Consider the following 72,089-nt stretch of genomic DNA (forward strand, 5'->3'; position numbering starts at 1 on the left):
GAACCTAAAACGCATGTACTCAATGCCTTTGCAGAAGACAGAGGTTTTAAACTACTGCAATACAGTCAACTTATGAGCGACTTCGATCACGGTGGTCTCCTTAGTTCAGAAATGACATTACTCTGGTTGAACCAGCCCAAATCGGTGGTTTGTCTAGTTTCAAGAATGCAATCCTTTATTTTTATTGTACAAGAAAAGCATGTAAGAATATTTGTATAACATAATTGTATTTGATGTTCTCATTGTATCTACTGTACTGCTCATAGTGCCCGTCACGAAATATAAATATTAGCTGATTCTCACATGCCATGAATTCCCAGTCCAATACTACCACTTTACATTTCCCGCAGTAGTTGTCGCTGATAAGCGTACTATGACAAGTCTGTATCTGCATGTAGTTCTCGTGTGGCTATCACACGGCTACTAAACCCTAGCGCCACCACCAAAAAATGGTGATAGGGAAAAGAGCTATCGACATTTCCGTGGTGCAGCTATCACCAGTTTCAAAATGTAAAAGTTTGCAATCTGTTTTAAATTTTGTTTGTTAAAGTTTGTTTCAAAAATCGGAGAATGTAGTGCCGTGTAAGAACAATTTAACTACAGGATGACTGTAATTCATTGAAATATTATGAAAATTGTGGTGTCCAGACCTTTTCTCCTGATTCGCACAGTTATACATTTTGATATCTGTCTCTATTCGAGCTGTAATTTGATGCATAGACACACTATAAGAACATTATTGCACATGTAACATCAGCATGCGGAATTTTCCTGGCCGCGATTCTGAAATGACAAACTGAATTTTTTACATTTTCTTTTTCAAAGATTTCCAGAACATCTATTAATACTTCTGAAATGGTTTTCTTTTTGTTAAAAAGAATGGAATCAATTGACTTATCTGCCTAATTATATGACAGAGTCTTCACGTGTACCAAATTAATACAATTAAGTGTCACATTCTTCGCTTTCGCTAATATTTTCAAGTACTTCTCCATATTCATTGTCATGATTAGAATCGTCTCATATCTTTGTGTTTGTTGGTTTGAAAGCGACTGACTTGTCAAAAGTTGTGTTTTTTTAATTGCAATTTTAGTTTTATGACCTATTTTTTGTCGGTGAAGAAATTAAGCCTTTTTTTAGTGACGGTATTTAGGAGGAGTATGTGTTATTGTTGTAGAACTTGCCTTCAGTGGGATAATTGTGTTCATTTCAGTTAATCCCTTCAAAGAAAAAGGCTTCTTCTTTTTAGTTGTTAGGAGAGGTCCACTTTTCCCTTTTCGCTTGAGACTTCCCATCTGCAACGGATAAAAAGTGTCTGCATGATATTTGAATATATAAATTGTTTATAACGCGATTAAAATATTAGTCGTTCCATCATTATTCACACACATGCTTCTCTCAATTCTAAAATAACTTTAAGACATCAAATTAAAAAAGGTAAATGGCAGTCCCAGTAATCATACCTTATTTCTCATGAATAAAAGTACTTATAAATTTGTAGTCAGACGTTCTAACGCTAACGGTCCGCCACAGCGCCAACACTACTGTAAAGCGCCACCACTGATGCGAAAGCGCCACCACTTTTAAAAATGCTGGTGTATTTCTTTTTACGGGAGATTTTGATAATGCTTATGCATGTCTGTTAGACCATTTGCATGCACGATAGTGTTTATATAGTGTGTCTATGCATCGAAATTTTGTTGGAATGCATACAGATGTCAAATTTTACAAACGTCGGAATCAGTAGGAATGCTCTTGACATCACAATTTACATATTATCTTAACGAAATTACAGTCAACCTACAGTAAAAATGTTCTTACGCGGCACTTCATTCTCCGATTTTTGAAATAAGTTATATAAACGAAAATGTACCGTAAAATATAAATTTTACTTACCTGTTTACATTTTGAAACCGGTGATAGCTGCACCACGGAAATGTCGATAGCTCTTTTCCTTATCACCACTTTTTGGTGGTTGCGATAGGGTTTAGTAGCCGTGTATCGCTTTATAAATAGGCTATAGTATTTATTTTTAACCATGGGTATTCAAGAAATTACTTGGTAACTTGATAAACAGCCACTACTGACCTTGACATTTTATAGGGAAAAAATACAAATATACATAACTCTCAAAATATACTGAGTATTTAAAATTGAACCTCAACCAAGAGCTGTCCCTATTAGTGACAAACGCCCCCGAAGTGTGCCCAAGAATGCTACAGTTGTCTGCACGAAATATGCCAGAATAGTTTAGGTATGAATCATTTTGTGACCAGATAAAAAAATGTTCTCCAAAGGTAATCTTGACCTTGGAGCTAGAGGTCTTGGTCTTGAGCATGACACATCAACTCATTATATAGGGAGGGAACATTTGTGACAAGTAATTTTAACATCCCTTGATGAATGACAGAGTTATTGACCGGACAAGAAACATACAATGTTAACCTTTGACTTCTAAGTGTGACCTTGACCTGGAAGTTAGGGGTATGGGTCTTGCGCACGACACGTCATTTTAATATAAGGAACGTTTATGCAAAGTAATTTTCAAATCCCTTCATCGATGGAAGAGTTATGGAACGGACAAGAAACAGACCATGTTAACCTTTAACCTCTAAATGTGACCTTGATCTTAGAGATAGGGGTCTGAATGTTGTGCATGACACGTTTTCTCGTTATGGGGAATATTTATGCCAGGTAATTTTAAAATCCATTGATGAATGGCAGAGTTACGAACCGGAAACGAAACAGACCCTATTAACCTTTGACTTCTAAGTGTGACCTTGACCTTGGAGCTAGGGGTCTGGATCTTGCGCATGACACATTGTCTGATTATGGTTAACATTTATGCTAAGATATTTCAAAATCTCTTCATGGATGGCAGAGTTATGGACAGGACACAAAAACAGACCCTGTTAACATTTGACCTCTAAATGTGATCTTGACCTTTGAGCTTGGGGTCTGGGTCTTGCGCATGACAAGTCGTCTCATTATGAGAAACATTTATGCCAAGTAATTTCAAAATCACTTGATGACTGGCAGAGTTACGAACCGGACACGAAACAGACCCTATTAACGTTTGACCTTGGGACCTTGACCTTGGAGCTAGGGGTCTGGGTCTTGCGCTTGACACGTCGACTCATTAAGGTAAATATTTATGCCAGGTTATTTCAAAATCCCTTCATGGATGGCAGAGTTACAGCCCGGAAAAGAATTTACAAATTAACTGTCGGACGGACGGACAGTGCGATTTTAATATGCCCACCTTCGGGGGCATAAAATACAAAGAACTTACTGTAGTGTTAACATCGTTTTAAAATGTAAGGGAGTTATAGTAGTCGCAACTTGACCGCGATGGTTGACCTTAGGCTGATTATTCATATCGACTATTTCATTAGTATGAATAAGGGGTGCTTAGGGTATCCATGTATATTTATATGCAGTAAGTTTGTATACAATGCACTCCTTTTCAATAATAGGTTGTGCCTCATTATGTATTATAATACAAAGGTCAACCATCGGGGTCAAGTTGCGTCCACTATATTAATAAATAAAAAGCCCTAAAATTATCAAATGTTTATGTTTAAATTCACGAAATAGATATACACTTAATAACTTAATTAAACAATAATATATTAAGCCGCATTAGCACTAGTGGGTTTAATTTCTGTGCACTAGTCAGTAGTGTACATGTATTTACAACTCTGCTTTGCAGCGATATTTCGGAATGTCACGAGTCAGAGAGATAACAAAGAAACCGATAGGTAGACGGGTAGGTAGACTGGCTGTACTCATCACTATTACCCGGGGCTGAGTTAACAAACTGTAGGGAATCTAAAGTGGTAGTATATTCATGGCATGATTTTTGTCCAGCTTCCTTATTAAGTAGTTTTACTAAAACCAGGAAACTGACACTGCTTTATTCTGAAATAAAATTTAGTGGATTTTAAAGAGAAGAGAAAAACTCTTTAATTTTAAATCAACTTGTTTTCTGCGACTTTGGGATGAAACTTTGTGACGCTATTTTATATAAAAGTGGCATGAGAAGGTTTCGTATTGTATTTTGGATGGGGCCTAATTTCTGCGCAAAAAAATAAAATAAAACAATATAAGTAAAAAAAGGAAGAAAAAAAAAAAACAGCAACAAAACAAAGCACGAGTAAATGCATTTTATAGGCATTTTTTATTCCATTGGATATTTACGATACTCATAGAACTAAGTATTTTCACAAATGAGTATCGTTTGTGTAAGATCCATAATTCAATGATTGAATCGAATTTCCTAGCTACATTGTGAATTTATAACTTAGAAAATCTAACCTGTGGAGTCGAAAGTCAGTAGGAATGGGAATAAGCGTAGATTCAGCTCAAATTTGCGTATAAAGTAAACGGGTATCATTTATGAGACAATGTTTCTCATTAACACTGCTTACATCAAGCATATAAACATATACATTCGCATCAGGATAATACGGTGAGCGGACGCAGTGGTTCAGTGGTAACATTGTCTGACTACGAAACCAGGAATCGATCGTGGGTTCGAGCCCCAGCTCCTCTAACTAAAAATTAGTAACATTGGGATAATAGTCCCTTGTATAGGTGCTTTACACCTGGCACGCTAAAAGACCACGGAAGCTTCTTGAATTGGAATGTCTTCTGTGTCTTGCACTATCCTCCTACTAAAATTACTAACAGTGTTTTGGAGGAGTCGCCCATACGGGTTACCGGTGGCGACTATGAATAAGCTTATATACAAACAAACAGGATAATACGGAAAAGGTTTCAATTTGAGTGTATTTTGGGCCAATGTTACATTTTACTTGTTGCTTGAATTGGCTGACTGCAGCTGCCATGCAATGAAGAGCCATGTAATACATTAAAGGGCCTCCGTGGCCGAGTGGTTAAGATCGCTGACTTTAAACCACTTGTTCTTCGTTTGGGGCGTAGAATTTTTCAAGTGAGGAAGCCATCCAGCTGACTTAAGGCTTAAGGTGGTTCTACCAAGGTTCCCATCTGTGATAAAATAATGCTCGGGGTGGTACTGAAGGGTCTTCCTGAACCACGAATAGCTGGAAAGTCGCCTGTGTCCATGTGACAAAAAATATATAATACATTACCCTACTGTCTGCAGACAGAGAATAACATTTCGCAAAACTCTATTTGTTGTCCTACTGTCTGCAGACAGAGAATAACATTTCGCAAAACTCTATTTGTTGTGACTTTCTCACACTACAGTATACACGAAATTTCAATTTAACTATCCCTTGTTTCTAAATAACAAAAGTAGGACTCAGTCTGAAGTTTCGAATTGTCTGTTTCAAAAATAACGTTTTGCTCGTACATGTATTTCGCCAGTCGCGAATAATTGATGTCCTAACACGGATTATAGGTCTGATACGGATCAACATCGTAGCTTCAAAATAATATACATCATATTTAAATGTCACAGGGTAGACTATGTTTCAAAATGAAAGCCATTTAAGTGTCTTAGGATAGAGGATTACATATGTAGGGTATCATGCTGCTGTTTTTGACGGTGGCATATGGTGCTTGATACATGTATCTGCAGTTTCTCAGAACATTCCAACACAGCAACAATAACTTAACATTGTCAGAGCATTTAGTGCATTTGATAGCTGATCACATTTAGATGCTGGAAATGAGATTGATACCTCATACTTTTGTGACTTTGGAACAACCGTATTGCCAGTGAGCTTGGATGCTAGTATCAGGCAAAATCTGTAAATACGTGTTCTTTTCTAGATTAAATATTTTCAACAGCATATGTTGCATTGGTATAAATATGGAATTATTTTGTTTTAAATGATCAAATTACAAAATTAACAGCAAAAATGTACTATTGGGATTTTTAACTCCTTTGATAAGGACGCTGTATAGCAAGACTAAACAGTTTTCTGCTGTTCATGTCGAATTGGCCAGGGTAAAATTTACAAATAAGAAGCAGTTTAAATAGAGATTGAAAGTTGATTTTTTATACTTTGAATTGATAATATATTACAGAACTCAAATTCAAATGGCATGATTGTGTCGTGTTTCAGTTATCTAGAAAAATATAATTAAGTAGCCTTGACCTTGCATTGTGACTTACAGTACGCGCCTCAATTGAGCTAGCGTAAATTAGAGATGTCATTTTGACAGTAGCCTTACCACTGGCGCCAGACCAGAAAGAAAATGCCTCTGTACATGTTATACCCTACCCCTAGGTATCCTATAAGAACCATGGTCATGAAGGGGAAAATATACTAACCCGTTTCAATCGCGCATTTCATACATAAAGCACGCAGTTCGGTAAATGTGTACTATGGATATCAAACAAGTGGTAATTTATCTTCCATTGTGTACCGGTCGCATTTGTTCAATACTTCTTATCTTACAAAAATAACGCGTAGTTTATAGTTTTTTCAACGTTACACAAAAAACTGCTTGACCTTCCCTGGTGAAGTTCCGTTCTAGATTACAAAACCATTCTGATTGGCTGTTGTGAAAATGTATGTCAATCGTCATTTTACTACACGTGTTCGCTAATATGTGAAAATGCAGCATAAATGTGCAAAATGAATAAAATAAACAGAACAGATGTAGACCAATGTATGATTTCAAATTAAAAATCATATACAAGATGAATTTCATTCATCATTTCGAGTTTTAGTGTAAAACTGTGATTTTTTTTTTAATTCTGTTTTTGTTTGTTTACGTTTCGCCTAACATGTGCACACTGTCGTGACCTCTAGACCGGATGTTCATTAGGGAAGGTCACGCAAGTTTTTTCTGTAACGTTGACGAAAGCATAAAATCTGTTGATAATCTCAGCAATATGGAATATTGAGACAATGTGACTGGTGCACGTTGGAAGATAAATTATCGCTTGTTCAATATACTAGGTACCCATTCACCGAAATGCGCGTTTAAGTTGAGAAATGTACGATTGAAACGGGTTAGTATATTTTCCCGTTCATGACCATGGTTCTTATAGAATACCTAGGGGTAGGGTATAACATGTACAGAGGCATTTTCTTTCTGGTCTGGCGCCAGTGAGCCTTACTAGACAGGAAACAAGTCGAAAGATTTCCTGCGGCCAGAAGTTATACAGACCAGAAATTGTTGATAGTAATTTAATTATGGGTGAATAACGTACTTGTTTTGTTTTTTAATATACCATTACGCTTTAATGTAAGAAATATTACTCCATTCTACATGATTAACAAGCAGATATATGAACTATGTATTTCTTAATTCTGAAAGTTATTGTTTTGAGCAAAAATAACTATATTTCCCTTTCATGTGTAACATAACTTTTAGCTCAACTGGTCGCATTCCTTGACTATTGAAATACTTTACTAGAGCTTTCACAGATGTCATTCATGCCTTCACCTGGACTTGCTTGACAACACAGGACCATAATCTAGGAAACTGAAGAGCAATCAATATAAAAACCCTTGTGCACAACAAGGTATCAATATTGATCATCGCTGAAAATTTGAATAAATTATATATGAAATAATGAATGAGGAATTCAGGTCACAAACATTTCTCTATATGTCATATAGAGTGCTAGCTATATTGCGAAAACGGCGTTCCATAAATGCGATAAGCCAGTCGCATATCGGTAAAAAGTCACGTGAAATCACCCAGTCCCCATGTGCTATACTACTTGTTGCATTTCAATATACCTGCGGCCTTCAGGCCGCAGGTAATAACAGTATGGACAGGCCCTGATCCAGAAATATTTGACTGGGGAGGGGGGAGGGGGCGGGCATCAGAACGAAGATGTCACCGCCGAGGCGCCGAGAGCTGGCAGGTATTGGAGGGGCCTCTGCCCATGTTAGTGGGGGAGGGGGGGAGGGGGTCTCTCCCTGGAAATTGTTGAAATACAGTTATGAAATGGTGGCCTCTAGCTGGTGCATTTACTGGTGGGGGTATTCACCTCATTTTCGGGGGTCAGGGGGCTCTCCCACTGGAAAGTTTTGAATAAATTTTAGGTCTTAATTTTGAGGTAATGGAGGAGATACTCCCCTCTTGATGGGGGAGCGGGGTCAGGGGGCAAATTTTGAAATACAGGTATGAAATGGTGGCCTCTGGTGCATTTCTGGGTCTAAATTTTGAGAAAATATTATTCCTTTACCAAAGTAGTAGGGTGCATCTTTGATGGGTATAGGTCACTTCTCAGCCAAATCGGGGTGGGGGTGGGGGCACGAGCCCCCTCGATCCGGCCCAGGATCCGAGCCTGATAGATGACACTTATTTGTGAATTTATCATCAGATTTTATCGGGCTATTGGAGACGTAACTGCAAGTGATTTGAAAACTGGCAAATTGAGATGTTTTCGTCATTGGATTTCGCGTCCAGGAGAACACAACATTCAGGGCTTTCAAAACGAATATTAGATGTTGGACATAAGTTGCTGTTGCTTTGTAATAATATCTTTAGTTCAGGTGTATGGTTACAGACTTCGGTGTAAAGTTTTGGAAGTCACGTAGTCAACTGCTGTCACAGAAGCTTTGAAACCGTTTATTGCCTCCAAACAGTACAATTGAATGTGTTGTATATTACTGATATAGTTGTGCAAAATTCTTATTATGTTTACAAAGTGTACAATGCCTTGAGCACATCCTCTCTCCCCTCGTCTCTCAGGGTGAAACAGGTTGGGGAGGAAATTGAGGGATAATGTCTGTGTTTCATTTACATAGCCTATTACCTTAAGAGGTCTTATAACATTCTTTTGGAGTATGTAACGCAACCAAGAAAACAATTTGATTGAGTCTGTTCAAGAGAAGCAATGAAATGTCCATCGCAACAACGTAAGTCAAGTCCCCGGATGAACTGGAACTGTACAATATAGTTACATTGAAAGGATTCCTTGACCCAAAAAGACCAGAAATAATATTAACACTAGGTCAAAGTACGTGGTGTTTTATGGCCACAACACGGCATCATCTTACTGAACCGAGCATCTTAATAAGCAGACTCGGTTTGAGTGAGCCTGCTCATGAACGGTTTAATGTCCGACACTAGTAACGCCCCGCGACACCAGCTTAATCCATGTTTTATATCGAATGAAATCCATAATCAAAATCATTTTCCTTAGTATAACATTCGCCTTCAAATCTGAGCTGATTGTTTCTTCTTTTGTAATTGCATTAAAAATACAAACGAAGCACGAGTGTAATTCCTGTAAACGGGGAAGATCACAAAAACGTGCATTGTTATTTTTCTGATCATGTAATTGCCTTTGTGCTTCTTAGTACTTTTTGAGAAAAAAATTACCTTTCGACTCATTTAATACATTCAAAATAGCATTGTGTACACTACTAGTATCAAAATTTCTGAGTAACATGTGAATATTATTAAGTACTACGTAGGAGTTAGTATCTACTACGTAGAATATACTACGTTGGTCCTACGTAGGAGATTAATACAAAGTCGTACGTACGTAAGACAAATTCAAATCTGTCTGCTGGCACCAGGACGCTGCCATGTTCGATGATGCCCGTATGACCGGCCTAGCTCAACAGCTTCGGATGAAAACAGGTTGGAGAAATTGTAGTTAACACCTAGCACGTTAGCGGTTGTAGATTCCACAGAAAAGCGGTGTATGCTCTATGTTGGTGCATGGGTTCTCTGAAACTAAAGTATCGTCTAGGCCGTAGGGCCCGGACAAACCATGCAGACACTTAATTGTTTCAGACAGATATTTCATAGAGACAAAAGCCTGTGATGATGAATGATGTAAAACATATGAAAGAGACTGGCTCAGTTCATTACAATGAATCATAAAAGTGGTAAAAAAGTATATAGATCTACCATAGTCTAGGAGCTAGTCTAGCTTGGTGGCACAAACTGGCACAAACTGGCGCATGAGTTTCAAAGTTTCAAAGTTTATTGGAAGTCAAGTTCTTATATATATTCTCTACAGTTTTATGTTCTAGACATTGAAAATTGTTGAGTTCCGTCCTTTATTTGCTTTAAAAAGTTATAATGTATCCTAGAGCTAGTCTAGGTCTAGACCTACTTACTTCTTGTTCAAGTTATGAGGAAAAAGCATCGGCCTTATATACACGGCCAATATACAATATAGAGCCAAAATGATGGAAATTGCTACTTATTATCATTTTTATTTATTTATATATCTTTAAGTGTTACAACTGACTTCTCTTCATCTATAAGTTTACTATATCGTTTGTCAACATACTTATTTGATTTAAAAAAAATTGTTAGGGCCATAACTGCCGAATGGTGCCCCGACTTTTCTATATTCCGAATACTTCACCCATTATAGCTTTTACGCGTACATTTTCCAATACCTTGAAGTAATAAGTTGGAAAACACCGTGGAAAACGCCTTGGTATTTTTAATGACCTTGAACATCTACTTTCGTTTTCTATTTTAAGACAGACGGACTACTTTTTCGTGGTATTATCGGCTGGCCGGGCATATGTGTAGTAAAAGGAAACTATGCGAAATCGAAACTATATATAGGGTATGTTTTTAAATACTTTTATTTTTTACAATCGATCATTTGATTTAATACGAATAAATGCTTGTTAAATTCGATATATTTAAGTAGACATTTTAAGTATCACAGGGCTCAAATTATGCCTATGTTGTTTTATGTTACACAAATATCCATTGGCGTAGCGGGGTGGTTGCCAAATAACACAAGTTGTTCCCCTTTACTCTGAATTGTAGCCTCTACTTGCAGTCTTGTAGAGCACTTGCAGTCATGTAGAGCGAATATTTTATTGGACGTCAGCATCTGTAGTCTTGAATCCATGCTCTTATAGATCTACGTTAGCTCTACATTTAAGAGGAACAGCCGTCACAGACGGTTATTTTTGTTAAACGTTTAAAATTACAAAATAAGAAAAAACAACTTTTGTGCAGATCTAAATAAAGCCATATTCATGCATTTTGAACAAGAGCACACGTTGTTAGAAAATAGTAAAGAACTGTATTTAAAATTGTATGTGTGCTAACTATCTAGGCCTACAGTTGATATTTTGTTTTGTTTTATTCAATAGTTTGCACAGTGCTGTATCAAAGAGTTAGTAGAAGGGACCAGGAGTGATGGCGTCAGGTTTCTCTAATGGTAATTCTTAATGTTTTTCCCCCAGAACGATTCTCATAGTCATAGTTCAAGGTACATATTCATGAACATTCTAAATCAGAAATTTAGACTAAGGTCATCTTTGACTACTGACACAATTTTGCACATAATCTTAGTCAGTGGAGTGAAAATGCATAGAGTTCCTAAATAAAATCTGGTCCCGTATACATCACAGGCATGAGTATCGGACCTGGGACAAAATATATGACCAGACTGAGTCAAAAATGAAAAATATGTAGTGAAATATGATACCCCTTCAAAAGATACATATGTCTATTGAAGGCCAGAATCTCGGAATTCGAGCCTGCGAGCAATGGGTTCACTTCCCGGGCTTTTGTGAAATAAATTCTCGAGACAATTAAATAAACTACCTATCACTATTTCAAGTGTACATTCAGCTACAAAATGAGACCAACCTCAAGTCTCTAGCCCTTCCCGTTCATGAAATATATATCAGGAAACGATTGCCTATCTGCTTAAAGTCCCTGGTAGATAAAAAATGCGGCACAACGAATCGGTACGAAATCACGGACTAAAATATATTTGTCAGCCTAGCACGGGTCAAATTCACTAAAAGGTACTTAAAAATTTAACTAAATACATAAACTAGGGCCACTCACAATCGTCAGTAGCATCTCAAACACGCGATATTGGCGATTCAAATTTCTTCACGGTCTTTCAATTGAATGCTACGCCATTGAACGGAATTCCTTACACCTCCAACAGAACCGCAATGTTTCGCACAAAATTACTTGGATTTATCATATCGGTTTCAGTGGCGGATATTGCGATTGAAAGACCAACGGAAAAATGAAAAAGTAAATCTCGCGAGTATCAGATGCTACTAACGGTGGTGAGTGGCCATAATTTACATATTTAGTAATACTTGTTCTTACTGGCAAGTGAATTTGACCCGTGCTAGGCTGGAAAACATATTTTAGTCCGTGATTTCGTACCGTTTTGTTGTGCTCACATTTCTATCTACCTGGAACTTGCAGCAGAAGGTCACTCGTTTTCTGGTAGATATTTCATGAACGGAGAGGGCTTGGGGTCGGTCTCATTTTGTAGCTAAATGTACACGTGAAATAGTAATAGATAGTTTGTTTAATTGTCTCGAGAATTTATTTCACAACGGACCGAGAAGTGAACCCATTGCTCGCAGGCTCGAATCTCGAGATTCTGGCCTTCAGTAGACATATGTATCTTTGAAGGGGGCTCATATTTTACTTTATATTTTTAATTTTCGACACATTTAGGATGTAAACAAGGATTTTTATCAATCTGGTCATATTTTTTTTTGTCCCAGGTCCGATAATCGTGTCTGTGGTATACATACATCAATGTTTAGACTTAGTCTTTAAAATGCTAAATTTATGTTTGCTGTCATTGATAAATTAGCACTGATTGTAGCGAAACGTTTCTACAGTTACAGACAGCTCTTCTAATATAAATATATTTTCTATAAAGGAAGTTATGGCAAATTGATGAAATGACGTTCTTGAAGCACAGGTGTTTGAAGCTCTATCAACGAAATATATGTGTTGGTTAGATCTCTTTCATAGTATATTAGGTGGGTGGGATATGGTAATGCATATATTTATTGATAGAGCTCCAAGCGCCTGTGCTTGAAATAGGCCAATTGTTTCAGACTTTATACAGGGCCCTGGTGCAGGGATAAATATTTACGATTGCATGGATAATCTCAATAAGGATTGACGCCGGAGCAGATTGTCAATTACATTTATTATCAATAAAAACACTCTACTAATCAAAAAAATGTATAGAAAACCCTCAAAAGCGTCAGTCACGCTATTGAAATTATATGCAAAAGAGAAGGAATTTAGCTGTATTTTACAAGATACACATTAAACTATCTACTTAAGAAATACTGGGTTATCATTTTCGATATCTAATATCAGTTGCTATCTGTTGTCAAAAATAAAATCGACATTGTACATAATGTTTATCTGTCATTATTGCATGTACTTCGTAATGCTGATAATTTGTTGAACTGGTTGTCACTTGAAGTCACATTTATGCCAAGTTTTTTATGCGATCGGTGCTAATTTAATACGGACCCAGTTCTAGCCAGTGTCACCGTTTTCCCGGTACTTTCTGAACTGTGGGTAGTCAGATTACAACCATGTTTGAACTTGTATATCGTAGACGAGATTCTTATGTTTTCAAATATAAAAAGTATAAAAAGAAGGAGATGTATTCCTCATTTTGTTTTTACAGGAATCTTGTTCAGAGAGAAGTTAAAAAGGCCAGGTCTGAGTACATATCCAATAACTTAGAAGACAATAAAGTTGATCCGAAAAAGTTATGGACAGATTTAAAAAAAAACTGGGATATAGTAATAGAAGCAAATCCTCTCCATATATTGTTTTAAAGATGAAGAAAATTGTTTTGAATCATCTAAGATTGCCAACTTTTTTAACACATTTTTAGCCCATCATCAGATGGTGGGCTAATCAAATCACACTGCGTCCGTGGTCCGTCGTCCGTGCGTCCGTCCGTTAACAATTTCTCGTTATCGCATCTCCTCAGAAACTACTGTGGGGATTTTGACCAAACTTTGTCAGGATTATGTATTGGTACCCTAGTTGTGTCCCCCTGAAAATCAGTCTGGTTCAACAATTTTTGAGTGAGTTATGGCCCTTTGTTTATTTTATTAATTTACATAGATTTATATAGGGGAAAACTTTGAAAATCTTCTTGTCCAAAACCACAGGGCCTAGGTCTTTAATATTTGGTATGTAGCATCATCTAGTGGTCCTCTGCCAAGATTCTTCAAATTATTTTCCTGGGGTCAAATATGGCCCCGCCTCGGGGGTTACATCGTTTATATAGACTTATATAGGGAAACACTTTGAAAAACATCTTGTCCAAAACCACAGGGCCTAGGGCTTTGATATTTTCTTTGTGACATCATCTAGTGGTCCTCTAATAAGATTGTTCAAATTATTCCCCTAGGGTCATGGTTTACATAGACTTATATAGAGAAAAACTTTGAAAATCTTCTTGTCCAAACCACAAAGCCAAGGGCTTTGATATTTGTAATGTAGCATCATCTAGTGGTTCTCTACCATATTTGTTTAAATTATCCCGCTAGGGTCAAATATGGCCCCGCCCCAGGGGTCACATGGTTCATATAAACTTATATAGGGAAAAACTTAAAATCTACTTGTCTATTACTAACAACATTCAAATTCGGACCATATGTATAGTTTTGAGTGGCAAGATGAACCTTGACATGAGTTGACCTTGATATTGACCTAGTGGCCTACTTTCATATTTCTGTAGCTACAGCCTTCAGATTTGGACCACATGCATAGGTTTGTGTACTGAAACCAGCTTTGACATTGACTTTGACCTAGTGACCTACTTTAACATTTTTGAAGGTACAGGCTTCAAATTTGGACCACATGCATAGTTTTGTGTTCCCAAATGAAATTTGACCTTGATTTTGACATAGTGACCTACTTTCACATTTCTCAAGCTACAGCCTTCAAATTTGGACCACATGCATAGTTTGGTATACCGAAATGAACTTTGACCTTGAAATTGAAATTGACCTAGTGACCTACTTTCACATTTCTGAAGCTACAGCTTTAAATTTGGTTCACATGCATATATAGTTTTGTGTTCTGAATTGAAATTTGACATTGATTTTTACTTAGTACCTACTTTCACATTTCTCAAGCTACAGCTTTCAAATTTGGACCACATGCATGGACCACATGCAGTGTTGTGTACCGAAATGAAATTTGAGCTTGATTTTGACCTTTAGCTAGTCTTGAAATTTGGAACATTCAAAAATGGCTCATTGGTGGGCTCAAGATCACTCTGTGATCTCTTGTTTACAAGTGTTGCATCCATTCTAGTGTATTCACAGTTTGTTCGCTGTAAGATCAGAGAGTTTCGAAGAGGTTTACAAAGAGAAAAATCCAAACTCAGAGATAATATTTAGATAATATTCCCGCCATTTTTTTTAAAACACGTTGCATCCTTTTTAGCTCCACTATTCGGAGAATAGGGGTGCTATTCCACTCGCCCCGGCGTCGGCGTTGGCGTCGGCGTGAGGTTTCTTGGTTAAAGTTTTTTGGTAACCTTTGTTTTTCTTTGTTTCTATTGCTTATATCTTACTGTAACTTCACATTAATAATATTGTTCAGCATGCAAACAAAGTATGTGCAGGGGCTGGGTCCATTATACCCAAAGTCAGGGTCACTAAGGTATTATACTTGGGCTATTTTTAAGGTTAAAGTTTTTCGGCAACCTTTGTTTTTTTGTCATATCTTTGTTACTATTGCCTATATCTTACTGTAACTTCACATGAACATTTTCCAGCATACAAACAAAGTATGTGCAGGGGCTGGGCCCGTTATACCTAAGGTCAAGGTCACCAAGGTGTTATACTTAGGTTATTTTTAAGGTTAAAGTTTTTCGGCAACCTTTGTTTTTCTGTCATATCTTTGTTACTATTGCCTATATCTTACTGTAACTTCACATGAACATTTTCCAGCATACAAACAAAGTATGTGCAGGGGCTGGGCACGTTATACTTAAGGTCAAGGTCACCAAGGTGTTATACTTAGGTTATTTTTAAGGTTAAAGTTTTTCGGCAAACTTTGTTTTTCTGTCATATCTTTGTTACTATTGCCTATATCTTACTGTAACTTCACATGAACATTTTCCAGCATACAAGTAAAGTATGTGCAGGGGCTGGGCACGTTATATATAAGGTCAAGGTCACCAAGGTGTTATACTTAGGTTATTTTTAAGGTTAAAGTTTTTCGGCAACCTTTGTTTTTTTGTCATATCTTTGTTACTATTGCTTATATCTTACTGTAACTTCACATGAACATTTTCCAGCATACAAACAAAGTATGTGCAGGGGCTGGGCCCGTTATACATAAGGTCAAGGTCACCAAGTTGTTATACTTTGGTTATTTTTAAGGTTAAAGGTTTTCGGCAAACTTTGTTTTTTTTTCTGTCGTATCCTTGTTACTATTGCTTATATCTTACTGTACGTTCACATAAACATTGTCCAGCATACAAGCAAAGTATGTGCAGGGGCTGGGCCCATTATACCCAAGGTCAATGTCACCAAGTTGTTATACTTTGAATTATTTTCATGTTAAATTTTTTCGAAAGCTTCGTTTATAGACATATCTTTGGTACTTTAAAAAATAATGACTTGAAATTAAAAATATTTCTTTATAATTATCATCTGCATGTGTGGTTACAATCCCCATAACTCTAATTGTATTTTTGACAGAATTGTGCCCCTTTCGTACTTAAAGTTTTTTGGCAATCTTCACTTTCTGGATATAATTTTGGTACAATATATGAGTTGAAACTTAAAATGTATCTTTATCATCATCATCTTCTATAATAATAAAATAAAAAATAAATAAATAGATAGATAAATAAAATATAAATAAATAACAAATAAATAGAAATATAATTTGAGTTTAGCAAAGTCTTTATACTTTATGTGCATGTAGTTTCTTGGACTGTTTTTTTTTCTGATATAATTTAATTCCATCAAAATAAAGAATGTCAGTACCTCGTCTATACTTGACCTTTAACCCCTCTGAGTAGTTGGGTCTTTTTATTTCTTGGTATATCTTCCTTTTAAAGTAGATGTCTCTTATTGAGACATAAATTCATTTTACTATCAAATCGCCGAATAGTGGAGCGCGCAGTCTTACGGACAGCTCTTGTCAAAGGAACATGTCACATTTTTAGTAAATAGTTCTATTACTAGTAACATTGTACCTCAAGACCTTAGAAGTGACAAAGTGAAACCTGTATTTAAGAAAAACAATAGACAGATCTGATGTGTCAAATTATAGAACTGTTAGCATTCTCAGTATTATTTCAAAATATTAGAAAGAGCAGTGTATATATACTCAGTTAGAATCTTTCTTTGTTAAACAAGGTCTTTTGTATGAATATCGGAGTGGTTTTAGATGTAATTCAACAAACTCTTGCCTTATTCATCTTACAGATCACATTAGAAGTCAAAATTCTAAAGGTCTTTATACAGGAATGATTATGCTGGACATACAAAAAGCTTTTGACACAGTTGATCATGATATTTTATGCTCTAAATTAACGGAAATGGGGGTGGTGTCTGTTGAATGGTTTCAGTCTTATTTGAATGGTCGGCATCAAGCTGTTGCTGTTAATAATTCAATGTCAGATTTCGTGAACATTTCATGCGGGGTTCCCCAGGGTAGTATTCAGGGTACTTTGCTTTTTTGTGCTACGTAATTTTAAGATATGAGCATAAGTATATGTATTAGTAAAAAGTGTAAATTAATCTTATATGCTGATGACAGTGCTATTCTTTACTCACACAAAGACCCTAATATTGTTAGTAAGGTACTTGACAGGGAACGTGAAAACTGCAGTAAATGTCTAGTTGACAACAGATTTTCTTTATACCTTGCTAAAACGGAATGTATTCTATTTGGTTCTAAAAGGAAACTTTCAAAGGTTGATAACTTTAGTATTGAATGCAATGGTCATATTATTGCATCTCAAACATCTGTGAAATATCTTAATTGGTAGTGTTTTGGCTAATGATCTTTCTGCCACATCAGTTGTTAATAATATTGTTAAAAAGATCAATTCCAGATTGACGTTTTTGAGCAGACAAAACCATTGTTTGAATATGAATTTGAGAAAATTGTTATGAAATTCTTTATTACAATGCAATTTTGATTATGCATCATCCTCTTAGTATAGTGGTATTTCTAAACTCCTGCGTAACAGATTACAAGTTACACAAAGTAAAGTAGTCAGATTTATATATGGTTATGGTTGTAGAACTTCTTTGAAAGTATCAGATTTTTGTAATCTTGGTCGGCTTAATATTGATAACAGAGTAAAGCAGTTGAGGCTTAACCATGTACATATTTTTTTATAGTAAATGTCCATCATATTTACATGAAAATTTTACACTTGTCTCTAAGACTCACTCAAATAACAGCAGAAACAGTGTAGACAGTTTTTATGTGCCTCAGGTAGATGGTTTTACATCAAATTCATTCTTTTTCCAAGCTATCCGGGACTGGAATAGTCTTCCTCAACGAACCACGTATTGGTAACACTATTAATAAATACTGGAATATTTTGAACCTATCAAAAAGCTTTACAACTAAATCCGTTTATGAGAACTGTAAACCTGTTGTTGCCTATAAACGTCCGAAAAAATTACAAGATTATTTGATAAGTTCAGAGTTCAATAAGCAAAGTGATAAACTTTATTTCTCACAGAGATGTAATGTTAGCCGATGTTCTCACTGTACCAATATCGAAACAGGTTCAGAATTTACCAGTCAAATGACTGGTCAAGCATACAGTTTACATCATAACGTAAACTGTAAAAGTAAATGTGTAATTTATTTGATTACTTGCAAAAAATGTGACAAACACTATGCGGGACAAACTAAGCAACCTGTATCAAAACGCATGAACAGTCACCGATTTGATATTAATAGTTTTACTGACCCTACTTTTTCCTCAATGGTTGCATCACATTTCAATTTACGAGATCATTGCTTAAAGGACTTTTCTTTTATGCCTATTGATGTTGTAAGAAATGACATTGATCGTCTCTGCAAAGAAACAGTGTGGATACATAAACTGAAAACGCTCTATCCAGATAGTTTAAATTCTAAAGTTTTATTTGATATTAATTGACCAATTAACTTATTGTATTGATCTACATATATAGATATGTAATGCCGAGTATATTGTTGTTTTTTATATACATAAGTATAGGAAATTATGTATAAACACTATCCGACAATTTTACTCGGTATGTTTGTTAAATCCGTTTAAAGAAACGTTATTTTGAATTCATTTAACATTGTAAATAATGTAGATCTAAACTTTGTATACATTTTACCGCCTTTTTACGCGACGTTGTTTAACGACGTCACGTCCGTTGTTTTTATTGTTATTCTTCCCTGATGAAGGCTTAACGCCGAAACGTTGGAAGTTAATAATTATCTATGAACAAACGCTACACGTGTTGTTGTTGATTTTTCTTGTTTATCAACGAACCAGGGCAATTAAAAATAAGTATTCGTTTAAGAAAGAGGTGAAACAACATCTCTTTGAAGATATGAAATATGTTGAGAATGTAGATTTTATTTTGTTTTAGTGCAGTGATTTTTTATTGAGTGTGTACAGTATTATAGATCTATTCTGCGATATGTATGTCAGTATCATAATCCAACTTTTCTGTGATAGGTCCAATATGTGATAGTTAAGATACAAACTATATCTTAGCCGAAATGTTTGACCGTTGACATTTTTCATCAAAGGACCCCATTGGAAATAAGTTTAAAAACTTTAATGGGTTATCCTGTGCTATATATATGTCTCTAAACTTAATAACTTATAAATTAGCTAGATTTCTTTTAAAGTGATAATATTTGTATCAAACATGTTAACTATCTGACCTTTGTGATAACTACGTGTGATATTTTGTAATTACTATGACATATATATTCACGAATAAATTTTTATCTTAGTGTTGCGATAAGTTGAGATTCATGGAAAATCAACATTGAATTATGTGCAGGGCGTAAAACTGTCCGTGCAAGAATTATTCTTTAGATATGTTGAGCTGAAATAAATTGACAGTATAATAGGTCTAACACTATTCATCAACAAACGCTGATCTTTTAAGTAAAAACTGGATGTGTGATTATGCCCCCACTTTGGTGGTGGGGGGTGGGGGGTGGGGGCGGGGAAGCATATAGATTTGCCCTTGTCCGTCCGTCCTTCCCTATTTGACGTAGAGTCACAAAACTTAACAGGAATGTTGATCAGCATGTGTAGTTGTGCACCTGGGATTTCGCGTCCGGATTCATTTAGTCGTGTAGGAGTTATGACCCCTGACTTAGTTAAAAAATTGGTCATTTTAATGTGTCGCGCGTAGCTCCAAAAGTATTTGACCATAGAGTCACAAAAATGTACAGGAATGTTGGTCAGCATGTTCAGTTGTGCACCTGGGGTTTCGCGTTCGGATTAATTCAATTGTGTAGGAGTTACGGCTCCTGACTTAAAGTCTGTCCCACCTATCTGGTTAACATCATTTTTAAAATTATGATATGCGTTATGATGCCCTAAAATATGTTTTTATATAGCGCAGATCCATATCTCTAGGCACTTCTTTCATTTTTCAAAAAAAAAATTTTTTGAAGTTGATATGTTCAATTTTGTATTTTTCTCCATAGACCGTAATGCTAAATGACGTCGCGTCGCTTCTTGTATATAAACAATATGGCGGCGCCCTGTAATACTTTTTTAGGGGACAATTCAAAATTATCGACGTTTAAATTTATGTATTAGAAAATAAAACTCGGGCCGAGTTCACTCTGTATTGCTAAAAAAGTCTCACTGTTGTTTTATGAATTCAAATAAATGTTATTAATAAAAGATGATACGGGGAACAGTTGGCATGTTTAACTTCCAGTGTTACAGAGTAACTTAAACATATTTTTGATGTTTGAGTATTAATCGTTAGTAGATCAAAATGTTTTAAGAGCTTCCCTAAATTTGGGTCGATTTTAAGATTAATGTTACCCGTAAAGCAGAAAAAGGTAGAATATCTTACCCTTTCTCATGCCCAGCTTAATTTTCCCTCGTGCGTATCTGGGTCGCCAGCATTTGCGTTATGAATTGTTTTTTATTTTTTAAAAATACTTAAATATAACTTGCCTAGATCTACCTGCATATTAATAAAAAGACATATCTTAGATGATAGCGCTTTGAACATTCTCATGAACAGAATACGGACAAGATTCCCGATTTCCGGGCTAAACCAATTGACATAGTGGAAGAAACACTGGTATTTATAGTTCCGAATTTAATAGCGGATATCAGTTACTTGATATTTTTATCATGAAGTTTGTCTTGATAACTTTGTCATTTAATGTTTTTTTTTATAAAATTCTAAAATAAATACTGCATACACAAATCGTCGGCCGGCGTCAGAAATCTCGTTTCTTAACTTTTAGGATATACAAAGCAATCCTTTTTTCATGACAACACGTGCTTTAAGTAAAAATAGCATTATCGGTTAGGCCTGTATACTTAAAATATACGAGATTTTAGCATGACATAATCGTAATAAATTGAAATGTACGTGAAAACAACCCGATATCTTAACGTCTGTTTTGAATTAAGATTTAAAAATTGTCATTAGGCCCTACAACATTTTTGCAGAACTTTCATTAGCTATTTTTTTAGTAACTACGATGAATTGCTTTATTTTCGGGATGTAAGATATGGATATGTAAGTCAAGGTAGCCGGCTTTGATAAACTGTATTATAAAGGATCATTATTTTAGTTAAATAAATTACATTTCTTGTGATTAATTATTTAAGATCGTTTCGTGATTTACCTATTTATTTCGCCGTATTTACTCGCTCATATTATATCGGCCGATATTGTGTTTACTTGTCAACAAATGATCAGAATGTCTTTATCGTCATCGGCATGTTTATAGCTTCCTAAAATAAAGTCTTTAATAAAGTTTTGTAGTTTGTTACATGTTGAAAATCATTTTTGATAGAAGATGTCAATTTTCGGCGGTCATTTAGAATTAGGTCTTTTGATATATGTAATTATCTTACAATACAATTGCCTTAGAATAAAGAGTTCATCATTTTGTTCAAACAAACAATAAGAACCAATCAAGCTAAGATTATTGACTTATGTTCATGTATGATATGTAGATATAGAGCTGGCTACCTAGATCTTTAGACTAAAGGTTCCGGTAGAACCGGCTACCTAGCCACTGCCAAATTGAAGACTGAGGATCTTTCATAGTATCAATAGAGGTCCGAAAGTTCATTATTATGATAGTAACTGTTATGCCTAAGTTCTTGCAAAAATATTACTCATTTGTGTTTTATAACTTGCTTTTCTTACATTATATAAAGATTGCCCTCTTTTTGAAATCATTGAGAGATAATAAAATCTGGAAAGTAGATCCCTCGGAAGCACCGAGAACAATGCAAACAGTGAAAATTGCATACTCGGTTTGATTGAGTCTGTTCATGGGCAGTAATGGAAAATGCAACACTGCCCACGCCCCCTAGTACCGGCTTAAGCAGTATTCAATCTTCAAATCTAAATGAGTTGAAATCAATGATCCCGAAGGACCAGAAAATATAACAACACTGAGATGAAGTCGGGGCGACTTTTAACACCCGCTGTTGTGAAGTAAATAAAACATGGATTACCACTGTATGTGTAATGTTGGTTCGTAAATGTGACTTTAGATACATATGTTTTATAGTTCTATTCAGTCTATAATTCATGAAGGTCGAAATATCTACCAAAAAAATTCATATTAATGCATGTACAATAAATTATCCTTCATATTCAAAAGAACCCGATTACGTTCAACCTCGTAAACCTGTTTGCATGGGTATCAGGAAGGCGGTACACGATGTTGAAAGTTGAGACTTTGATGATGAAAAGCCGAACCTACAATGATGAAAAGTCCAAAATACAATGATGAAAAGTCGAATGTATGATGGTGAAAACTCGAATCTACGATGATGAAAACTCGAAACTACGATAGTGGAAAGTGAAACTAAGATGCTAAAAAGTCGAAACCGCGAAACCACGATGGTGAAAATACGAAATAATTTCGACTTTCAGCATAATAGTTTCGTGGTTTCGACTTTTAAACATCGTAGTCTCGTTCTGACGTTGCTTCGAGCTCACATACGTTATGAGGCGATGGCCCTACCGGAACACCGTGCGTAGACATCATGCACGGATCCAGCCATTTTTCTCAAGTGGTGTTCCGACCGAACCCTTACCATGGCAAACATGTGCTGTTTATATTTAATAATTTGAGGTTATTTATGTGGATGTTAGCCGTTTACAAATAAAGAGTTGTCAATAAGTATTTGTTGAACAGGCTAAAAGAGGAAGTAGCGGGGCATACTCCCCCTGAATATTTTGAAATTCAGCGTTTCATTTCCTGCATTCTGGGACGTTTTAGAAGCATTTAATAACATCTTTTCCATTGCCATTGTATATACAATATACCCCTTATTTTCACATTTTTATGAGCTCACCTGTTAAATTAAAAGGTAGAATTATTCGTATCTTTGAGATAATTAACATAAATATGAATTAGCGCTCTACGTGAAGCAGCCCCATACACTTTGAATGCGGTCCCTAATGTTGCCTTTTCGAAAAATCATTATCTTTCCTTCTTCTCTTCTTTCCTTTTTTTAGGATTTTCCAAGGGGTCCGGACTACCGGACCCCCCCCCCCCCCCCCCCCCCCCCTCTGGATTCGCGCATAGTTAAGCTTACCTGGACCGCGCATAGTTAAGCTTACCTTTTTTACCATAAAAACAAAATTTCGGCTCCATTTACACAATTTGGTAAAATTAAATTTTTTTTCGAAATTGTGACTTTAGAGCGGTATTTACACAGGACAAAAATTTGACAATATTACAACTATAGAATTATAAATTCTTTTCAGCTTTCAAAACCCTTAGAGATGTTTAAATGATGTAGATCTACATTCTAAATCGATCTGGCTCTATAGCATTTGACCCGCGATTCACGCTCTGAACATTACGGATTTATAGTTGGCAGGGGCGTAGCTGGCTTTTTCGTCCTGAACAAAAGTTTGTGCATAAACAATCTGAACCACGGGAAGACGTAGCCATATGCCTTTGCTTTTTTATCGTTAAATTTGTTTTATCAGTTGTCACAAGTTCAAACGAAGATGGAATGCAGACGGAGAGAACTTTGCTTTGCTTTAAGTCACGATCTAGTATTTCAGATGTGAAGCCGTTGATCCCATCTTATTTTTAAATACACTTCATGTGTGTGTGTGTTTTTTTTTTGTTTTTTTTTTTCATCACGTTTCCTTAAAAACTCTTTCGATTTCGCTAATGCACGGGATCCCTCTTACATGCAGTCGACAAAATTTTGCCTCTTTGCCTCACAGGCCGATCTCTCTTAACTCCCTTTACCCGGCACGGGAACCCTCTCTGACACAATTTTCTATCAGCACCGGCGCCCTCTCAATTTAACTTCATTGTTAGAATTATGAGATTGTATTCATATTTTTTAAAAGTTGCACAATAATGCAGACTTACAAGTGTGGCCCCTCTTTGCATCAAATCAAATTATACAAATTCTAGTTTAAGTGATTTAAGGATCATTCTAATATTTTCAACATTTTCTTTTTATAAACATAGAAGGATTTTACCGTGTAGTGTTTTGCCGATTAAAACATGTTTCACTAAATGACCTACTTTTGGTAATGCGTCCATTTACGCCTAAAAAGGATTCCAGATTGAAATCCCTTCAATGGAAATAGATTTTAGTTTTGTCTGCTTTGTGGGCAAATAAAACTTTTTTTTCCGTTCATATGCGTCGTAATTAGGCCCTAATCATCTCTCTTATCTCACTGGTCAGGATAAGGCGGACCCGATGATGCCATTTTCAAATTTGGTGCCAAAATATTTAGTGCAGGGTTAAAAAGCGCTTATAAAATGTTAACTACAAGCTGCAGGGCGATATTTTGCGGGGCCGTGGTATACGAGCGAGATACTAGTTAAACTACTGGTATCTGTTTTTATCAATCATAGAAATAAAATTAATAAGCTCTAATTACATGTTCAATATGGATTTTTAGATTATCATAAGCTCCTATAGCCTTACCCCCCTTACCATTCCATTTTTATTGCTTATTTAGCATATTTATTTTTCGTTTTCTCGGATATCTGCAGGTCCAGGCCTGCCGTGCCTTATAGAAGCGTACGCCACTGATTAGATGAACAGTACTTAATTAAGGCAAGTCTACTGTGACGTCGTTCAGTTTTATGTCATTTGTGATGTCACTTTCAAATCGGACGCGATAGAAAAGTGTAGTGTGTTTTCAAAGCAGTAGTTTTATGGAAATTAATTTTGGAAAGGGTGATATATCGAGGATAATTCTTTGAAATACATTCAATGGGAAGGAAGGATTTTTAAATCGTAGAATACAGGTTATTTTTTGAGCCATGCGTATGAAAAATGGTGTTATAACGCATTGTTTCATATGTATGGTGCAATTGGTGCCTGAATATCATCTAGAGTGCCGGAGCCACTTACTGAGTGTAGTTGTTCGACATAGAACAAAAATGAAGTTGTATTCCGATTGGACGGTGGAAAAATAAATTGGGAATTGATAATTTGTAGAAATCTAAATCGGACCTTTGGATACAGCATACAGTTAGCCTAACTTGGAATTTGAAAGTTGCATGTGAGTAAATTTGTCTTCCTTGCATTTGAAATTTGTTTTCAGTACAAAACGACGATTATTCATTTTTAAATCCATTTTGAGTGGCTCCCCAATTAATTCACTTGAACATTCATGTTCTCCTCCTTTTTAGAGAGTAAACGCCAATGGAGGCCGATTTTTTACAACAGTGAGCTGCCGTTGGAAAAATATATGTGGCATTCATTTAGCAATACGAGTACTTAGAGAAAAATCCTTGAAATTCTCGAGGGTGACTTTTTTGTAGTTTAACTAACGCTATTTACTTTACCGGTAGCTGCTCCAGTTTTGTCACCGTGCATCCAAGTTGATGTTAACCGATGGGATGGGACAGACTTTAGTTAAAAATTGGTCATTTTAATGTTGTGTCGCGCATAGCTCCAAAAGTATTTGACCTAGAGTCACCAAAGTTTATAGGAATGTTTGTCAGCATATGCAGGTGTCCTTTGTCATGTAGTGGGGGCATCTGTTTCCCATGGACACATTTCTAGTTATAAATACTTCACCCAAGGGAGAATACAGACGCGATATCAATACTATACCTTCATATCGTATTTTCGCGTTTTGGCATCGAATCTTCGCGACTGTAGCCTGTACCAATCTACAGGGTGAAGGACAGGAACACCATACTATTTATTTTATATTAAACAATGTACAGAGTGTTGGTATACATAGCGAGGCCTAGATTACAAATATTGAGGACTAACATGAAATGAAGAAAAAAGTTTGGATCTGACACGTGTCACATCTTTTTAGTACACAGCTTTAACCTGATAATATTATTGTATCCTCTCTAATTTTTTTGTTAAACATTATAGAATTAAAACAAGAACTGGCCTGAGCATATACGTCTTTGGCCATCTCAAATGAAATATTAGTGTTCATAACCATTACACGGATGGCAGTTAGGGTTAGGATTAGATATTATAAGTTCTTTCCATCCGAAACCAGCGAGTGTGTAAAGTGAAAAAAAATGCCATAGGGTTAGGATTTACTCGCTACAAGAAAATAATACTTTTTATTGAACAAAAACAGATAAATTGCTTTCAGATTGCAACCAAATAACTGTCAGAAGAGCTGTAGAATTAGAAAAAAATTGTAGTTAACGTCTTTTCAGATCAGAACATGAAGATGAAAGGTACTCTGAGGATATCATGTGAATGTAGTAAAGGATCAGTGGAACATCTTAAATGGTTAAAGAAAAATAGTAAGGAGGAAATCCAATTAGACGGTCAGACTACCACATGTGATAACGGACAAGAACTTGAGTTAGCAGACGTTACGTTAGATGATGAGGACAAATACGCTTGTACGTTAGGTGATACTAAGATTGAGTTCTCTGTTAAGGCTGAAGGTTAGTGTTTCAATTATTATGTTACATGTATATTTGGATGAGTTTAGTTTTCACTGAACGACCACAACTGTTTTAGCTATTTTGATCATGCTATGTCCGTCGTCCGTCCGTCAAGTTCGTTCGTCCATCGTCATCAATTGTGTTTAAAACCACTGAATGGATTTTAATGAAACTTGGGGTTGATGTTCCTTGTGTAGCGATCTTATTAAAAACTGGTGATTATTTTATGAACGTCAAATGACGGAATTTAGTTCCTCTTGATAGTCATAGTTATGCCCCTTTATTAGTAAAACGCCATTTGTACAAATTTTGTAAACAAGCTTTAACAGCAATATCGGGTAAGTTAGACTGTAACTTTCATCATTTATCATTGTCTTTGTAACAGATTAAGATATTGGATCAAACCAAACCATTTAGAGTAATCAGTTTAGTCAGGTAAGGGGTATATTATTGTAAAGTTTCATTAACCATTTTGATTAGAGATTGTTTATTTTGCTTAGAGATTAAATCCAGCAGAGGGCGCTGTGAACGACAGAGGGCGCTGTGAGCAGTAGGTATAAAAGCTGGATGCAGCTGTTTTGTTATTTAATCTGTCACTTGGTCTTGAAGAGTGAATATCGGAAAGCAGAGACGAAGTCTAATACTGGAACTTTGGGACACGTATAAACCTATATAGTAAAGTCTCCTACGAAGCCCAGCTTCCTGGAGATGAACTAAGAATAGGTTTTTAATATAGCTCGGGTTGCAGCTAGATAAGGTCAACTTATAGTCCAACCATTGTAAAGTTATATGGGATGATCACCTATAGCTCATAGAAGACCAACTTCTTTGAGACATTAGGTGAACTATAAGGTTTTGGTCAGCTTATACTCTTTTAGAGTTGAGGAATAGTAGAAGTTGAGATAATAATAAGCTGAATTTATATAATTTGTTCATATCATGTAATTAACGTTTGATTAAGTTGAGCTACAAAATAATAGCAATAATAATCATTTCTTTATATCAATCTATTGCCAATCATTGGTCAGACAACCAAAGAGGAAAATTATATATTTCATATCAAGCTAATCATAAGGTGAAGCAACCTTGAGGAAAATTATATTATAAAGATGAACGTATGGTAACTTATACATAAAAGACGTTCAGCATATAGCAATTCATACGGGAGAGAACTACAACCGCTCGGAGATACGTTACACTTGGATGGTCCTTTACCAAACATTGTCCAAACGGTTCCGCCTGGTTGCACATAGGGACCACAAGAGCTGAAAATAGAAACATTTTCAAACTCCTTCTGAACCGATGGTCCGATTTTTAAAATAATTTCAGAAAAATGGTTCTTTTCCACCCTCTAGCAAGATTGTTGAAATTATACCAGTTCATAGAAAATGGCCACCGGGTGCGTATATGTACATAGTGGAAATTAAAAAAAATCTTCTTTTGCGAGGCTGTATGGCATGTCAAACGTTGCTAAATTATATATGTATGTTATTATTATCGTATGTTTGTTATTGTTATTCAAAGTCGTGTCATTCATATTCTAAAATTTGCTGTTGTTAGTGTATATGTCGTTATTCTTATGGTAAAAGTCATTATTGTTATTCTATGTTTCGTTATTGTTATTGTATCTTTCATATTGTTATTCAATGTCGTGTCATTCATATTCTAAGTCTTACCATTGTTATTGTATATTATAACAGTATAGTACTTTTAGAATATGAATGACAAGACATTGAATAACAGTAACAAACATACAATAATAATAACATACATATGATAATTTAGCAACGTTTGACATGCCATAAGACTGTTGGCCCGATTTTAAATTTATTTAACAGAAATGGTCCTTATGTGACCCTCTTCTTATATAAAACAGTTAGCCCGATTTTGAAATAATTTCACACAGATTGTCCCTGTTTGACAAACAAATAGTGTTTAATGTTTACTAATTCGTCAAAAACATGACCACCAGAGGGCATTGTCATTTTTCATCTACAATTTCTTTAACGAACATCTCCTTCAAAACCGCTGAATAGATTTTGATGACACTTTACACAAATGATCTGTGTTCAAAGCTTCCAATTCATTGCAGATATGGATCTTTTTTATTAAAATAAGTTTTCAGCTGTCAGACTTAAAAAATCTTTTTTCTCTTGGGCTTTGATATTTGGCTTGTGATATAAGGGTGTAACTCTCTACAGTAATTGTCCAAATTATTGCCCTAAGGTCAAAAATGGCAAAGCCCCTGTGTGTGACATGTACGTATAATAGGCTTATGTATAAGAAACTTCGGAAATCTCTTTCTTTGAATCAATTATAGTTAGAGCCTTAATATTGTGGTTATAATATCAGAGTTATACTGTCTGTCGTAATTGTTCAGATTATTGCCCTAGGTTCAAAAATATATGTGACATGGCGTATGATAACATAGAAAAAACATACTCTGTACTTGTACCATTACGTTATGCAGACACACTTGAAGCCTTGTACACATGTGAGCACTTTTGGGTCGATTACCCTCTTGTTTATGTGATACCATTATTTTCAAAAATAAGTGGGTATACCTTAAACTAGTTTATTTCACCTGTATGTTGAAAAATGCTTGCGCATTACAGGCTGATGAGTTTCGCAGTCTTTGGCTAAAAGTAATAGAATCTATTCTATATATTTGTGGCCTAATTATATATCTGACTTACCTTGAAAAAAGTAATAACAGTTTTTTGGATATATATATATATTTTTTTTATGCCCCCCTTCGAAGAAGGAGGGGTATATTGTTTTGCAGATGTCTGTCGGTCGGTCGGTCGGAATGTAGACCAATCCGTTTCCGGATGATAACTCAAGAACTCTTGGGCCTAGGATCATGAAAGTTGATAGGGAGGTTGGTCATGACCAGCAGATGACCCCTATTGATTTTGAGGTCAGTATGTTAAAGGTCAAGGTCATAGTGACCCTGAACAGTAAAACGGTTTCCGGATGATAACTCAAGAAGGCTTAGGCCTAGGGTCACAAAAGTTGATAGGGAGGTTGGTCATGACCAGCAGATGACCCCTAATGATTTTGAGGTCAGTATGTTAAAGGTCAAGGTCACAGTGACCCTGAACAGTAAAATGGTTTCCGGGCAATAACTCAAGAATGCTTGGGCCTAGTATCAGGAAAATTGATATTAGGTTGGCCATGACCAGCAGATGACCCCTATTGATTTTGAGGTCATTAGGGCAAAGGTCAAGGTCACATTGACCAGGAACAGTTAAACGGTTTCTGATTTTCTTGTCCAAAAGAATAGGGCCTAGGGCTTTGATATTTGGTATGTAGCAAAATCCAGTGGTCCTCTACCAAGATTGTTCAGATTATTTCCCTGGGGTCAAATATGGCCCCGCCCCGGAGGTCACATAGTTTATATAGACTTATATAGGAAAAAACTTTGAAAAACCTCTTGTCCAAAACCACAGGGCCTAGGGCTTTGATATTTTGTATATGACATCATCTAGTGGTCCTCTACTAAGATTGTTCAAATTATTCCCCTAGGATCAAATATGGCTCCGCCCTGGGGGTCACATGGTTTACATAGACTTATATAGGGAAAAACTTTGAAAACCTTGTCCAAACCACAAAGACTATGGCTTTGATATTTTGTAATGTAGCATCATCTAGTGGTTCTCTACCAAGTTTGTTCAAATTATCCCTCTAGGGTCAAATATGGCCCCACCCCAGGGGTCATATGGTTCATACAGACTTGTATAGGGAAAAACTTAGAATCTTCATGTCCATAACTTACATCATTAAATTTGGACCACATGTAAAGCTTTGAGTGGCAAGATGAACCTTGACATGAGTTGGTCTTGATCTTGACCTAGTGACCTACTTTCACATTTCTGTAGCTACAGCCTTCAAATTTGGACCACATGCATAGGTTGTGTACCGAAAAAAACTTTGACCTTGTTATTGACCTAGTGACCTACTTTCACATTTTTGAAGGTACAGGCTTCAAATTTGGACCACATGCATAGTTCTTTGTTCCAAAATAAAATTTGACCTTGATTTTGACCTAGTGACCTACTTTCACATTTCTCAAGCTACAGCCTTCAAATTTGAACCACATGCATAGTTTTGTGTACTGAAATGAACTTTGATCTTGATATTGACCTAGTGACCTACTTTCACATTTCTGAAGGTACAGGCTTCAAATTTGGACCACTTGCATAGTTTTTTGTTCCAAAATAAAATTTGACCTTGATTTTGACCTAGTGACCTACTTTCACATTTCTCAAGCTACAGCCTTCAAATTTGAACCACATGCATAGTTTTGTGTACCGAAATGAACTTTAATCTTGAGATTGACCTGGTGACCTACTTTCACATTTCTGAAGCTACAGGCTTCAAATTTGGACCGCATGCATATTTTTGTGTTCTGAATTGAAATTTGACATTGATTTTTACCTAATACTTACTTTTACATTTCTCAAGCTACAGCCTCCAAATCTGAAGCACCTGCATAGTTCTGTCTATCGAAATGAACTTTGACCTTGAAATTGATCTAGTGACCTGCTTTCACATTTCTCAAGCCACAGCTTTCAAATTTGGACCACATACACATTGTTTTGAACCGAAATGAAATTTGACCTTGATTTTGACCTTGAGCTAGTCTTGAAATTTGGAACATTCAAAAATGGCTCAGTGAATGGCGCCAAGCTCACTCTGTAATATCTTGTTAGGTTAATAGGTTAAATGTCAAAGTCAGATTAAACCAGAATGGTAGAACTTTTGTTTACAGCGAGCATATAATTTCTGTTCCTTGTGCAATTACTGAATGCATCAAGGGGTGGTGGGGTGGGGGTGGGCATTTTGTGTTCGACGAGCTCTTGTTTTTTTTCAGTGTCGGGTGTCAGACGTATAAAAGAACTCGAAGACAAGACAGTGAGGGAAAGCCAGGACCTAACTTTAAATTGCCAATACGAAATGGAAGACGGTCTGGCAGTTTTGTATAAATATGACCGACAAGTAAAAGAGAACAGAAGGGTCAGTTATGCATCTAAAGAATACAAACTGGTTATAAAGGAAATCACAAAAGAGGATGTTGGTGAATACAGATGTGTTTACAACGGAATTCAAACAACGTTCACAATTGTGGGAAGTAAGCCATCTTTTTGCATCGCCTTATTATATATAGCGTTCCGTAAGTGCCATCGTTGATTGGCCCCGTCTCCCTGTAGATTGGTCAGGGTGACAATGCGGAAACGCGAAGAAATTATGCGATGTTGCAAAAATACGATGCGAACACACAAAACTACGATCTGAAAGTGCAATATCAATATCGCACTTTTGCATCGTATTAGCTCTCTATCGTCCCTTATACTGAAGGATGAAATTACGAATGTACATAATGGCTTTTAATATGGTACCTTTGCATCGTCTTTTCGCGTTTCGCAGCTCACTTTTGTCCCTTCGAACTAGGGGCGATATTACTAAAGTACGATAGTGCGATGTATATCATATTATACATCGTATCCTCGCCGCTTCACATCGCAGTAACACACTGTTGCCCTTACCAGTCGACAGGGCAAAGTGGCGGAACATTATTGCCCTAAAGAAATACCATACATATTATTCAACTAAATGTCTTGAGAAAGCCACTCAAACGAATGACGTCTGGGTTTTTTCGGTGGAAGCGCTATAGAAACAAAACTGCCCGTATGTCCGTCTCCGTCCAGACACCTTCTGTTCCGAACCATGACTTTATTGCCGCTATTCTGGTTTTATTTAAACTTAACTGAAACTTATTGAGAACATTAAGGAGTGAATTGCATTAATCTGCCATCCTACTTTCAATTTCAATGTCAGGAGAAGTCGAAACGTCGTTGTTAAATTTATCCCGATATAATTTTGAATTTTTTGTCAGTATATGTAACACATTACGGTGTCCGCAACACAAAATGCGATGAACTACTTCCATGTAAAATAAGGGCGGGTCAAGAAGGTCTTAAGATAATACACTTTCTCGCCTTGGGATAAATATGTTAACAATGCTATGAAGTAAGTAGAATCATTAGCATTGTGATGCGCATTGCGCAGAATTCGTGATGCTGTCTTCCAGGTCGACATCAAAAGGTTTCAAAATGACATAGAAACTGCACCTCTGTCTGGGCAATACCTTTTGTTATCCTTCTCTCGATTTTAAACTTTGTTTAAAAAAATCACAATATATTGGTGTGAGATTTATCTATCAAGTCACATGTGGTCGCAAACTCAAAAACCTCTTTATCATGCGGATCATAGTTCATACTAATAACTATTGCTGCTCATTTTCTGTCTTTATTTTGACTTTGGAAACGTATTTACCACAACCATCTGCAAGACCATATTCATGCGTTTTGTTATTTTGAAATTTCTACTTGCCATCTGTTCAGATTGTCTTCGTCTGTGACGGAATTTGAACAACAATAAGACATTGCAAAGATATTTGTTTTTTACTTATTTACAGCAAACTTTGCAGAACAATATACTGAACATAATTTTTAAGTCATTTGCAATTTGAATTGATTATAAGCATTATAGCAAATTCTGGTGACGATTTAGTCAATTTATGTTGTGTAACTTATTGAGTTCGATTTCAGATTTTCCAAAAGAAAAGAAAAATTCTGCAAAGATGTCTTTTACATTATGTGTTGTAAAACCAGTAATTCCAGTCAAATGGATGAAAGATTCAGGTAAACTGAAATCTGGTAATAGAATAGAGGTCATATCTGACATGCCAGCACCTCAGCTGAGAATTAAAAGCTTAACAAAGGAAGATGAAGGCTCCTACTCATACTGTTATGGTGATGAAAGAACAAGTTGTTACATTAAAGTGGAAGGTATGTCTCACGGGAAACTCGTATATGTCTTCGTGTTTCACTGACATTGTGTTATATCAGATATTTCAGGAATTCGTTTATTGCATACAAAACTGGTCGTCTTTAATATTAATTTTAAGATATGGCAAACGTTCTCTCCTTACTGAAACGTTGATGGGCGGATTGGAAGGTGTAGTCCTAGTCAAAATTATAGGTTTTATATTTAAAGATTTTGAGGTCGTTCTAGTAAGTTTACCATTTTTTATTGGTTAGCTGTTACACAATATGTAAATGCGTAAATTAAAAATGACATTTCTCAGTATGTCTTGGTGAACTAATTATCAATTATTTTAGGACATGATCTTTTTGTTGTTGCTTTGTAAAATCATGCATTTGGCAGCTCGAACAAAGATAGTTGTTCTAAATGTTCCGCAACCTGGACCTGTTAATTTTTAATTGTCGTTAAGATTATATCTGGACATGCCCACTTTTGACTGACGTTTCAGAATATAATCACATATTTGACAAATATCTTTTCAGAGCGTCCGATATTTACTACAGCTCTTAATAACGTCAAAGTGGAAGAAAAAGAAACATTAACTCTAAATTGCGAGCTTAGCAGACCTACAATTTCCTTAACCTGGTTTAAAGATAAGGAAGAAGTTAAGACTGGTTTCACATATTGTCGACTGATACTTGGCGGAGTTATGGCCCTTAAACGTCACTTTTTGATAAAGTTCATCCGGAAAATCTATTTTATTAGTTTTTCTCAATGTAGACAGATGAACTGAATTGAAAGCTAAAAAATGCTAGAAATTCTTTTCACGGCATGCTCAATACTGGTACACGATATTGCTATCCAATACTACTTACTGCTTTTGAATTAAACTTTATGGTACTAGCCAGTATCACCCTGGCGTCGGCGTCGGCGTCGGCGTCGGCGTCACACGTTGTTTAAAGTTTTGCATGCAAGTACATATGGCTATCAATTAAAGGCATATAGCTTTGAAACTTATTTTTTCTTTTTCTAGGTCAGTTACCAACCTCACTGGTTCAAGTCCCGTAACTCTGACATGTATTTTGGCCAAATTATGCACCCTTTTGGACTTAGAAAATTCTGGTTAAAGTTTTACATGCATGTTACTATCACCAAAACTAATGCAGATATTGAAATGAAACTTCACATGTGTCTTCGGGGTTATAAAACTAGTTGATAGCATCAAGTGTAACTCTTGTATTTCTTCATGTTTGAATTCGTGTTGTTTGTGAACTTGGCAATGGTACTCAGGTGAGCGATGAAGTGTCAACATGGTCTACTTTTTTAGCTTTTGTTAATTAGCTGTGGTTGCGTACAATAATTATTTTAGTTTTAATGATTTCTCTTTTTTCCAAAACAAATTATCTTGTATCACAAATATTGCACTGATATACATATATGTTTGTGATTCTTCCAACACATGTTTTTCTTTATATCCAGAGAGTGCTTGTCCTTTGGTCTTACCGTTTAAAGTAGGCGGTATCGGGAGACACAATTTTTGCTCACCTTTAATTATTGCCAGGTCCTCTCCCAAATTTATTCAAATGGAGGCCTTCGGCCCTTTTGAGGAGCCCTTGAGTTAAAAAAAGAAATACATTTAAACAACGTCCTCTCATTAACCGCTTTATGGATCTTCGTCATACTTGGTTTGTAGGATCACTATAACGCCCTCTCCAAATTTGTCCAAATGAAACAATGCTTCATTCTTCTTTTGAGTGTCTCTAGATTTACAGTTTTAACACAACTAGTTGTTCTTTATGTTCTGCAACCTTGACCTGTTAATGTTTTAATTCCCGTTAAGATATCATATCTGGACATGCCTAGTTAGTACTAAAGTCTCATAAATACATATTTGACAAATATCTTTTCAGAGCGTCCGAAATTTACTAAACATCTTCATGATGTCAAAGCTAAAGAAAAAGAAATATTAACCCTAGATTGCGTGCTTAACAGACCTACAATTTCTGTAACCTGGTTTAAAGACGAGAAAGAAATTGAGAAAGGCGATAGAATCACCATTTCAAATGAAAATAAGCAACATAGTCTGAAGATAAAAGATATAAGTAAAGATGATGCTGGAGAATACAAATGTGAATGTAAAGATTACAAGGATATCATCTCAAGTTGTACTGTCAAAGTGGAAGGTAACTGTATATAATTGTAAACATTACATAAGAAGTAACACCTTTTGCAGAATGGGCCAGACACGGTACCTGTCTGGTCCCTAGCGAAATGTCCGTGTTTCCAGACATAGATGTTATACAGCAAATGTCAGTCATAGACGAAGTCCTGTTTTGGGTTTATCTGAGCACAAAGTTCTCGCGGTGAGCTATTGTGATCACTCGCCGTCTGGCGTCCGTCCGTCGTCCGCCCACGCTTCTCTTCAAACGACATCTCTAAAACTGTGTAGTGGAAGTTGGTGAAATTTGGCGTGGGTATTCCTTGGGTGGTCCTTTTTAAAACTGTTCAAACCGTTCTGCTTGTTTGCTCACTGGGGCCGCCAGAGCTAAAAATAGAAAAATCTTCAAAGGGCATCTCCTCCTAAACCGCTAGTTCGATTTTGAAAAATCATCTTGTATGAAAGGGCTGGCCTGATTTTGAAATAATTTAACACAAATGGTCATTGTGTGACACTCTACCAAGATTGTTCAGATTATTCCGAGTCGTCAAAAAACATGGCCACCAGAGGGCGTGGTCACTTTTCCCAATATGTATATAGCGGAAACTTAAAAAAAATTCTTGTATGAAACTGCTTGCCCGATTTTAGAATTATTTCACAGAAATGGTCCTTGTGTGACTCTCTACCAAGATTATTCAAATTATTTTGATTCGTCAAAAAGCATAACCGCCAGAGGGCGTGGTCACCTTTACTTATATATGTATAGTGGAAACTTTAAATGAAACTGCTTGCCCGATTTTAAATTAATTTCACAGAAATTGTCCTTGTGTGACCCTCTTCCAACAGCATTCAAATTATTCCGATTTGTCAAACAACACGACCGCCAAGACTGGTTTCACATATTGTCGGCATGTTCCGGTTGACCGATATTTTGCGGAGTTATGGTCCCTAAATGTCACTTTTTGATAAGGTTCGTCCGAAAAAATTTATTTTATTAGTTTTTCTCAATGTAGACAAATGAACTGAATTGAAAGCTAAAAATGCTAGAAATTCTTTCCACGGCATACTCAATACTGGTGCACGATATAGCTATTCAATACTACTTACTGCCTTTGAATTAAAGTTTATGGTACTAACCAGTATCAGGTGTAGTTGCGCATATTTTATGGGTATATTTGGTTGACTGTTTTTTTGGTGAAGTTATAAGCCTTTAAAATACAGTATGCTACACTCTAGCAACATCGTTTCTCCACCAGCACTATTCATATTTACACAGAAATGTTTATATAATGCTGTTTAACATTACAAGTGGGCTAGCTTGGAGAAGTACGTCCAAAGTTATGTTTCCTTGATTTATCAGAAATGCCATATTTCACTATATTTACGCTTGAGCGTCTTTATTTTTGAAATGACCCTTATCGAGTTCCACAGAATGTGTTTATTAGGAAGATCTCTTTCAATGTCCTTTATGGGTAAAGGCAGATTAGAAGGGTGAGAGTAATGTCCTCTTGAAACTTCAGAAATATCATACTTCACTTTGGGGTACACTCCGACATCTTCATATCTGAACGGATCCAATAGTACTTATATAAAATGTATATACTTGTAAAATCAGTGTCAGGTCACAGTGCTGGTGGACCAGACTGTTAATTGCTGCGTTATGTCCTCTTTGATTTATTAATATTTATATACAGTGTATTTCTTCATATACCAAACTTGCTGTTTGAATTCGTGTTGTTTGTGAACTTGGCAATGGTACTAAGTGAGCGATGAAGTGTCAACATGGTCCACTTTATTAGCTTTTATTAATTAGCTATGGTTGCATACAATAATTATTTTAGTTTTAATGATTTCTCTTTTTCCCAAAACAAATTATCTTGTATCACAAATATTGCACTGATATACATATATGTTTGTGATTCTTCCAACACATGTTTTTCTTTTATATGCAGAGAGTGCTTGTCCATTGGTCTTACCGTTTAAAGTAGGCGGAATCGGGAGACACACTTTTTGCTCACCTTAATCATTGCCAGGTCCTCTCCCAAATTTATTCAAATGGAGGCGGCCCTCTTGAGGTGCCCTTGAGCTAAAAATAGAAATACATTTAAACAACGTCCTCTCATTATAACCGCTTTATGGATCTTCGTCATACTTGATTTGTAGGATCACTATAACGCCCTCTCCAAATTTGTCCAAATGGACTCAAACAATACTTCATTTTTCTTTGTTAGATTATGTCCCAAATTTGTTTAACTTAGGGCGGTCGGTTCTTTTAAAGGGCCGCTAGAGCCTAAAAAGAAATATATTTAAACACCTCTTTTCATGAACCACTAGAGTGATGTTCATTAGATTTGGTATATTGCATTATTCTAACACGACCAGCGAATAACCTACATACATGTAGAGCAAAATCTATCTCGGGTTATTCTGCAATAAACCACTCGCGTGCAATGACGTCATCCGATCCAGGTGCGTAGCACGGTCGTAAAAAGTAGTTACCATTTTTTCTAACACTGTTGATACTAGTATGTCGTGTTAGAATCGAAATAACAAGTTCCCAAGTGTGATTTATCGTAGAATAACCCTAGTTTTTCGTTCTTATGCGAAACAATATATCACTCAGGCCTACGGCCTTCGTGATATATTCTTACGCATAAGAACTCAAAACACGGGTTATTCTACGATAAACCACACTTGGGAACTTATTATTTCTTAATTATAAGGTCCTTTCCACCATTTGTTCAAATGGGGTTCTTAACACAATTTACGTGTCGTTCGTGTCAAAAATAACAACAAAAAAACATTTAAATGATTTCTGCTCTTGAACGTCTTGGTGGATCTTCATAAAATTTGGCCAGCAGCATCATTATAAGATCCTCTCCCAAATTTCTTAACACAGTGGCACTTTGCCTCTTGTAGGGACCATAAGTTTATATCAAACACAGTTGTTACCGTTCATTATTTAGTGTGTTATACCTATATTTAACATCAAACAATCAAGGTCAGGTGAGCGACTTAGGGCTACCAGGGTCATCTTGTTTCAAAAGCGATCTCTAGTAACGAAATGATGCCTTCCGTTTCTTCTTGTAAAACGCTGTCTGTTTAAATCATGTAGATATTCTGGATGTCCTAGAACCATGACATTCTAGGGTTTCAATTATCATCTGAACATGTACAATAACTTATAAAAAGCACAAACGTTCTATAGTTATACCTATATATTCATTTATCAAATATAAAATATAAATCACTTTATAAATACATATTTGATAAATATCTTTTCAGAGCTACCGACGTTTACTGAACGTCTCGGTGATCTTACTCTGAAGGAAAAAGATACATTAACCGTACATTGCGAGCTTAGCATGACTAAAATTCCTGTCAAATGGTTTAAAGACAACGTAGAAATTAAGAATGGTGGTAGAATAACCATTTCCAGTCAGAATAAGCAACATAGTCTGAAGATAAAAAATATAGGTAAAGGTGATGCTGGAGAATACAGATGTGATTGTAAAGATAACAGGGATATCAACTCAAGATGTACTGTCACAGTGGAAGGTAATTGTATATGATTGTAAACATTACTGTGAGTATTAACACATTTAGGGGGATGGTCCGTCGTCCATCGCCTTGTGTCCTGCGTCAACGATTTTTCTTGACCATCTCCTCTGCAACTCATGGTCAGAATTACACAATACTTTGTCAGTAGCATGCTGGCATGGACCTCTATCAAGTTTAGTCAAATTGTTCACCTTAGCCCCAAATTTGTACAAGTGGGGGCAGGCCACTAAAGCTAAAAATTGAAATACTTTCATTAGCATATCAGTTAGTGATCTGTAACCCCTTTTCGTTACACTGACAGGTTCAATCAGCAACATCTCCGTCTAATGTAAACTAAACCACACCTTTAATTTCATTGGCTAGTATTATCTGCACTCGTGTTATCCGTGTGTACATGTATCACCGGTGCTACAAAGTCATTACAGAGCAAATTGGCGGTGGATGCCCTTCTTCAGTATTTTGATCAACTTTCAGTATCGCAACTGTTAAATTTAATAAACATGAAAATGATGGAAGTAGGACGATTTGGATATAAACAGCAACAATAAAGCAAATGACTTTAGCGTACTTCTCAAAATTGTTGTCCCGGTCAATGATGTATTAACATCGTGGAAATAATACAAAGAGTGAAAGGTGCAGAAATGTAAAACTTTAACTAAGAAAGTACAGCTTGCATTAAAAAGAAGAAAAATACACTTTGTTATTTATATCTTTCTTAGCTAAACTTGGTCCGTTCATTATATAGACACATTATTTGTTGTGTGCAGTTCCTGTATTTTGACAGTTTCTCCGCCTCCTTGAATGTGAGAGAACCATAGCAGGCGGAACTATGAATTCTCATTACTTTTGTACCACTTCATGATTTTTTCAGTTTTGAAATAATATGAAACTAAGTTCAAAGTTGGTTACTTTTTTGAAAATCCTTCCCTTATGATTGGATAAAAAAGATGTTTGAACTCAAATTTTCATAATCGTATGTCCCCTACAAATTTTGTTAAAATGGGGACGCTTAGCTCCTTTTAGCGGCCACTAGAGCTAAAAGTAGAAATTACTTTAAATGACTTCTTCTCATGAATGGCTTGATTGATCTTCATCAAACTTGGTTTTGAGGATCATTGTAAGGCCCTCTCCCAAATTTGTTCATGTTGGTGTTCGGCACTTTTAGAAGTCGCTAGAGTTGAAAATTTAAAAAATCCTTTAAAGGTCTTCTTCTGAGGAACCGCCCGCTGGTTCTTCATCAGACTTTTCCTTTGGGATCATTGTAAGGTCCTCTCGCAAATTTGTTCAAATTGGGGCACTAGGCCTCTTTTAGTGGCCGGGCCGCTAGAGCTAATATAGAAAAGGCTTTAAAGGACTTCTTCTCATGAACCGCTTGATGGATCTTCATCAAACCTGGTCTGTAGTGTCATTGTAATGGTTCTGCTTAGTCCATTTTAATTGACACCATAGCGTCACAGCAAACTATAGGAAAAACCTTTAAAAACTTTTTTGTTAATGAACTGCTTAAAGCATTTTCACCAAACCTAGTTAGGAGCAAGGTCAGATGTGCAAGGTCCTCTTCAGGTGAGCGACTTTGGCCCATTTGGGCCTGTTGTGTTCCTTTTAATATGATGAAGAATTTTCTCTTATTTTCCAACCAATTTAACAACTAAAATATTATGAAGATTACTTTTTTATGTTTGTAGATGTTAGATGCAACCAACAACAGTTACTGTAGATGCAAATTTTAATCTGCAATTAGTTTATATTAAACAAAGTTGTTACCATTCACGATTTAGTTTGTCATACCTATCTTAAACATCAAACAGTCAGGTCAGGCGGGCTACCAGGGTCATCTTGTTTCAAAAACAATCTCTAGTAATGGAGTTATCCCTTTCATAACGTTGTCTGTTTAAATACAACCTTTAAATTATCTAGATCTTCCAGATGTTCTAGAACCATGACATTTAAGGGCTTCAGTTATCATTAAAGCTGTCTCTGTCTGAATGTGTATAAAAAGCACAAACGTTCTATAGTTATACCTATATATTCATTTATCAAATATAAAATATAAATCACTTCATAAATCCATATTTGATAAATATCTTTTCAGAGCTACCGACGTTTACTGAACGTCTCGGTGATCTTACTCTGAAGGAAAAAGATACATTAACCGTACATTGCGAGCTTAGCATGACTAAAATTCCTGTCAAATGGTTTAAAGACAACGTAGAAATTAAGAATGATGGTAGAATCACCATTTCCAGTCAGAATAAGCAACATAGTCTGAAGATAAATAATATAAGTAAAGGTGATGCTGGAGAATACAGATGTGAATGTAATGATAACAGGGATATCAACTCCAGTTGTACTGTCACAGTGGAAGGTAATTGTATATAATTGTAAACATTACTATGATATCATTTTATTTGCTTTAAGTGATATTAGAAGCGTGTCGAGGACGGTATCCGTCTAGTGTAAGGCTAAAAGTCCGGTCCGCTCGTTCAGACATCGACGTTGTGTAGCCAATTGATAAAGCCAATAGGAAATTGATTAATCATCAGTTTTATTATTCACATGCTTGTTTTCCTCCTCAGTTTAACTAGTCAAAATGCTTGAATCGCGTATTGGCCTTGTTTTCTCGTAATTACTCAGGTGGGATACGTATGTGCCCATTTTGTTTCATAAATCCGATGTTGTGTGCAGTATTGCACAGACGTGAATGCAGTTCGTAACATTTATATAAAATTAGACATAATTATTTTTCAGATACTCCAGCCACATGGATGAAGTAAGTTCAAAGCAAAATGCTATCAATTAATCCAAATAACCGTGTGATAACATGTAAACACTGATTTTTAGAAAATATTTCATTTTTATCCTCCGCCGAAGGCGGAGTGATATAGTTTTGGCGTTGTCCGTCTTTCCGTCCGTCCGGAGCCATATCTAGGAAGTGGTTTGGAATATTTAGATAAAACTTCATATACATGTTCACCACTATAGGGAAATGCGGCCCGTCAAATTTCAGTCAGATTACCCAAGTAACACCAGAGTTATGGCCCTTAGTAGTTTCTAGTGTTAACTATATAGGGTATTATAAATATGGCAATTTCTGCTTCATAACTTGTGACATATTTGACCTAGAACTATGAAACTTAAATTGACTCTTTAGTAACTTCAGAGTTATTGCCCCTTAATTGTATATAAAAATCCACATATTTGTACATAGCAAACTAACCAATTGGTAGAATTTCATTAAACTTCTTTCATTTTTTTCCATGAACATTTATTATCAACATGTGAAGTTCTTTACCCACACACGGTCACCCCCACCGCCCTGGTCACACCCCCCCCCCCTCTCCCCATCCCCAGTTTTTAAAATTGTAATTATAAAATATTTCAAAAGCTGAGTATTTATTTTACTTTCCTTCTACCATAAAATTCATGGTACTTCTGATGAATACTGAATCCTTGGTCAGTACTGGTTGATTCTAAGAGCACGGTCAGTGTTTATCCATTCTAAAGTAATGATATTAGAGGGATAAGTGTGCTGCCCAAACATTGGGCGTGAAAGAAACAAATGTTACAGTTACAATGTCAGATTCTTTAGTCTTATTTTCTTAAATCATTCCATAAGTATGATAAACACTTTGTTTGATGATGTGGCTTTGATCATAAAATTGTATTTTTTCTTTTGCATTTGAAGCATAGTATTTTAAATCATTAGTGCTTTTCTAGTATATAAATCCGCACAGTATTAAATAATGTATTCTGGATAGTAATTTGACTACTGACATTTCGCATGTGTACATTACCATTTGTAAATAAAGTAAGCTAGCTTATAGGCACACTCAAAATGCTCATTTGTCTTTGGTACAGGTCACCGGCTTTTGTGATAGTATGCAGTGTTGTGCTTAATATTTTGATTACTTACACTGGTATACTTGGCGGTACCACAAGTGGCAAGCCATACCAAGTTAAAGAGGTGTATGATTTAGTTCAACGACTGGATGGTATCAATAAAGCTGTTGAAACCGTCGAGTGGCAACAGCAAACTGATAAAACTACATTTTCAAAGAAGTTGGAAGAGTACAAGGTCACGTTATCCCAGAAGGATAACACTGAGTTTAAACGTATATCTAATAGAATGGAAGAAGTAAGCCGTGATATTTCTACAAAAGCTGACGAAAAAGAACTTGAAGATGCCAGAAGAAATTTTGAAGAGAAATTAGATAAAATAAAAGATAAATTTACGACAAGAGTCGAAGACGTACAAGAGGAATTAAGTGCTAGATTGGAAAAATTAACTGATTTCACAGATGAGTTCAACAGGACTTTGTCAGAATACAAAACGACATTTGAAAAATTTGAACATGGAACAAATGATAAAATTCAAGAGTTAAATACATTATTAACCAATTTAAGATTAACTGTTGAGCATGACTTGAAATCAATGCTCACGAAGGTTAAAGACCAAGTAAAGGGAATTGAAGAAGCCAAACAGAAAGCTGATGAACTTTTAGGAGGATTACAAGGTGATGTAAACAGAATAATCCCGAATACATTCAACAAAGGTAAAAATTAAGATATTTTATCAGTATGATATAGAACATAATCCTCAACAAGAGTAGAATATTTATCCCAATTTACTTAATTGTACGTCTGGTAACAAACAAAAAGATTATTTTTCGAATCTTACAGAACATATTTCTGGCTTTTTTTCAAAATGAGAGAAGTACATCTTTTTTCCTTTAAATAAATTGACCCAAGACCGCTATATTATCAAGAGTTTAATTTTGTTCTGTTTTCATATAGTTATGTCTAGATGTGGCATATGATGCATTTAAAAGTCATAACGCTAACTGTGTCATTTCATAATTAAATTGTTTCCATAAAGGAGCTTTTACTAGTGATTTTGTCTCAAATGATTTTTTTTAAATTATTGCTAATGAACCTTTTTCATTTTTAAGAGGCTCTCACAATGGCATTTATGGTGTTGATCATCTTCGTATTTATGCTTGCGTTATGGATATACAAAGTGCAGAATAGTCTACATGCCGGTGGTCCTGGAGAACACAGGGATATGGTAATACCTTTTTTTTTTACTTAATTACAAACACATCTGTGTGGTAATGCGTGGTATTTCGATATTGATAACGTTTATTAGAGTTGCTGTTGTGCTACGAAGTTATTGTATACAAGTGCCTTTCAGTAATGGTTTACGCACGCACTTTGCCACATTTAAATTGTGACCAGACCACAATAAAGTTATTATTGAAATATCATACAATTAGGTGACCGCACGCTTACTTCAATATGGAGAGCGTTTGTATTTGGGTAGTTTGGTTATCTGTTTGATCCCTAGTCAAAGTTACAGTCCTCCGTGTTTGACAGCATTATTCTTCCACCTGTGATGCAAATGGAGAAGTTGGCTGTTACTTGCGGAGAAGAGTTTAGTACTGATACAGAATCCAGAACATTGATAACTTTCCACCGTTACATAACTGAAATGCAGTTGTGGAACGGTACTAAACCTAAGAAAACAACAACAAACAAACGAAAACTAAAACAAGAAGAAAACATCGATAAACTAGTTTCATCTTCTGTCATAAAAATTAGTTACATTTGTATATCCTTTACATATTCCTTATTTGGAGCACTCACCAAATTTCCATGAAGATGTCATTTAGAACTTTACACCTTTGTGCACATTTCATGGAAAAACTTTTGAAAATTTATCATAATTTAACTCATTATTTCCGTATCATCACTGTTTGATGTAAGTTTGGAAATCCGATTCGACAAATATACACTTTTACGATGCACTTTTAATTAAGATTTATGAAAAAGCATTCGGGACCCACTATAAACATATAGTACTTGCCTATTTCCACTGAATATCAAAAGACACAAGTTCTGACAACAGCATATTGTTGTGATAAAACTACAGTCCCTATTTCACATGCGATCAAAATTAACAGGAGCTTATTGCTTATTGATGACATATTAAATGAAACTTTACGTTAGGTTTGTAATTTAATGAATATCTGTCATTATGCCCCCTTCGAAGAAGGAGGGGTATATTGTTTTGCAGATATCTGTCGGCCGGTCGGTAGACCAATCGGTTTCCGGATGATAACTCAAGAACGCTTGGGCCTAGGATCTCTAAAACTTAAATGGGAGGTTGATCATGACCAGTAGATGACCCCTATTGATTTTGGTATCAGTAGGTCAAAGGTCAAAGTCATAGTGACCCGGAACATTTAAACCGTTTCCGAACGAAAACTTGAGAATGCTTGGGCCTATGATTACGAAATTTTACAGGGAGGTTGATCATGTCAGACCAGCGGATGACCCCTATTGATTTTGAGATCAGTAGGTTAAAGGACAAGGTCACAGTGACCCGGAACAGTTAAATCGTTTCCGAACGCTTGGTCCTAGGATCACGAAACTTAATCGGGAAGTTGTTTATAAACAGCCGATGACCCTATTGATTTTAAGATCTGTAGGTCAAAGGTCAAGGTCACATCGACCCAGAACAGTAGAACTTTTTTGGCCAAGTAACTGGATAATACTTTGATCTAAGATCACATTTGATACGGAGGTCACTTACGATTGGTAAATGACCCATAATTATTGATTTGAGGTCAATACGTCAAACGTCCAGTGCACAGTGACCAGATAATATCTGTTACTTGTGCAGTTACTGAATGCATTAGGATGGGGTGGTGGGGGAGGGGGTCATTTTTAGTTCTTCGAGCTGTTTATTTTATTCAGTTTTGAAATAAACAAAAGTTGAGAGAAAAGACTTATTTTGAATGTCGTCCTTGGTTAAATAGTTTGATGGTAAACAGTTTTAGACTAAAATGCATTACAGCCGGCTAAATATATCTGGAGAAAGCAAAGACTTTTGAAGTAAATGCATAGTGTACACAATTATTTATAAAGTCTGTAGAAAGATCCTCTTGAAGCACAGAATGCAGCCAAGAAGAATAATAGCAAACTCGGTTTGATTGAGTCTGTTCATGAGAGGTAATGAAATGTGCAACACCTCTCACGCCCCCTAGAACCGGCTTAAGCAGAACTCTATTACACATCTATTGAATGGACTCCATAATCCCAAAGGACTACACTGATGTTGCAACGCAATTGTGTGATTAATATGATAAATAGGCCTTTGTGAAACAATAAACGAGATATCAGTTCTGTGCATTTTTCTTGTCTTAAAGTTATTTAGCGGTTTTGGTTTGATAAAAGTTTTTTTGAATCATTGAGCCCGCCCGCTTAGCTCAATAGGGAGAGCGCAGATTTATGGATTGCTGGGTCGTGAGTTCGATCCTCGAGATAGGCGAATGTTCTCCATGACGATTTAATAAAAGACATTTTCTGCAATGCCTTGGTAGCCTAGTTTAGAGACCGTACAAGAGTTCTTCGCGTACTTTGATTTTTGTAAATGTAATGGGTATTATACAGTGGACTCTGTATCTATGAATCATTGGAATGAATGAATGACAGTCGATCTTAGTCATAATTGACAGGGAATGCTAACGACTTTGTGTGATGCAGAAAAGTATATAGTTTGTAACTGTAATTTCCTGTCAGTTGAAATGCTCTCGAAATTTGTAAAATTATTGCTTAAAGTTTGACAAAGCTCGCTGTCTTTGAAGTTCGCCTACTGCTAAAAAGAATAAAAGATTCGGAGAAAGTTATTTTTCACTGGTACTGCCAGTTAGTAGGTTCATACTCTAAAAACACGTCAGAGAAATTTAGGCAGATTTGACCAATAAAAATGTTTTTCTTTACGCAAAAATTGCCTTTAGCTGACAAAATCAATACACCGATAATCTGGAGTACTCCGAACATGTTATTGTCACAAAATAGTGTTAGTTCACGTAATGTTACCGGTGCACTTACACTGCCTAGCTATAGATACTGCTGTTATAGCGAAGTGGTAGAGTGTCCCGGTCAGAGCTTGAATTTTTGCATTCAGTTACAGCATGCAGACTGTTCCAGATGTTCTATATTTTAGCGAACAGTATAGTGGGTCATTATTTAGCAATCCAGATCACTTTTGAATGTAAAATTAAATACACTAGAAAATAACCCATGTATTATGTCCCTTGTTGCTTCTGCTCTACATGTCCGCGAAGAGTTAAAATTCCTTGATCACAAGATTTTCATTTATATGAAAATATTAAATGCTCATAACTATACACTTCTGGTTAAAATATTGTAAATATATCTATTTTATAGAAATATATGGACATTTGCCTGCATTTCAAAGCTTTTTAACTTCATACCTGTGTTTTGAAAAAATTAGGTACTATCTCTACCTAGTGATTGAGCGTCCGCTTCGAGTGCGGGAGGCCGTGGGTTCGCACCTATGCCGCGTCATACCAAAGACGTGAAAAGTGGTACTAGTAGCTTTCTCGCTTGGTACTCAGCATTAAGAGGATAGTGCTAGGACTGGTAAGCCTGGTGCCTGTATCATATGACATGGTGGGGTATCATACGGCATGATATTCCAGTGAAGTAGCACTATAAAGTTGGGCATTGTGCTCACTGTTACAGTTAAACACCGTCGCTTTTATGACTGAGAAATTGTTTTCAGTTACTTTTGAAAAAAATCTGTCGACATTTATCTTTTTCTGCTTTTGCAATTACATGATTATTAACCGTATTTTTTATTTTTCTACCCTGTAGAATGCCAAGGATGTATTGCAGCGTATACCACGCCGAGTTCCTCTCAGTAACTCAATCTGTATTGTAAGCTTTGATGAGGCCAGGCAACCCGCACATGAGGCGCTTGTCAGCTCTGCCTTTCTAACTGTTGGCAACATCCAGACAAAGTACTTTGTTGTTCGGCGACATGAACACTTGCTTAACATGCCAAAATGCAAGTTCTATATTATGTGTACAGAGTTTTCTGAAAGGTACTAACTATTTACTTAGATTTTAATACATATTACAGTTTAGTGAATAAATGATTACGCTAATTTTTGCAATATTTTAGAAGTGTCTTAGTAACGTCTCCGTTCGAAATATTATTAGAGAACTTAATTCGGTACTAATGTGTAATCTTACGCCTGTGAAATTTAAACGTTTTATCATTTTCATAAAATCTAAAAACATAAAACACAACTTTATTTTCGTTTTAAGGCACGTGATAATTGAAGAACCAGGACTAGGACTTGGTGACTTGAAGAGATGTACATACGAAGCGATACAGCGATATGGAGGTACAGTCCCTTTTTTTATACCAAAGTACTGTTTAATAACAATGCAATAAGTGTTTTAGTACAATATTTCTGTACAATGAGTAAACAAGAAGGTAACATGTTATTCAGTATTTTCTCTCTAACATAATTGATGAAGAAAATATAGCTAATGTCAAATCTTTTTTTTGCAGCTAAAATGATAATATTGTACACACGTGACCCAGGATCGAGGAATCTAGGCGACCAGCTTTACAATCATAAGATCCACTGCGTGTCTGCCCAGCCGGAGCTGTCTGGTCTTCGTGATCGTGGTCGATTTTTCAGCACGTATGACGTGCTTTCGGCAACACAGAAGAAAGCACTAAATGATACTGTTGTCAAGTGTCTTCAGTAGAATATTGTTTGAAAACCAGTTAAAAACTGCTACTTTGATGTCATTTCGCAATGATTGCAAGACTTCTTATTTGAAGTACTTTCTTGGACGGCGAAAAGATTTGCGAGTGCAAGATAGCTACATTATATATGTCAATGTTGTTGAATAAAACTGTTCAGTTTATCAGAAAATCCTTTAAACAGCAAAGATACCCGATTGTGTTATTTGTGATATTGTTGATTTATTTAGTACGTGTTATTAAAATGTATGTGTCAAATAGAAGTTGCAGCCCAATGTTGCATTATATGACTAAATTATAGTAATGCGTGTGTTTTGACACTATGTTCTTTGTTTAAAAAGTTTCAAAGGTTTTGATTACGTATCACACATCTATACATCAGGTGATCGAGTAGAAAACTACATTAAACGCAAGTACTTAGTTACGACCCTTTGGAAGTATGAATATGAATTATTCAGCGTAAAGATATACAATATGTTTTTATACTTCTACACATGTTATAGTTCTACTGTCTATAAGTTAACATTGGTATATTAAAGTTTCATCCATTATTGTTTGTTTCAAGAGTTGTTTAAAGTGATACAAGCTCAGTAAAAGTTTTCCGAAATTTATATAGAAACTATTTTGTTAAAGTTACCTTTGGTGTACACTTACCATTACCATTGTTGTTAATTACACATATATGAAAGATTATGTTCTAAGGTTGATGATTTATATATTTTAGTTAATTTATGTTTGTTCGCGTCAGTTTGATAAGTGATTTAAAATGCTTCTATCTTGCAGGTTTTAGTTTTGTATGTTACTTTGAATAAATGGACTAGTTTTATGTGTGAACATTTCTCAATGTAGCCTTCCAACATGCGCTTTGTCTTTTGTTAGGCATTATTTTATAACACCTGCTTATGATTAAATATGTTAATTGCAGTTGGTGTATTCTTGTTGCTCTTCAAATCAAACATAGCTTATTGTATTATACATATATGGAAGCGTCCTGGTGCCAGCAGAGAGATTTAAATTTGTCTTACGTACGACTTACTTTCTCCTAAGTAGGAGTTAGTATCTCCTACGTAGTACTTAGTATCTCCTACGTAGTACTTAGTATCTCCTACTTAGTACTTAGTATCTCCTACTTAGTACTTAGTATCTCCTACGTAGGACTTAGTATCTCCTACTTAGTACTTAGTATCTCCTACGTAGGACTTAGTAGCTCCTACTTAGTACTTAGTATCTCCTACGTAGGACTTAGTAGCTCCTACGTAGTACTTAGTACCTCCTACGTAGTACTTAGTATCTCCTACTTAGTACTTAGTATCTCCTACGTAGTACTTAGTATCTCCTACGTAGTACTTAGTATCTCCTACGTAGTACTTAGTATCTCCTACTTAGTACTTAGTATCTCCTACTTAGTACTTAGTATCTCCTACGTAGGACTTAGTACCTCCTACGTAGTACTTAGTATCTCCTACGTAGGACTTAGTATCTCCTACGTAGGACTTAGTACCTCCTACGTAGTACTTAGTACCTCCTACGTAGGACTTAGTATCTCCTACGTAAGAGTTAGTAACTCCTATGTAGGACATAGTATCTCCTACGTAGTACTTAGTATCTCCTACGTAGTACTTAGTATCTCCTACGTAAGAGTTAGTAACTCCTATGTAGGACATAGTATCTCCTACGTAGTACTTACTATCTCCTACGTAGTACTTAGTATCTCCTACGTGGTACTTACTATCTCCTACGTAGGACTTACTATCTCCTACGTAGTACTTAGTACCTCCTACGTAGGACTTACTATCTCCTACGTAGGACTTAGTACCTCCTACGTAGGACTTACTATCTCCTACGTAGGACTTAGTACCTCCTATGTAGGACTTACTATCTCCTACGTAGGACTTAGTACCTCCTACGTAGTACTTAGTACCTCCTACGTAGGACTTACTATCTCCTACGTAGTACTTAGTACCTCCTACGTAGTACTTAGTATCTCCTACGTAGGACTTACTATCTCCTACGTAGGACTTCGTATCTCCTACGTAGTACTTACTATCTCCTACGTAGTACTTAGTATCTCCTACGTAAGAGTTAGTAACTCCTATGTAGGACATAGTATCTCCTACGTAGTACTTAGTATCTCCTACGTAGGACTTACTATCTCCTACGTAGGATTTAGTATCTCCTACATAGGACTTAGTATCTCCTACGTAGGACATAGTATCTCCTACGTAGGACTTAGTATCTTCTACGTAGTACTTAGTATCTCCTACGTAGGAGTTAATAAATCGTACGTATGTCACTGTCTAAAAGACTATCAAGCATGCGTAGTGGAACAATATACTCGTGTGTACACGGCATGGATGACTTTATAAAAACACATTTTCCATCTGGTATGAAATACCGTGAAATTTTACTTTGTCTTGAAAAAATAAATGGGTTTACTTTGACATCGAATATAAAATATATATACGTACATCGGGTAGTTTTTCAAGTCTTTATGGGGACCTCCATAGTGCAGAATTAATCTCATGGGTGAAAATACCTGGTAAGTCTAAAATAATGCACTAGATAGTGTCCTAAATTACACAGTTAACACAATAATAACAGTTAAACTATTTCACATCCAAATGTTTGCATTTCAATTTGTTAAACAATTAAATCTCAATAACTTCATTAAATTACTTTGACATCGAACATAAAATGTTTACAATAAAAAACTAATTCCAAACTATTTACTCTCTCTCTCTCTCTCTCTCTCTCTCTCTCTCTCTCTCTAAGAGTCTTAATTACTGTATATTTTCTCTTAATTACAGTACTATATTTAGCTCATTTTTATATATTTTTCCTACTGAATTTTGTGATCTATTCCCTAGAATACATTCAATAATAGTGTTCCGAAAAACTAATGTCAAATCAACTTGTGGTCCGACGGTTTTGCTTCCTTTAACATGGTGTGTGTATCTTCTATATATTGTATATGTTGTGAAAAAGAGGAAGAATAGAAGAGTATTCAAATAAAGTGAAGCATTTTTTGCCATAAAATCTTTTATCAACGAATATCACGTCGAATTTGTAGTTTTCAGTCATTAAATCTGGTTATCCTTTGTGTATGCCTAGAGAGAAGAAATTAAGGACGAGTAACTTGGTAAACATGATTTATTCCCCTTTATCGCTCTTCACAGTAGAGGCTTTTTTTTAATATAAGAGCTAATTTCATGCGAAATAACCTTTACAATTTTGTTTGATCAGAGTGACCAGATAAAAGAATAATTGACTAGTTGAAACTTACTAAATCTTATAGAACATGGATACTCGTGTCATGCAATCAGGTCTATATAAATTCATTCTTTGTTATTGGTTAGAAGATAATTTCACTGAATTCAATGAAAAGTTATTTATTTAAGTCCCATTCTCGAGACAACACATAAAATACAAGAATATAAATAGTTTAGAAAATAAATTAAATATTGCAATAAATGCCTTTTATCAGCATGCAATTAAAAAGTCAACCAGCAATTAACACATGTACCGGAAATGCAAGTAGGACCACATAACGTTGCAGCGCCGCAGAATAGGAACCCTTACGTATGAGTTACTAAGTCCTACGTAGGAGATATTATGTCCTACGTAGGAGATACTAACTCCTACGTAGGAGATACTATGTCCTACGTAGGAGATACTAAGTCCTACGTAGGAGATACTAACTCCTACGTAGTACTTAATATCTCCTAAGTAGGAGATACTATGTCCTACGTAGGAGATACTAAGTCCTACGTTGGAGATAATATGTCCTACGTAGGAGATACTAACTCCTACGAAGTACTTAATATCTCCTACGTAGGAGATACTATGTCCTACGTAGGAGATATTAAGTACTACGTAGGAGGTACGAAGTACTACGTAGGAGATACTAAGTCCTACGTAGGAGATACTAAGTACTACGTAGGAGATACTAAGTCCTACGTAGGAGATACTATGTCCTACGTAGGAGATACTAACTCCTACGTAGGAGATAGTAAGTCGTACGTAAGACAAATTTAAATCTCTCTGCAGGCACCAGGACGCTTCCATATACATACACGAGGACCGCCAGGATAACGTAGTGGTAAACCTTTCGCATCTAGTGCGAAGAAACTATAATAGCCACATAATGATGTGCTTTTCACAACTGTATAGTGGCATAAAAAGGCCAGTGTATTCGAAAGTACCACGCTTGTACCTTTATTTAGCATAGAGATATATACCTACATTTGATTTCATTTTAAAGTTAAAAACGTACCTTTCTATTCAAAGGTTATGAGGCTTGTATCAAAACTTCTAAAACCTCGTTCGTGTACATAAAACAGGTTGTATCCTGTATGTAGAACCTGTATTTAATGTTAAACATTGAAAAGAGGGTTGAAAAAACTCTTACTATCTCTTTAATTGGCTATCTTAAGATCGTTAAACGATAATATGTACACTCATGTTCAGTCAATGTGTTTAAACAGTACCGTGATTAGGTTTTTAAAATATACGGTTTAGTTTTAAGGTTTTTGACAACTGGTTACTTCAAGGCAAAGGGTACCTGGTACATACACTGTATTGTAGAGTTTTAGTTTAATAAAATTTTAGAGTATTTGGCACATGATCTTTAGAATATTATCGATTTATTACATCAATAAATCATTTTGTTCTTTGTATGCCCCCACATTTATGTGGGGTCATATAGCGTTGCTGCTGTTCGTATGTCCGTTTGTACGTCCCGAAATATTTTGTATTCAACTCCTCCCACACTATCAGCCTGATTTGCTTCGAACTTTCACAGATGAAGAAGCTTTATGTGCAAATGACCATAAAGGAAGGAACGTTTGCTCTCACTATTTTAACTGCAGTAATGGCCCTTTGAAAGTTTTGCTTAATAGAATAAAGAGAAAAATATTGTGTGTACAACTCCTCCCACACTATTAGCCTGATTTGCTTAAAACTTTCACAGATGAACAAACTTCGTGTGCAGATGACCGAATAGGAAGGAACTTTTGCTGTGACAATTTTTACCGCAGTAGTGGTCCTTTGATATTGCTTTATAGAATATAGATAAAAATCTCCAACTTCTCAAACACTATTGAAAGGATAATGAAGGAACTTTTGCTGTGACAATTTTTACCGCAGTAGTGGTCCTTTGATATTGCTTTACAGAATATAGATAAAAATCTCCAACTTCTCAAACACTATTGAAAGGATAAGCTGGAAAGTTTTACAGAATGGAAATTTTTCTGTGGCTGTTTTTAGCTCACCTGAGTACAAAGTGCTCAAGGTGAGCTTATGTGATCGCCCTGTGTCCGTCGTCCGTCGTCAACAATTTGACTGTTAACATTCTAGAGGTCACAATTTAAGCTCAATCTTAATGAAACTTGGTCAGAGTGTTAACCTCAATAAAATCTTGGACAAGATCGATATTGGGTCATTTAGGGTGAAAAACTAGGTCACCAGGTCGAATCAAAGGAAAAGCTTGTTAACACTCTAGAGGTCACAATTTTGGCCCAATCTTAATGAAACTTGGTAAGCATGTTACCATCAATAAAATCTTGGACGAGTTTGATATTCCGTCATCTGGGGTCAAAAACTAGGTCACCAGGTCAAATCAAAGGAAAAGCTTGTTAACACTCTAGAGGTCAGTTTGGCCCAAACTTTATGAAACTTGGTCAGAATGTTACCCTCAACAAAAACTTGGACAAGTTCGATATTGGGTCATCTGGGGTCAGAAACTAGGTCACCAGGTCAAATCAAAGGAAAAGCTAGTTAACACTCTAGAGGCCACATTTATGACCTTATATTAATGAAACTTTTTCAGAATATTATTCTTGATGATCCATAGGTCGAGTTTAAATCTGGGTCAGGTGGGGTCAAAAACTAGGTCATCAGGTCGAAAAAGCAAAGGAAAAACTTGTTAACACTCTAGATGCTACATTTATTACTGTATCTTCATGAATCTTGGTCAGAAAGTTAACTTGATGATCTTTAGGTCAAGTTCGAATCTGGGTCTTGTGGGGTCAAAAACTAGGTCACCAGGTCAAATCAAAGGAAAAGCTAGTTAATACTCTAGAGACCACATTTATGACCATATCTTAATGAAACTTGGTCAGAATGTTAATCTTTAGGATCTAAGGTCAAGTTCTTACCTGGGTCAGGCGTGGTCAAAAACTAATTCACCAGGTCAGATCAAAGGGAAATCTTGTTAACATTCTAGAGGTCACAATTTTGGCCCAATCTTAATGAAACTTGATCAAAATGTTACCCTCAATAAAGTCTTGGAATTGTTTGATATTGGATTATCTGAGGTCAAAAACTAGGTCACCAGGTCAAATCAAAGGAAAAGCTTGTTTACACTCTAGAGGCCACATTCATGGATATATCTCTATGAAACTTAATGAGAATGTTTGTCTTGATGACCGCTAGGTCAGTTTCGAATCTGGATTACGTGGGATTAAAAACTAGGTCACCAGGTCAAAAAATTAAAGGAAAACCTTGTTAACTTTAGAAGTCAAATTTATGACTGTATCTTCATGAATCTTGGTCAGAATGTTAACCTTGATGATCTTTAGGTCAAGTTCGAATCTGGGTTATGTGGGGTCAAAACTAGGTCACTAGGTCAAATCAAAGGAAAAGCTAGTTAACTCTCTAGAGGCCGCATTTATGATCGTATCTTAATGAAACTTGGTCAGAATGTTAATCCTAATGATTTAAAGGTCAAGTTCCAATCTGGGTCAAGTGGGGTCAAAAACTACGTCACCAGGTGAAATGAAAGGTAAAGCTTGTTAACAATCTATAGGCCACATTTATTACTGTATCTTCATGAAACTCGGTCAGAATGTTAATGTTTATGATGTTTAGGTCAAGTTCGAATCTGGATCATGTGGGGTCAAAAACTAGGTCACTAGGTCAAATCATAGGAAAAGCTAGTTAACACTTTAGAGGCCACATTTATGACCATATCTTAATGAAACTTGGTCAGAATGTTAATCTTTATCATCTGATCTTTAGGTCCATAGGTCAGGTGAGCGATACAGGGCCTTCAGGGCTCTCTTGTTTTCTGAATTATGGCCCTTTCTTAATTTCACAAAATAGGCCATAGTGAAGAAATTTAGTGTGTTCAACTCCCCATACATTTTTTGACGGATGAGATGCACAAGCTTATCAGAGTACAATTTGCTTCAAACTCTTCGTGTGAAGATGGTCTGTACTAAAAACTTTGCTATTTAGAGGATGGGTCATACATGTATGTGGGGCATCCGTGTCCTATGTACACAGTTCTAGTTTCTAATAGCGTTTTCATTTTGCAATGTACTTAAAACTGCCGCCGAGAATTTGTTAAGAGACCTAATTTGCTTCATGAAACTCACACGTAACGTTTATGGCCGAGAGATTATACACACGATACGTAATGGGAAAACGTTCTTAAATAAAACAGAGTTACTGCCCTGGATTAGAATGATTGCTGTATTTACACTTTATTACAGAGTGTTGTAAGTACATTACGTGTTCAATCATTTATACATTTGTACAAACACTGCTGCAGAGTGTTGTTCTTGGGAGATACTACGTGGCTTTTTCAACGCATTTTTATCCTTGTATTTAGGTTAGCGGTACATGTATAAGGCCATTCTTATTTTCTTCTTAGCAAAGAAATGAGAACATTTGCTTAGCACATACACTTAGCGTCAGAAATATCAGTCGAATGTTAACATTCTTCATTTGAAGAGATGTAAAGAAAACCGTTCACTTAATATATCCAATACCACTGGATAGAATTTTACTCCTGATTTTGCCCTTAACAAAAACTGATCGTTCAGGGTCAACTTGATTTTATATGCCCTTTCCCGCTGCAAGTGTTTAACCTTTCATTTACTTGTTTGTTAATATTATGTCGTATATCGTTAAAACGATATTTGCACGCAGTAAAAAATCTAAATATATACTCGTAGATGTCTTTACATGTCTTAATTTATATCAATGTATTCGTGTTTGTTATACAGGATTGTCTGTGTATACAAATGCTTTCGTCTTAGGAGGGTCTCATGGAAGCTTAGCATTAGCTGAGTCAGCCACCTTCCATAAATAAAGAATTTACTTACTTACTTATTTACTTACTTACTAACTTACAATATATAAAAGTGCATCCATTCTCGAGTACTGTTCATTATTCCCATTCAGTATTTATCAGAAACGTTCTTTTCATTGGCTTCAGACCTTCGAGTAATTGAAAATGTAATTACAGTTAATTACAATTTCTCCAGTAATTGAAAGTAATGTGTAATTGCACACGTGTTTGATTATATGTAATAGTAATTTGAATAATTACTCACGGGTTTTGCATGTAATTGCCAGCTATATTTAGTTATATTTCAGTTTTAAAGTGTGCTTGACAGACACTATACTATGTGGGTCTTGTTAAACTCTGTTGTGAGGTGGGGAAAACCTGTACATCCATAATACCATTTTTTATCTTTAAATCGGTACACAATGCATACAGCCTTAATAGTTCAATAGTCTACTTAAATATAACTTTTGTAACATATCATGCAAAAAAAGCAATCATTTAACAAGTAGGATGATTCATTTTCCCTAGTGAAGGTTCAAGGTGTTAAAAATATAAATTCGGATATCTTATGCCTTCATTTTCTGTTTAAAGTATTATAAAAGTTCATTCATCTCCGAGACGAAATATAATAGTTTGCTATAATTAAAAAAATATTCCTGCTTTATTATGGTTGCCGTGTAAGAATAAAAATAAAACAAATTTTGCCTGGGGAAGACAAGATGTATGTCCACTGAATACCAGGTAGGGAGTTCCTTGGAAACGTCCAGTACTTTCTAGTAGTCTTGCGGACATGCACAGACATTCAAAATATTCATTACTAATAAGCCTGTTTGCTGCCGTATGTTAGCCTTCAATGAAGATCCTATATATATTATGGAGGAAAACAAAACACGAAAAATTCGTACATTTAACCACCAATATCGTCATCATGTTGCGAATACCAACTGAAAAAGCCACGAACACTTTTGATGAAATATACACAGTCTTGGCGAGATGTTAGTTTTTGTGGTATTTTGCAGATGCAAATTAGTTGGGGTTTTTTCGCGAACATATTTAATCTGAATTTATGGTGATTAAAATAGCCGTAAATAATCTGCGATCAGTTTGCTGCAAATATCTCGTGGATTTTCTAGCAAGCCTACCCCACAAATTTTACAATTACCTAAATTACAAATTTCGTTGTGTCGTCCAGGCATGATCGCCAACGCGCTATAACGAAATTCTGAAAGTTACTACGCTGAAACTATCAACCTGCTACAACGAAACATTGTACGTAACACGAAACATTTTATTTGGCGCTGGCAAGAGCACCTTTAACAAAGGTGGCTCATAGGCGTACAAATTAAGACGAAATAATTTGTTTCGTTGGCTCGCAATAGCGCACGCGCCTGGACGACCCAATGAAATTTGCTTTTACAGCCGCGCGCACGCGAACGCGACATAACAAAACATATCATTTGTGGCAACATGCCACAACGAAATTTATGTCAATGGCGCCCATGCTTCTTAAAGCACGCGCCGACACGCCACTGAGACGAAATAATATTTGATGGTACTGTACACGAGCAAGCATGGAATAAAATGTGTCGTTTTGTCGCGTTCTGTTTTGTCGCGTTGGCGTGCACGCCAAAACGACGTACAAACCTTTCTAAATTTCGTTGTGGTGTATTGTCGTATGCGCCAGGACGATACACTGAAATGTGCTACAAAGCCACACGCACGACAACGCGACATTACGAAATGTCCTCAGTCAGCCATCATATCATATAGACATTTTGAACATATACCAATTAATTCAAATTATCCCACTGAAATCAATTTCAAATGTTTAGAAACTATTTTTCAAATTCTAAATGTCAACTTTCTCATACCACACTGTAAAAAAATGGAAGTGAAACGTTACACTAAAATGGGTGGCAGCACATTTTAGTGTAATGTTTCCTTGATTAGGAACAGGTAAATGTTCGCCGATCTGTTTAGAGAAATGTTTCCATATTCAATTCAGGGGAACTTTTCCTGCATATTGGTGGGATGTTTCCTTGTATTATAAGTTGAAACTTAACACACATTTCAGTGTAACATTTCTCGTAAGCATATCAGGAAAACTTTTCCTGCAAATTGTTGAGATGTTTGCTTGCATACTGAGTGGAAAGGTAACACGCACTTCAGTAATATATCTCATGAACAAATCAGGAATACTTTCCCTGCACATTTGGTGGAAAAGTTTCTTCGATTACGTAATGGAACACTTTTCCTACATTAGTGTAAAATGATAGACTTGCTAAGGAGTACACACCTGATTAAAAGGAATCTTACATTTGTTAAATATCATAACAAAGCTGTTTGCATAATAAAAATATTCTTATTATAATAAGCTAAATGGGTATGAACATTTCTTATGCTAAACCAAACTGAATGAATGAAGTGAATAAAAAACTGTCAGAACAGAACAGAACTTTTATTATTTTAAACAAATTACAATTGTGCCGCTTTCAATGGCCGAGAGCATATCACATGCAAGTTGACAAAAGTTTTAAAGTCATCCTACTTATGATAATAAAGCATGACAACTCCTTTTAGTCATAAAACGTGTAACTTAAAAGTTACTTCTTTACATCATATCATATCAAACTGACATTGTCATCAATACGATGATTCAAACAAATCCTATATTCTGGCTACGTTTTTACAGGACTGCTTGGAAGTGTTACAAGGTTTCACTTTGATTTGAGCTTGCATTTTTGTTTAAATTAGATTAAGAATGCATGAAAAATGTCCCTGGTGTGTTTGTAAGATTTTCCTTTCATCTCAGTTTGTGCCCTAGTTTTAGACTGACCTGACCCAATTTCGAAAGGACTTTAGCTGAATGCATTCTGGTAAAAAAATTAAGATTATATGAAAAATGAAGTCTATTGTGTATTTACAAGGCTTTCCTTTGATCTTAGTTTGTGACCTAAAATTTTACCCAAGCTGACCAGTTTCAAAGTAAACCAAGCAGTTATAGACGAACGCATTCTGATCAAATTAGATTAACATTGCATGAAAAAAAATGAAGCATTGGGTGTGTTTTCAAGGTTTTCCATAAGTTTGAGCTCCTGATGTAGTTTTTGATTTGACCCAACTCAGTTTCAAAAGTGACCAATATTAAATGACTGGAAAAATATTGGCCAAGTTAGATTAAGACTGCATGGCAAATGAAGTCTTTTAGTGTGTTTAACACCCTTTTCCTAATCTGAGCGGGCGACTTGGCTTTTAATTAGACCTGAACTGATTTCAAAAACCAGACAAAGACTGACCACAATTATAGCTCATCCTTGAGCACTTCATGCTCAGATGAGTTAAACATTTTTATCATGATATCAATCATAAAATCATTCACACTTTTTCAGTAAAAACAATGTAATGTGAAAAAAGTGTAAACATTTTTCTTGATGTAACCCTTATCACACAGGTTCAACTTTAGTGTGTTTGAAAAATCAAGAATCACAAACTGCTTTAATATAAAATTTAAAATACCTACTTTAGTGTATAGTTGATATGATAATATACATTATTGCATTTTCGGAGAAATTATTTTCGTATTTTTCCTGTCTTTCGTTACAGAACGATAATTTTGATATAAATAAATCATTTGATAGTGAATATGTAATAAAAAGGTTATCAACTTTGTATGTCGATATATGCACTCGTTCTTTCGCGGATAATATTGCGCTCCTAAAGTCGCGCAATATTACCGCTTCTATCCACATACAAAGTTAATAACCTATAAATACCTGTCTCATATTTTGCACCTATTTCTGGACATTTATTTTTACTGTTATAAAATGTGTTATCCATGTTTTTGACACTTACGCATAAAATTGCTCAAGGAATCAAGTCTGTATAGAATCTCTAAGAGATTAATTGGCAGATATAGGTGCTCTTAAGTGTAAGTGAACAATAAACAGTCATTACTAGACAACAAAAAAAATCATTTTCTTTCCATTGATATACCAGTCTGGTCAATAGCTATAATATCACATTTTTACTGTTGCCGTTTAAATAAAATTTGTCTCTATAACGTACGGCTTACCCTCCCCCTCTATGCTTACTGTTTAAAACTTTTACGCAGTACTGATTTTTTTAGTTTGAAAAGTTTTATATGTTTATTTATAGTGAAAAGATGTTCTGTGAAGATTTTTGCTTTTGGAAATAAAATGGAAAAAGTAATATGTTTTGCGGGAAAATATTTTCTTTTCCTCTGAAAACATGATAACAACTTATCATTTTGTTTAATCATTCATCTGATTCACTTAAATGAAAAAAAATCAATTATTTGAAAAACAGGACCCTTTTCATTTTGTAACAATATAAGCAGACGGACCTTTCTCAAAATGGACGGATGTTACATCATTTGAATTTAATATGACTATACAAATGCTCCAGGAAGGTATATAGAATGATCATTTTTGTTAATCAAAACGTTGTCTATGATAAGTTACAATAGATAATAGACTATAATTTTATTCTATTTGATAAATATGTTAATATCTCCAAAAAATGACCCCAAAGGTTCACTCTTGTACATAAAAGGGATCCTGTGGATATCCTTATAAAACCAGCCTTGTATAAACCAAAGGGCTATCTTTAACTGAAAGTATAGTCAAAAGAAGGAGTAGCTGGGTGTCAAAATATGCAAATTAGGTTGAAGTACAAATGTTATTTATAAGACAATGCCATATTCAAGTATATTGTACTGTATATACTTTTGCATGTGTGAAATATGGACCAACAAGCAAAAACATCTTAATTAAACTGCGCTCAAAAACATGCTACAGTTTACAAGATATACTGGTGATGAATAAATATACTTGGGTGTAATCCAAATCACACTCCTTTGTACTGTTTTGTAACTTGACAGAATTTCTCCAAACATGTATGACTATCCAGTGCAAATGTAATTGAGTGTAAGGTTTCGCAATATTGTAAAACTAACTAATTCAATCAAGTTCAGCAGAATGAAACACATTTCAAGGTGCAGACCTCAAAATCAATAGGGGTCATCTGCTGGTGATGACCAACCTCCCTATCAACTTTCATGATCCTAGGCCCAAGCGTTCTTGAGTTATCATCCGGAAACGGATTGGTCTACATTCCGACCGACCGACATCTGCAAAACAATATACCCATCCTTCTTCGAAGGGGGGCATAATTAGAATTAAAACATCTGAAAAAGTATTATTGACATTCATATGAAAAAGACGTGACTACAAGTTGTTCGTTTAGCTGTTGTTCGTCCGCCTGTCCTTCCCGGAATGTCATTATTTAAACGTTGATACAGGTTATACTCGGATACAGCTAGTAACAGTACCATCACAATCAATATCATATAGGCCGTAACGAAACAGCCTGAAAGAAACAATATATTTTGTCTGTTTTAGTGCAGCAAAACGTCAACAATAAAATAAGACGTACAAAGAAAAATGTTAAGCGGCAGTGTTCAAAATAAGACATTCTGGACCCGTAAAATGAGTTTCTCCCTAAATAATTGAAACCAATATTATCTTTCACTACAAAGTGCTTTTATCCCTTTATGTTGCAAAATCAGTATTTCGTACCTTAATTTCTAAGAGTTGCCTACCTCTATTTTACTTTTATACAAAAAGATCTTTTGAAATCATACAACGAAAACAAGCAACTTCGGTGTGATTCTGTTCATGAAATGTAATGAAACGTGCACTGGACGCATTACGTCCCCTAGCACTGACTTAAGCGTTATCCTAACGATAGGAAAGCTGAATGGACTCTATGATCATTGGGCCAGCAAAACCAACAGCACTGAATTCAAGTACGGAGAGACTTTATACCGACCCCAAACGGCTCTTGGTAGCTGCTACTGTGATACTTAATAAAATATGTAAGAAAATCTTTTGAAAGCATCGTTCATAAAATTATTACATAATTCAAAGACACTGTGAAGTCATTATTTCTAAAATTAAATTATAAATATAGTACCATTACTCTCAATATCTTTCAAATTTTCTGTATTAAATAAACTAAGTGAAAAGTAAATACTAAATTGAAAAGAAAGACACCTAACGTCTATTTTCCGTTTAAAAAGTTAACGACGTTAAATACTACTTGTTGTTAAATACCTTTGTTAAACATGTTTGGCTGTATAACATCGATTCTGGATCGGATATCATCGAGCTGTAGCACTTTGTATTTATACTCCTCATACGATACCGCTTTCTTTACTTTTCCTAACTCAGCATCCATATCGATTAGTTTCTGTTCTCCATTTTGTATAGTAGTCTGCAATTTATCAATTTTAACTGAATCATGCTTTCTCGTGGTTGACATTGCTGAATAGCTTTCAGACAGTTGTTTTAAACTTTCACTTGCCGATTCAAAGTTATTATGTAGATTTGAAACGTCTTCTTCAGTCTTTTCTTGTTTTTGTTCAAAGGAAGCAAGTGATTCTTTAAATTCTGCAATACCACCTATAGATTCTTCTAGAGTGTCAACTTTTTTATCAAGAGATATCCCAAAAGCATTAGCTATTCTAGAAGATAATGATTGTTCAACATCACTTTTTATTCCCTCGCTATTTTCAGATACTTGCGTTTCTATAACTCGTTTCATATCAGGGCCCTTAACTGCAGATTCAGCTTCGTCGCGCACAATCTGAGGTACCTGATTGTTAAGAGCGTCAGGTAATTTAATATCAATTACATCTTGTACTTTACTGTCAATGTCAGCATTTTGTAATTCGATATGAATTGCTTTTTGAATTTTCCCACCAACGTTAGCTTCAACCATTTCAATATCAAGTGCCTTTTGCACTTTCCCTCCAATATCAGCTTTATTCATTTCAGTATCAAGTGCCTTTTGCACTTTCCGTCCAATATCAATAACCTTATCATTACTTCTGAAAGAAGTGTCACTTACAAGAATACTGTTGTTGAGAATGTACACAGAACAGAAATTCACCAAGAGAACACTGGTGATGGTTATGTAAAGTTGATACCTGAAACAAAATCAAATACTGCATATTAACATAATCACGTCAGATATAGTGCTTCAAGTATTTACAGTACAGATCGTTTGCCTTATCGTAGAGAAGCATAGTGTTCAGTAAAATTCATATTACTGACAGTGTAATGGCTGTTAAACGTCTTTCCGAGTTTTTATGTCAGTTTTTCGCAATAACCGTCACCAACGCGACGCAATTCATTGAGGGTAACGCATTTGATAGAATGGTTTTAGGCTATTTGTATCCAAGCGTTGTGTGGTGTTGATCTGGGTTGGTATCCTCGCTCTTTCTTCAAAACAAATATAGTAGTTTCATACGAGTCTCTACAATTCAGTCACTAAGCTGTTTAATCTATACATTTTTTTTCAGAAACTGTCGCTGCACTAAATGTCTCTACACCTGCATTATCTACAACTTCAGTCTCTTCATTTTCAGTCACTACACTTTTCGGTCTTTTACCTTTTAGGCACCGTCAGCACACTTTCAGTCAGTAAGTTTTTAGTCGTTACACTTTCAATAACAACACTATCGGTCTCATTACACTTTCAATCACTACAATTTTAGTCTATACTTTCATGAAATATATTTTCAACTTCTGCACTTCTAGCCTCTATAATTGCACTTACAACACTTTTCAGTCTCCTCACTTTCTGTCAATACACATATTAGTCTCTTCGGTACACTTTCATTTATTATATCTCAAGCCTCCACAGTTGCAGTCACTATATTTCGCAGTATCTGCATTTTCAGTCATTAACTTTCTATCTCTTGATCTTACACTACTTACGTTATCAGTCACTAGACGTTAATTCACTGCATTTTAGTATCTATACCTTTAGTGTCTTCATTTTCATCAATTACACTTTTAATCTCACTACTTTACAACATCTACATGTACGGTTTTCAGTCTTTATACTTATCACTCTCTTCGCTTTCAGTTTCTGCACATTTATTTACTACACGTTCAAACTCTGCAGTTTCTGTCTCCATACTTTCAGTCACAACATTATTAAGTCTACATGTTTTAAGTCTCAAAACTTTTCAGTCCCGACAATACGTTACAACATTCTCAGTTTGAAACTAGTATTTACATAGTATTTACAATTAAATTCACTTCATTTTCAGTCTTTACACATTCAGTCACTACGCTTTCAAGTCTCTACACTTTCGTTCAGTATATACACTTTTATTCAGTTACTAAACACTCATTCACTCCACTTGTCAGTTTCTAAATTTTCAGTCTGCACATTTTCATTCACTAAACAGTCAGTCTCTACACGCATGCAGTTACAACAGTTCCGCTGCTCTTTTTAGTTACTACACCTTCAGTCATTACACTTCTCATTCATTATACTTCTAATAACTAGACTTTCATTCACTAGTCATTGCACTTTTCAATATCTACACTTTTCATTGAGTGTACATTCCTTTACTACAGTACACTTTCCAGTCACTTAAGTTTAGTGTCTTAACATTCAACCAATACTATGGTTTTGCCGCTATAAGAAGCGAAACTTTAACAGAAGCCAATATTTTCAATTTAGTTTCAAATTAGTCGTCTACTTTAAAAAACTGCACACCCGCGTAATAACGAAAAAACAAATACTCCATTTGACGAATGAAATATATCCACACATATATAATACAGTTTACAAAAAACAAGAGCTGTCAGAGGACAGTAACGCGAAACAGAGTTATCGAACCTGAGCAATGTAAGTCAATTTATTACAGTGAATAAGTGTGTAAAGTTTCAATTTATTCACACACGTGGTTACAAAGATACCAGCTTACATAAAAAACAAGGTCAGCTTTTAACGAGAATTTTCAAGAATTCTCTTCCTTAATTATTGACTGTGTTAAAGCATTTCCCTTCAAATTGGATTGTCTCCTTTACATTAGCTAAAGTCGCGTCATTCATGACCCAAGTCAATAATTCTTTGTCATGGATTTTGCATTGATCTTAATAGTTTCCTTTGGGCAATACACGGAAATTAAGCTCGCATATTACTCCATAGAAAGCAACAAAACATGTAGCCAGTTTTTGATATAAATCATGTTGTTTTATAGATTCTTATTGAAATATTATTCTTGTAACGATATAAAACATTTCTGTAAAAAAAACAAAAAAACCCAACTTATGTTAGCTTATGATATTGTGAAATTCGTTTGTCATGTAACAGAAAGTGAAAACATTTAAATAAATTTCTTTCCTTTTCTTTTGAAACTCTGAATCCCGCCAGAAAATGACGGCTAAACATTGAAATCCGAGGATTATTTTATAAACGAGCTTTTCCACAAAAACATGTATAAAAGTTTTCCTCGAGAAAAACGAAACTTGTGTGAAGATGAATGTATTCGCATTTTGTTTGAATGTTCTTGTCCATATAACAGTTCTTTTGTTTAACTTTCATGCCTAGAGGTTTGCTCTTTAAAACATGATAAAATAAAGTAATAAACTAAGCAATACTGTATTTGACAGGCAATGGCAAAAAACCGCGAACAATTTAACAAACTTAGAAAACATACATGTTAGTAAAACACGCACACACATTAACTGGCCTTGATCCTTACTGTAAACTGCAAGGTTTTCCATAGAAATCAAGGAAAGAAAGAATCTATTTAATTATGAATCAAGTTTCTGATTTTTCTTATCAGCATTGGTGTATGTGTATCATTGATATCCGAACTCATTTTTTTAAAATTAGCTCTGATTCACCCTGTCTACTTCTTTATAGTGTCTGTCTGTACCATCGTTGTTTCATCATCGTGTCATCGCGTTTTCGTCATCGTACCATCGTGCATCGCGGTTTAGTATAAAATAAAGAGTCACGATTGTCCAAACGGAACACCGTAAATTGAAGAGAAGAAATTAATGTATACTGTCATATCTGCTAAAATATTCACAAATCAAGACATATTTGAAATTAATCATTGAAAATAAATTTCCTATATAATCTATTGCTCAAAGTAATATCAGCAGGGAAACCAATATTGATTATCGGATAATTTTCAAGGGAGAAAACCTACTATGATATGCCAGTCAAATATAATAAAAGCTGGGGATGACAACCAAATCGGGACGCGGACGCCGACGCGGACGCCAACGCCGGTGCACGGGTGAGTCAAATAGCTCTACCTATTCTTTGAATAGTCGAGCTGAAAATCTGTAATTACATATGATTACATATATTCTAGGCTTAAGAGTTGCATAGCAAATAAAATTCACTTACTGACAGTGCTTTTGAGCCGTTTTGTTTTAGGAGCCGAAACGCCTAGCATTGTGTTTGACAGTATTGATGGCGCAAGACTTCTAGTGTAAAAAACTTTATTTTGATACCATAATAATAACTTTCCTAGTTAATACGAATGAGAAATTAACACAAATAAGCTGACATCTTTCTTTCGAGACAGATTTTACATATTTTGAAGAAAGCATAATAAGCTTTTTTATATACTTACATAAAGACTGGTGTGAAAATTTGTTCTGCAAGCGACTTTGGGGGTACTTTCTTTTTTGGCCCAGCGATATCGTCATCTTTAACCGCCTCCCTTTCCAAAGGCTGGGCACGTTTGACTTCATAGTTTCCTGCTTCATGTCTGTTGTAGAAATAGACCCTAAATTTTTCAAAGATAAAAATAGGTCTACATTAAATAAGGTAAAGAAATTAACTTCTAAGTCAATCAAATAACCAAAAATGATTTTACAAATGTGAAACTTCTGATAGTTTGGTTTATACCAATAACAGAAGTTTTAATATTGAATTTAAATTTGTGATCTGCAAAGAACGACAACTCTTGCCTTAGGCCAGTACTTACAAGCAGAGTACTTCTCTTGCAATTACACAATTGAGTGGAAAATGTGAACGGTTCTACAATATCAAACGTTTTTGCTTAATAAAAACATTTAGGATATATTCACATGTGTTTGATTTACCGTTTAAAACACATATGTTTTGTCAGCTTACTAATGTTAAATAATTACTTTTAACTAGCCTATGGTGGCATATTTCAGCCACGAGATAACTAGGTAGCTATCGCGATAATTAAAAGAATTATCGTGATAAAGCGGAGTTTTCTAAAAAGATTATCTCAATAGTAGAAAGTTTTCTGCAAATATTGCAATAATTTACATCATTATCTCGATACTTTTTGCGTAAGTGCCCACAACTGCCATTTGTTAGCTAGAAAAAGAAATCTCGATATTTCGAACTTTTCTGAAAAGATTCCTGGAAATATCTTTGACCATATTATCTCGATAACATATTATTTCGATATATTTCTTTTTTTGCATTTAGTGCCCAGAGCTGCCATTTTGATATCTATAAATAGCACCCTACTGAATCGATGGAACACTGTTGAACCCCTGTAATTTAGCACTGAACTTACCAGCTGTGACGTTGCAGTAACGGAATTTTGCGCTAAAAAGGTTTTCAGAAAACAATAAAAATACCTATCTGGAAAAAATAAATTATTGCGATAATATTTTCAGAAAATTGCACAACCTTCCTGGAAAGTTTAGAGTATTATCTTGATAGCTAACAAGAATCTCGTGGCAGTTTCGAGCATTAACGCGAACGTTTGCGCTAAAATATTTTCACAAAATATTATTTATTGCGGATCTTTTTTTCATAAAAAACACATATTTCCTGGAAAGTTTACATTATTATCACGACTAGCCATCTCGCGGCAGAAATATGCCATCATACTTGTAAGCCGATAATAAAAATAAAATACCAGTAAGTATTTTATAGTGAAGATAATACAGTTTTGTTTGTATCAAAATATCACAGCAGAACAGGTTTTTTAATACAGGACAGGTACGGTTAGTTTATGTGCAAGTATATAGGTGGGCTGGTGGTCTAGTGGTAACACGCTTGACTGTCAATCCAGAGGTCCGGGGTTCGAATCCCGGTCCAGACTCTGGAAATTTCTGAAATGCTCTTGAGTGTTTCCCACCTAACTTAAGAGGCCTGTACTGGTTCTAGCCAGGGCACGCTAAAGAACCAGACTGTCTATTCGCAGCTAGGCTACTAAGTTAGCCGGACAAGTCTGTATCTAAAAAGGATTTTTCTCTCTATCTGTTCTGGGGGCTTTATCTCACTCTGTCCCTCCGTGTCTAAAAAAAAAGAATGAATTTCGCGCCAGCGTTTGCTATATGAACGTGTTTATCATGAAAATATAAATCTGGTATAGATCTAATACTGATCTCCATTTTCTATGTCTTATCTCTGGGAAGCACTTGGTGTATATGTTTCATGACTTAACTTACTTTTTAATACCTGGGAGTTCCTCTTTAACAAAAATGAATAAATTATGTCATTTTCATGCTCTATGGCCCATAAACTATTATGTTCTTTACATTTCGCCTTTTTAATAAAATATTTCTTTTCTGTATAAAATTAAATATCACCTTATCCCAATCGTTCGTTTATATTTCAGATATCAGGAGAGCTAAGCGCAGATTTTAGAGACACCATCAGTCGGTGCGAGTTTTCTCCCTTAATAAAATTTGTAAATAAAATGTACTGGTTTTACTGAATATTATGTTCTTTTTGCATAGTCAGAAAAAAAGTCACTTACTCTTGCTCATCTTGATCATCTTGATCGTCTTCCGAATCCGATATCAATTCATTATCACTGAATTCCTCGCGGCCTTTCCGTCTCTTCACCAGTGACCCGCCAATATTTTTTGATGAATCTAAATACTTTTTAGGCTGCTGCTTCGGTCCCATATTTCTTTCCATTCATATACCTATGCTGCAGATATTTGCATCCCACAAACAGGCGAAGTTAAAGAGCTAAGCACACACCATGTTACGCTAATTGCTACAAATAGATCACTTAGTGGTTAAACCGAAAGTAGAAATTTTATGGTGTATATTTAGTATCCTATATCGCTTTGTATCAACTTATACGGAAGATAACAGTATCAACTTGTAAGGTAGCACGTCATGTGGTACATTTAAGCTCCGCCTTATAGTGTATGAGGACGGAGGTATATTTCGGCCCATCATGTCATTCTGCGGTACATTGTTAAAAAAATTGTAAACATAATTTTTTTATGATTTGATAAAGGATCTGATAATGAAAACAAAACATTTGCAACTGTATTAGATTAAAATATTTATTTTTTGTTAAATACATTTGTCTTACAATTTAAAACATCAAATATCAATTTTCTTCAAATTCATTCCACAGCCTTGAAGACTCAAATGATTTGAAAGGTAAGGCATAATTATGTGTGACTACAAGTAGACCAAACGTTAAAACATACGAGACAGACCTGCCTTAGAGGTTGAAAACGAATAGAAAGGGTGTTGTGTGCGTGCGTGCGTGTGTGTGTATGTGCACCTAATACTTTTGGTTTCACACAAGCGATTATGTACTGTTTCAGATATGTTCCAGATGGCTTTATTTCAACTGGAAATCGACATTTTAAGTTGAGCTTTATTCGTTTTAAAGACTTACGTTGTACAGTTTGTGTAGCGCATCTGCTTTAAAGGTTGATGCGCCATAAATGTCTAATTAATAACTAAAAGTAACTATTTTGACAAACTCAAATATTGGACAGTCTTGTAGTGCATCTGTCTGAAAGGCTGGTATGTATAATGCATTCATATTACTGGCTAAAATGGTAAACTTGACAATTAATTTCTTCAATTCCTCTCTTAAATGTGGATTTTAACAGAACTTTGGACGTGTAATTAATTTTTAAAACTATCACACCATATGTTATGAAATCTTTGTAGCAAATTTGCCTTAAAGGTTGATACTTCATAATGCATCAGTACAATAGCTTTAATAGTAAAAATTATCACGATCTTCATGTTCGCTCAACAGCCTTGATTTAAACATCAAATCTGAACTACTTGGATAAGGAGATAACTGCAATATCAAATGCAAGCGTTGTACAGTCAGTTCAGCTTATCTGCCTTAAAGGTTGATACGTCACTATGCATCCATTTTATGTTTAAAGTAGGGGAAATGTCTGTTCTATTCAACAATCTGAATTTTTACAGCATAATGTCTAATTAATTTCGAAAATTATCAGATCTTCTGAAATCTTTATAACAAATCTGACTTTAAGGTTGATACGCCAAAATGCATATATATTACGGTTTAATGGTAAAGTTCTGCTCAACAACCTTGATTTAAATAGCAGAAAAGGTAATTAATTTCCAAAATGATTTCAAACATGCTTTACACTTACCGTATAACAATGTTTGTCGCAAATCTCCCTTAAAGGTTCATACGCTATTTTGCATTAAAACTACGGTTTTCAAGGCAGAATGTGTCATGTTCTTCTTCATTTTTTAACGAACAATCTTGATTTGCACAGTAAAACGCTTCAACCGTAGCAGAAAAAGCATTAGCATGTCAAGTGCCAACGTTAAAGTCTGTTTAGCATATTTACCGTATAGGTTGATACTTACCGTATAGGTTGATACGCCATAAAACATCAAGATGAAGACATTTTTTTAGCCAAATCTGCGCTGTTTGTCTTAATTTAAACAAAAATATCATAGTTTATGCAGACAAACGTTTTAAACAGTTGAGAAAAAATCACTAGTATAGACTGTGTGGCATATCTACCGTACAGGTTGATATCTACCGTATAGGTTGATACGCCATAAAACGTTCAGATGAAGACTGTATTAGCAAAATTTCCGCTCTTTGATTTCAGTTTAACTTAAATATATAATTTTATGTACCAAAACGTTGTGAACATGAGAAAAATATCTAGTACAGGCATATCTACCGTATAGGTTGATACCTGCCTTATAGGTTGATACGCCATAATACGTCAAGATGAAGACTACAGTAGCCAAACTTCCGCTGTTTGCCTTTCGTTTAACTGAAATATCTTAATTTATGTAGCAAAACATTTCGTACATAGCAGAAAAATAAATAGTATAGCCTTTACAGCATATCTACCGTATAGGTTGATACCTACCGTATAAGTTGATATCTTCCGTATAGGTTGATACGCGATTATACGTCTAGAGGATGCCTTTTATAGTCAAATTTGAGCTGTTTGACTTAAGTATAA

General features: G+C 35.5%; 2 protein-coding genes across 6 annotated transcripts; one reads left to right on the plus strand and one right to left on the minus strand.

Annotated features, from left to right (window-relative positions):
* Positions 1–10,385: 10,385 nt before the first annotated feature.
* On the plus strand, positions 10,386–49,874 carry LOC123560124 (obscurin-like). 4 transcript variants are annotated; one of them, XM_053516582.1, is made up of 14 exons: positions 10,386–10,495; positions 11,037–11,104; positions 26,575–26,811; positions 31,688–31,945; positions 33,426–33,665; positions 35,553–35,825; positions 39,086–39,358; positions 41,454–41,726; positions 42,110–42,131; positions 43,220–43,914; positions 44,311–44,426; positions 48,044–48,273; positions 48,500–48,579; positions 48,750–49,874. In XM_053516582.1, the coding sequence occupies exons 2-14, from the start codon at positions 11,083–11,085 to the stop codon at positions 48,950–48,952; spliced, it is 2,922 nt and encodes a 973-aa protein (XP_053372557.1). In that variant the 5' UTR covers positions 10,386–10,495; positions 11,037–11,082; the 3' UTR covers positions 48,953–49,874. The 4 variants fall into 4 exon arrangements, with proteins under 4 accessions (XP_053372557.1, XP_053372559.1, XP_053372560.1 ...); XM_053516584.1 differs by having other exon boundaries at positions 43,220–43,875; XM_053516585.1 differs by lacking the exon at positions 41,454–41,726.
* Positions 49,875–59,520: 9,646 nt separating this feature from the next.
* Positions 59,521–69,919, minus strand: LOC123560120 (uncharacterized). 2 transcript variants are annotated; one of them, XM_053516592.1, is made up of 5 exons: positions 69,620–69,919; positions 67,499–67,654; positions 63,955–64,033; positions 63,159–63,318; positions 59,521–62,412 (listed from the first exon to the last, which is right to left on the minus strand). In XM_053516592.1, the coding sequence occupies exons 1-5, from the start codon at positions 69,781–69,783 to the stop codon at positions 62,252–62,254; spliced, it is 720 nt and encodes a 239-aa protein (XP_053372567.1). In that variant the 5' UTR covers positions 69,784–69,919; the 3' UTR covers positions 59,521–62,251. The 2 variants fall into 2 exon arrangements, with proteins under 2 accessions (XP_053372567.1, XP_045209262.2); XM_045353327.2 differs by having other exon boundaries at positions 63,159–64,033.
* Positions 69,920–72,089: the final 2,170 nt, after the last annotated feature.

This window comes from Mercenaria mercenaria, chromosome 10 (genome assembly GCF_021730395.1).
Source record: "Mercenaria mercenaria strain notata chromosome 10, MADL_Memer_1, whole genome shotgun sequence".
Lineage (NCBI taxonomy): Eukaryota > Metazoa > Mollusca > Bivalvia > Venerida > Veneridae > Mercenaria > Mercenaria mercenaria.

What these genes read in the sequence shown, in the direction of transcription:
- LOC123560124 (XM_053516582.1), top strand. Translation starts at nt 11,083, where the DNA reads ATGGCGTCAGGTTTCTCTAATG. An exon ending in TTGTACTGTCACAGTGGAAG is followed by an intron (nt 41,727 to 42,109) that starts GTAATTGTATAT and finishes ATTATTTTTCAG; the next exon opens with ATACTCCAGCCACATGGATG. An exon ending in AGCGATACAGCGATATGGAG is followed by an intron (nt 48,580 to 48,749) that starts GTACAGTCCCTT and finishes TTTTTTTTGCAG; the next exon opens with CTAAAATGATAATATTGTAC.
- LOC123560120 (XM_045353327.2), bottom strand. Translation starts at nt 69,783, where the DNA reads ATGGAAAGAAATATGGGACCGAAGCAGCAGCCTAAAAAGTATTTAGAT. An exon ending in GATGATCAAGATGAGCAAGA is followed by an intron (nt 67,655 to 69,619) that starts GTAAGTGACTTT and finishes TGAAAAATTTAG; the next exon opens with GGTCTATTTCTACAACAGAC. An exon ending in GCCAAACATGTTTAACAAAG is followed by an intron (nt 62,413 to 63,158) that starts GTATTTAACAAC and finishes TGTTTCTTTCAG; the next exon opens with GCTGTTTCGTTACGGCCTAT.